Source organism: Lolium perenne, chromosome 2, assembly GCF_019359855.2.
Source record: "Lolium perenne isolate Kyuss_39 chromosome 2, Kyuss_2.0, whole genome shotgun sequence".
Taxonomy (NCBI): Eukaryota; Viridiplantae; Streptophyta; class Magnoliopsida; order Poales; family Poaceae; genus Lolium; species Lolium perenne.
In genome coordinates, this window is record NC_067245.2 from 300,322,289 (window position 1) to 300,394,377 (window position 72,089).

At 42.7% G+C, this 72,089-nt stretch overlaps 2 protein-coding genes, 1 long non-coding RNA gene and 1 pseudogene across 4 annotated transcripts; 3 read left to right on the forward strand and 1 right to left on the reverse strand.

The window, feature by feature from the left end:
- Positions 1–880: 880 nt before the first annotated feature.
- LOC127330653 (uncharacterized) lies at positions 881–3,016 on the forward strand. 2 transcript variants are annotated; one of them, XR_007869379.1, is made up of 3 exons: positions 881–1,188; positions 1,280–2,239; positions 2,794–3,016. It is a non-coding gene; the product is annotated as an uncharacterized lncRNA (long non-coding RNA). The 2 variants fall into 2 exon arrangements; XR_007869378.1 differs by having other exon boundaries at positions 1,793–2,239.
- A 15,375-nt stretch (positions 3,017–18,391) lies between these two features.
- LOC127336030 (uncharacterized) lies at positions 18,392–26,097 on the forward strand. The gene is made up of 3 exons (XM_071826771.1): positions 18,392–19,254; positions 19,339–19,430; positions 23,688–26,097. Exon 3 carries the CDS (start codon positions 23,707–23,709, stop codon positions 25,822–25,824), a length of 2,118 nt encoding a protein of 705 aa, XP_071682872.1. The 5' UTR covers positions 18,392–19,254; positions 19,339–19,430; positions 23,688–23,706; the 3' UTR covers positions 25,825–26,097.
- A 9,564-nt stretch (positions 26,098–35,661) lies between these two features.
- Positions 35,662–37,349, reverse strand: LOC127336029 (BTB/POZ and MATH domain-containing protein 2). The gene has a single exon (XM_051362771.2). It carries the CDS (start codon positions 36,944–36,946, stop codon positions 35,843–35,845), a length of 1,104 nt encoding a protein of 367 aa, XP_051218731.1. The 5' UTR covers positions 36,947–37,349; the 3' UTR covers positions 35,662–35,842.
- Positions 37,350–37,392: 43 nt separating this feature from the next.
- Positions 37,393–38,228, forward strand: LOC127329402 (BTB/POZ and MATH domain-containing protein 2-like; annotated as a pseudogene).
- Positions 38,229–72,089: the final 33,861 nt, after the last annotated feature.

The following is a 72,089-nucleotide window of genomic DNA, read 5'->3' on the forward strand; positions in this document are numbered from 1 at the left end:
CCCCTCCCTCTCCGGCCGCCGTTGAGGTGGTGGGAGAGTGGGGGGACCCCGGATCCGTGCCTTAGGCGTGTAGATAGTAGGGTTAGGTCTCTGGGCGGCGCTGGAGAGGTGGAGGCTGCGGCGTCTCCGTGGAATAATGGTGCTGGGGTTCGATCCCCACCTCGGCGGCGCTCTTTGGGGTGTCGTCGGCGAGCTTCCAGCTTGGGTCTCGCCGGTGTGGTCCTGGCGAGGGGGGCTTCACCAACTGGCGAGTTTTTGTCCTCCCGGCTTCTTCCTCGTGCGGTCGCTGGTGGCTCCTGCGGCGACGGCAAGCCTGTGGAGGAGGGGCATGGGGGCTTTGGTTTTCCAGGCCCTTGTCGTCCTTGTACAGGAGACTGGCTTCGGCCGGAGCAATCTGATGCCGTTTTGTTATGGAGTGGATCTGCGGGAGAAGGTGGCCGTCTGCGTATTCTGCTCCGGCTTTGGCTGGAGGTGGCGTGGGCGTGGCTGCGGTGGCTCGGGGGAGTTCCCCCGCCGATGTTCCTTCATCGTCTTCAAGTCTGGCGTGATTGCCGGATGGATACTGCGGTTCTTCTAGGCAGCTTTGCTGCGGTCGAGCCTCCTGTGGCTTCTAGCAGGTGGTGGCCTCGTCGTCTTCTTCTCCGGCGTCGTCTTGGCGGTGCTGGAGACGGGAGCTGGCGTGCGATGTGGTGGTTGAGTAAGGGGATCTGCGGCGTTTTTTTTTGTTTTTTATTTTTTTGTTCGGGTTCTTCTTGCTCTTTCTCCAGGACAGATGTGTGTCTGGTTGCTTCTAGAGTTTGGTGGCGTGTGTGTTCTTTGTAATCGTTGCTATCTCTGAACACGTTGCTTTTACCTCAAAAAAAAAAAAAAAAAAAAAAACTCTCGATCCCCATTCTTAGATCAAATCTTAACCCTAGCAGCAGCATAGCAGGATCAACGCGCCGCCGGAAATCAGATCGTCGAGCGAGAGCTATTCGCGATTCCTCCCCTCGACATGGCTTCCACTTTCCGGGGATCTCCGCAGGCTTCTTGATGGAGCGGCGCCTATCTCTTGCGAGGCTGCCACGCGCTCTTCAGGCCCTTGCTGCTCGGCGACCACGAACTGAACGATGCGGCAGCGCGGGGCAAGGAATCGGAGTGCAGCAGCAAGGTGAACACATGGGGCACGTCGGATCAGGGTCAATCCAGGTGCAACTTCTCTTTCCCCCTTTCCAAATTCCTCTCATTTTCCCCATCATTGACCCATTAATCTTTCTAGAATTTTGGGCATCCTTCCCAGATCTTATGGCGTTGGCCGCTGATAATCTACAGTTCACGTTTTCCTGCATCGTTGGAGAGATCATTCGCTATTGATTACATGTATACGTTAGCCATGGATACTCCTAGTGCGTAGACAAAACCACCCATAGTAAGTACTTTTGGTACTCAGTATGAGAGAGAGAGATGCGATGACCACTATGTGCAACAAATTTGTGCTCTTTATACTTACTATATGCAAGATTTTATCACCTACTTAAAACAAGTATTCGGTGAATTCATGTTCCAACAAGCTTTAGAGCATTTTTCTTGAACTAAATTTTATTTTCTGCTGATCTGAATATTTATTGTTGATGTGAATTGACTAGAGTGAGTGAGTGTATGTGTTGTGTGAGATACAGTAGTGTGTGCTAGTCTGTTTTTTTCCCGTACTTTCAGAAAGTTATTTATTTATTATTTACCAGCTTTTGGTAAAGCATCTTCTAACATGTCTAGGTACGGCTCTTCTTTTCTAAATTGTTTGCTGTTGCCGCAGGTATAGACTGAATATCAGGCTTTCTTGCCACAGCTTTGCAAGGTGTTGATTAGTTAGTAGCAGACTAGCAAGTATTTTTTGATCGGCTAATGGCTGCAAATTGCCCTTATAGGACGTGTGAGGAATTCTTGCACTTCTTATTTTCTGATCATGCAGTTCTAGACACTAATATTGATTGCTGATTTGACTTACAATTATACTCTACCCATCTGCAGTTCAATTGGGCAAAGGAATTTTGCAATCAGGTCATTGAGTTTCATGAATGTACAGGTAAATTTTTTCATCTTTAGGGTGCCATCTTTTCTTGATAAAATTCGAAAATGCATATAGTTAATTTCATGCTTTTATTTGTAGGATTTATATGCGTACATAACAAGATTCTCAAATTGTGGCCATGATGAGCATTTTATGTTGTCGAAATGATTCCATTGATGCTGCTGACCACATGTAAGTTTCCCTCCTCCCTTGTTTCCTCCAATTACTTTAATTAATTATTTTTCCTTTTGTATTTTTTCTTCTGTAAGTTGCCATTGTAAGTCTGACTATCTCGTATGTTAATTTGAGAAGGTAAATGTTGAAATTTCAGTAGGCTGCTACTGATATTATATATTATAGCTAACAGTCATGTATATGCAATTATGCATGTCTACTCCATATAATTCTAAATTACCAAGTTACCTCTGCTGTTGTCAAAAGATGCCTACGTGGTTAATTACTATGGTTGTTGTAATTTTCAAATCTGTAAATAAACTACTATTGCTTTGGTCTTGTGGATGGTCTATAAGTTCTGTGCATATATATAATGGTACTACTTTTTGTTGAATTGCTGCAGAGATCAACAAGATCTTGAACATTGAAGTATCACATTTGTATCTGTAATTTATTGATGTATTGCAATTCAGAACAAGAAAACAAACGCCCTACATGGTGACAACAAAGAGTAACTGAGTGTCCTGTTTCTTCCACTGTTGTGTTAACAATCTGGCCTTTTTTCCTTGTAGATTCAAAAGATAAATTGATGATGATGTGGGACAAGTTGAATGGAAGGAGGACAATGTTGCCGCTGCTAGATAGTCTATTTCACATCTCTCCATTTTAGTTATTTGTGGGAGAGCAATGATGTTGTAAACATAGTATTTATATATGTACCACATCGATGGTGTTACTCTTGTAATGCAACGATTTTAATTCAATATATAATATGTCTCTCTTCTCTATAAATAATGATATTGAATTTTGTTAGTTCACGTATGTCTAGAAAGCACGGCATGGACCCAATTCAGGGTAATTGCAAAAAAAAAATGGATGTTATATGTAGATCACCGCTTGCAAATATTTAATTGGTAAAACTAATATTATGCCAGTAATGAATTCAATCGGCTAGTGCAAGCACCAACGTATGTAAGTGTTGCCCACCCATAATTCTATACGTTGCTGCGTAGCAACGTCCCCGTTACCAACGCACCTACATGCGTTGCATTGTACCCTTGCAACGCCCAAAAATGCAACGCATCATTATCCGTTGGTAGAGGTGCTAGCAACGCCTATATTGGTATTTAGATACAGATATATGCGTTGTTGTAGGAGGGGTCTTGTTGTAGTGTGTGGAACTCAATATTAGCCATGCCCTAGCTTATGTGATAAGCAATGAATGATCAAGATCTTGAGAGCTTGATTCCAAGTGAAGAATTCAAGTTATGACTCTAAGTTGGTGTCATGATAGTCTCATAAGTTGAGCTATGGTTGACTAAGATTTAGAGCATGCAAACAAATGAATAATACTTTATACACCTCAAGATATTATGATAGAGCATGAGAAGATACAAGGTTGACCAATACAAAGAGTGAAGAATAGATTCAAGTTTGGTCAACACATGAAGCATGAAGAATGTGCCACGTGAAGTCACATGGTATGGTAAGCCTTGTCAATTATGCTTCATGAACTAACCCATCATATGTGTGCTCTTGTATTGTCTATGTGGGTTAGTGATGACCCACAAGTATAGGGGATCGCAACAGTCTTCGAGGGAAGTAAAACCCAATTTATTGATTCGACACAAGGGGAGACAAAGAATATTTGTAAGCCCAAAGAATATTTGTAAGCCTTGACAGCGGAGTTGTCAATTCAGCTGCACCTGGAAACAGACTTGCTCGCAAGAGTTTATCAGTAGTAACAGTTTTATAGCAGTAGTAGTGTAACAAAGACAGCAGTAGTGATTATAGTAAACAACATGATTAAAATACTGTAGGCACATGGATGGATGAACGGGCGCTGCATGGATGAGAGAAATCATGTAACAATCAAGGTAGGGCATTTGCAGATAGTAATAAAACAGTATCCAAGTACTAAACAACCATAGGCATGTGTTCCATATATAGTCGTACGTGCTCGCAATGAGAAACTTGCACAACATCTTTTGTCCTACTAGCCGGTGGCAGCCGGGCCTCTAGGGAATCTACTGGAAATTAAGGTACTCCTTTTAATAGAGCACCGGAGCAAAGCATTAACACTCCGTGAACACATGTGATCCTCATATCACCGCCTTCCCCTCTGGTTGTCCCAATTTCTATCACTTTGGGGCCTCGGGTTCCGGACAACAATATGTGTATACAACTTGCAGGTAAGATCATAAAGCAATGAATATCATCATGAATTGATAACATGTTCAGATCTGAGATCATGGCACTCGGGCCCTAGTGACAAGCATTAAGCATAACAAGTTGCAACAATATCATAAAAGTACCAATTACGGATACTAGGCACTATGCCCTAACAATCTTATGCTATTACATGACCAATCTCATCCAATCCCTACCATCCCCTTATGCCTATAGCGGGTGAATTACTCACACATGGATGGGGGAAACATGGCTGGTCGATGGAGAGGCGTCGGTGGTGATGATGGCGATGATCTCCTCCAATTCCCCATCCCGGCGGAGTGCCAGAACGGAGTTTCTGGTCCCGAGACGGAGTTTCGCGATGGCGGCGGTGTTCTGGATGTCTTCTGGCGATTTCGTCTAACCCCCGTGCGTTTTTAGGTCGAAGCCCTTAAGTATTCCAGAGGGGAGCACCTGGGGCTGCCCGAGGCGTCGCCACCATAGGGCGGCGCGGCCCAGGGGCCCACCGCGCCGCCTTGTGGGGTGGGCGCCTCGTGGCCCCTCTCCTTCTGGTCTTCTGGCTCCGTCCATCTTCTGTGAAAATAGGCCCATTGAAATTAATCCCGGGGATTTTCCTGAAAGTTGAGTTTCTGCACAAAAATGAGACACCAGGGCAATTCTGCCGAAAACAGCGTTAGTCTGTGTTAGTTGTATCCAAAATACATAAATTAGAGGCAAAACAATAGCAAAAGTGTTTGGGAAAGTAGATACGTTTTGGACGTATCAACTCCCCCCAAGCTTAGCTTATTGCTTGTCCTCAAGCAATTCAGTTAACAACTGAGTGCGATAAAAGAACTTTCACGAACACATTTGCTCATATGATGTAAATATTCTCATAATATTGACAAGTACTTAGGCAATTCATAATAAGATACATGCAATAAAAGTCATCTAATAGCTATGTCAATCATGGAAAAGGTACCAAAAAATTAATAATAAGCATCATGAATCATGTCTATCAGCAAGATTGCAATGTTCATAAAAGGATATGATAAAGTGGTATCTCGCTTGCCCGTATTTGTACAGCAAAACATAAATGCCCGGGCATCTTTGAAGTTCATGGAAAGACTGGAAGTAGAGATTATCAAAGATAAAAGCATCAAAGTTATACCATAGTTAATCACATTTTGGGACAAGCATATTATACTAAGAATGACAGTTGTGCTCTCAAGAAAGTGGTCAAAGAAATGATGGTGACTCAATGTAAAAGTAAAAGATTGACCCTTCGCAGAGGGAAGCATGGATTAACATGCGCTAGAGCTTTTCATTTTTAAAACAGGAGTGGAATTATTTTGAGAGGTGTTTGTTGTTGTCAACGAATGGTAATGGGTACTCCAACTACCTCGCCAACCAGACTTTCAAGAGCGGCTCCCATGAAGGAAATTATCTCTACCAACAAGGTAAATCATCCCTCTTCTCTTTTGTTTACACACGTACTTTAGTTTTATTATGGATGACACTCCCCCCAACCTTTGCTTACACAAGCCATGGCTAACCGAATCCTCGGGTGCCTTCCAACATTCACATACCATGGAGGAGTGTCTATTTGCAAATTAAGTTGCTTACTGATAAATCAGGGCAAAACATGTGAAGAGAATTATTGATGAAAGTTAATTAATTGGGGCTGGGAACCCCGTTGCCAGCTCTTTTTGCAAAATTATTGGATAAGCGGATGTGCCACTAGTCCATTGATGAAAGTCTGTCAAGAGCAAATGATAAGGTTGAAAGATAAAACACCACATACTTTCTCATGAGCTATAAAACATCGACACAAATTGAGAAGTATTTTGAAGGTTTAAAGGTAGCACATGAGAATTTACTTGGAATGGTTTGAAATGCCATGTATAGGTATTTATGATGGACACTTTGGAATAACTTGGTTTTTAGGGGTTTGGAAGCACGAGCAGCGTTCCCGCTCAGTACAAGTGAAGGCTAGAAATAGACTGGGAAGCGACAATCAAGAGAGCAATAACTGTCATAATCATGCTTGCGACAAAATAAATTAACAGAGGCATAAAAGTGATACAAGAACTCTGAGGCAAAGTAAATCATCGAGGCTTAATTGACTTTTGTTCAGTCATATGCATGCATGAGCATGTGCCAAGTTGATTCAAGTGAATTATTCAGAGGAGGATACAACAATGTCATACCTATTTATGAATAAAACAATGCAAGCAAATATTTATGACATGCTACTCATATTAATAAATTGGAGCTAAACATGAGAGATCATGAACTAATAGACTTTCTTAAATGACATATACCTCACATGAACCAACTAAGCATGCTCACACGGATGATTATATGTACAAAAATGAAAACAAATAGAGTTCATACCAGCCTCTCACCACAGTCGAGTTGTCATAGATCGTCATTATTGCCTTTCACTTGTGTAGCTTGAATAATATGAAATGAAAACCAAGCTCCAGCCACCGGAGACCGCTGAACTCCATAATGAACTTTACAAAACCAAAGAAGAACAACAAATATTTTTGGTGTTTTCGAATTGGAAACAAGAACAAAAGTAAACAAGCAAACAAAGCAAAATCTTTTTGGATTTTCTTATAGCAAACCAACGATAGCAAATAAAGTAAAATAGGAGCAAGAAACCAAAATAAACAAATGGTAAAGAGAAACAACAGAAATATTTTTGGTCATTTTGTGTTTTAGGAAAGAAACAAAGCAACAACAAGAAAATGAAAACTAAAAGAGTCGCATAAACACAAAGCAGCAGAAATTCGTCAAACTTGACAGCAGTACAGTAATCATTTTTTAGGAAAATCTTCCGCTGCTCAGATCGAAAAGTTCTCAACTAATGAAAGTTAGATAATAACCTGGGGAACATGCACAAAAATTGGCTTCGCAAAATAACGTTCTGGCTGTTTGTGGGAATTTTTTTGGTATCAGTCCAGAATCTGTTTTCAAACAGTACTTCCCCAAATATCATCTCCCTCTTATTAGAAACCACCTTAAGAAGCTAAACAAGTATATACAAGTATCCGGCAATTGTAATATGCAATAAATGAGTGATGCCGGTATACCTCCCCCCAAGCTTAGGCTTTTGGCCTAAGTGGAGATCAATCCCATGGTGCCCATGAAGTGGCACCTCCGTAGTATGACGAAGATGAATCCTGTTCTGGGTATGTGCTGGAAGACGCACCATGATACGTGACGGTGTACCCGTAGGAGGGCTCGGCGTCCTCGGAGTCATGCTGCTGGTGGAAACCATGTATCCTCAGCTGCTCATCCACCTCCTCCTTAGAGCGCGACCACGGTCTCCTGTGAACACTAAACAAATCGGTCTGCGGCAAAGGGATTTCCCTCTCATCCCCGTCAATAAACAAAATTTTATAGACAATATTTTCTAAACTAGAGTCAGTTGTAACAAATTGGTGACTCTTCATAGCAGCAATATCAAGCCTTATAGGAGTTAATTTCTCATCAGTAGGATCAAGAGGAAGATCTAGATATGCCATAATACGTGAGGCAACAATTCCTCCAAAAATAGGCCCCTTATTGGATAAACGACGAGCAACAAGAGCACCAAGATGATAAGGTGTCTTTCCAGTAAGTGAAGCAACTAGGAAAGCAAGATAATAACTAGAAATGTTGCTAGTGTTCTCCCTACAAAGAATGCTAGTAGCAAGATAGTAAGCGAAATATCTAATGGCAGGGAGTTGAATGTTTCTTATCTTGCCGCGCTGAATGGTGCGGCTTTCATCATTGGTAACATCTCGATAGAGCTCCGTCAATGCCTTGGGACTTTTCTCGATTTTCTTCGCTGTACCTACAGGAGTAATATCCAATGCAGCACAAAAATCCTTCAACTTCATAGTGATAGGCCTATCATAAATTTTAAATGTAACTGATGGTTGGAAGTGTGCGTTGTTGAACTTAAAGCTTTCAACAAAGAATTTAGTTAGCATGTAGTATTGACTCCTCTCATCTCCCATATAGGTAGATAGGCCCACATTATTGATGAGGAACAAGAAGTCATCAAGCAGCCTTGCATTACGCAAAAAGTCATAGCATGGAAAGGATGAAGCATTAGGAACTCCATTGTCCTCTTCAACTTCGAAGCTCGGTGTGATGACATCCTCATTACAGGATCGTCTAATTCGAGTGGCTGCCCTTGAGGGCCTCCCCGTGCTTGTCGTCTCTCTTTCGAACACTTCTCCAAAGTTATGGTTATGCATCTTTTTTCTGAAATTTTTCAACAAACATTATAAAAGTTGATTTTGAGACATATAATTGAGGGAAACTACTATAGGAACTTGGTAGAGTACTAAACATGCATCAAAACTAATTTTTACAACTTAGAACAAGCATGCAAGCTCACTTAACATGTCAACTACAGCAGCAAATTACTCAAGATATACTCAACCAAACAAAATTCTATTTGGATAATAGGAGGAGTCACATACCGGAGAGCAAATGTGCCAAATTTCAGACAGAAATCTGGGCTGAGCAAAGAGATCGAGAAATCCTGAGCTCTTGAGCAAAAACGCGAGTGAGAGAAAGTTGGTACGAGTTTTTTCGGGAGAGAGAGTAGAATGGGAGGAAGAGATGAATAAGTGGGGCAAGTAGGGGCCCACACCACAGGGTGGCGCGCCCCCTCCTTGGCCGCGCCGGCTCATGGGGGGCAGCCCTGGGGTGCCCCACTGGTCAGCCCCAGGTGCTCCCAGGTAGCTCTTCGAAAAATAAGACCAACGGTATAATTTTTGTAAATTTTTGAAAACTTTGAAAAATGCACATTTCTGGGTGTTAAAATTATTATTACTGGGTAGAAAAAGATTTTCAAACCTCTAAACAACTAAAGAATCTTGCAAAACAAGTAGTGCTATAGCAAGTAAAACAAGTGGAGGAAGAAAGAAATGTTGTTTAGCTCCTCTATGCATATAAAATGTACTTGTTAACAAGGTTGATCAAGTCTTGCCACCAAATAAATTTTACATGTCATAAGAAGAAATAAACCTCAAATCAATCATGTTACCTTGTATTGTATTGATATGGATCCAATCATAATATTTTGATATCCTTCTTTAGGCTCATATATAGGACAATCAATAACTCCCACTTTGATAGTTCTCACATTAGAAATTGTATTAACTCCACATACTTTATCAATCCTCTTGGGAAAATAAATAGTATGCTCCTTGTCATCAACATTGAAAGTAACTTTTCCTTTATTGCAATCAATAACAGCCCCTGCGGTGTTAAGAAAAGGTCTTCCAAGAATAATAGACATATTATCATCTTCAGGCATTTCCAACACAACAAAATCAGTTAATATTAAGCAATTATTAGTAACTTGAACATGAACATCCTCACATATACCAACAGGAATAGCAGTAGATTTATCAGCCATTTGCAAAGATATATCAGTCGGTATCAACTTATCTAAATAGAGTCTCTTGTAGAGAGAGAAAGGCATAACACTAACACCTGCTCCCAAATCACATAGAACAGTTCTAACATAATTATTCTTGATGGAACAAGGGATAGTCGGTATACCTGGGTCTCCCAACTTCTTTGGAACTTTAACATTGAAAGAGTCATTAGCAAGCATAGTGTAAATCTCCTCATTAGGAATTTTCCTTTTGTTAGAGACAATATCTTCCATATACTTTGAATAAGGAGGCAATTTAATAGCATCAGTCAAAGGGATTTGCAAGAACAAAGGTTTCATCCAATCACAAAATTTATTGTAGTGTTCTTCTTCCTTTGATTTTAGTTTCTTAGTAGGAAAAGGAATTTGCTTTTAAACCCAAGGTTCTCTTTCATTACCATGTTTCTTAGCAATAAAATCTTCTTTAGTATACTTTTTATTTTTAGCATGCTTTTCAGGTTCATCTTCAACCTCTTCTTTATCAGATGCATCATTCTTATCATTATCTTTATCATGTTCATTACCACTTTCAGTTTCAGCATCATAAATAGAAATACTATTAGGATCATTAACATGCTCAGAGGATTCTACAACAGTTTTATGTTTCTTCTTCTTTTTCTTAGAAGGAGCACTAGTTTCAGTTCGTTGAGAATCTTGTTCAACTCTTTTGGGATGCCCCTCGGGATATAGAGGATCCTGAGTAGAAACACCGCCTCTAGTTATTACTTCATAAGCATGTTTTTCTTTAGAACTATTTTTTAACAAGTCATTTTGCACTTTAGTGAGTTGATCAATTTGAGTTTGAACCATATGAAAATGTTTAACAAGCATCTTAACATCATTGGAGGTTCTCTCCACAATATCATGCAATTTACTAATAGCTTGATAATTTTCCATTAAATGATTCTCTACTCTCATATTAAAATTATCTTGCTTGACAATATAATTATCAAACTCATCTAAGCATTGATCAGGAGGTTTTGAGTACGGAATATCTTCCCTACTAAAGCATTGAAGGGAATGTACCTCAATCATGGATGAAGGGGGAGTTATCTTACATAAATCTTCTATGGGAGGTAAATTCTTCACATCTTCAGATTTAATACCTTCCTCCTTAAGAGATTTCTTGGCTTCCCTCATATCTTCATCATTTAATTTAATCATACCCCTCTTCTTCAATATTGGCGTTGGGGTTGGTTCAGGTGTAGTCCAATCATCATGATTTCGGCCTATTCTAGCCAATAATTCTTCAGCTTCGTCCGGAGTTCTTTTCCTGAAAACACAACCAGCACAACTATCCAGGTATGCCCTAGACTCAATAGTTAGTCCACTATAAAATATATCAAGTAAATCATGCTTTTCCAAATCATGTACAGGTCGAGCTCTGATAAGAGAACAAAACCTTGCCCAAGCTTCAGGCAATTTATCTCCATCTTCCTGGTCAAAACTATAAATTTTCTGCAAAGCAATATGTTGAGCACTACCAGGAAAGTATTTCCGAAAGAAATCATCAAGCAAACCACTTGGACTATCAATAGAATCAGGGGGCAAACTATTATACCAAGTTTTAGCATCATCCTTTAATGAGAAAGGAAAAAATTTAGCAACAAAAAAAGTACGCTTCTTGATATCATCAGAAAACAAGCTACTCAAAGTAGAAAGCCCATTCATGTGTTCTACAGAACTTTCTTTTTCAGTACCAGAAAAAAGGGGTTTTCTCAACAATAGATATATGAGATAAATCAAGAGAAAAATCATAATCCTTATCCTTAATGTTTATAGGAGATGTGGCAAATTTAGGATCAGGAGACAGTTTATATCTAACAGTATGTTGTGCAAGAAGCTTTTTAATATTACTTGCACCAGTAGTAGCATTGCATTTATCAATAAAATCATCATCAAGTTCCACATAATCTTCATCAAGATCATCACTAGAGTATTCAGACTCAGGTGAATTAACAGGTGTAACAATATTTTCATTAGGAGTTTCAGTATTTTCAATTTGTCTAGACCTAGCAATTGTAGCATCTAGAAAATATCCTAACGAACCACTATCATCAAGCACAGCAGAAGCATCATCAAAATTATAAGAATTTTCAGATTCAGCAGAAGTACCAGCATGTGAAGCTTGTGGTGGTGAAACAAGTTGACTTATCACAGATGGTGAATCAAGAGCAGCAGAGGTACTCAGAGTTGTACCTTTTCTTGTAGTGGATGGTAATATGGCGACTTTAGTATCACGAGGTTTACCCATGATGGAGAATTTGCAGCGAACAATATCAATCCAAGTGAACTTGCAAATAAAGCTATGCTCCCCGGCAACGGCGCCAGAAAATAGTCTTGATGACCCACAAGTATAGGGGATCGCAACAGTCTTCGAGGGAAGTAAAACCCAATTTATTGATTCGACACAAGGGGAGCCAAAGAATATTTGTAAGACTTAACAGCGGAGTTGTCAATTCAGCTGCACCTGGAAACAGACTTGCTCGCAAGAGTTTATCAGTAGTAACAGTTTTATAGCAGTAGCAGTGTAACAAAGATAACAGTAGTGATTATAGTAAACAGCAGGATTAAAATACTGTAGACACAGGGATGGATGAACGGGCGCTGCATGGATGAGAGAAATCATGTAACAATCAAGGTAGGGCATTTGCAGATAGTGATAAAACAGTATCCAAGTACTAAACAACCATAGGCATGTGTTCCATATATAGTCGTACGTGCTCGCAATGAGAAACTTGCACAACATCTTTTATCCTACCAGCCGTGGCAGCCGGGCCTCTAGGGAATCTACTGGAAATTAAGGTACTCCTTTTAATAGAGCACCGGAGCAAAGCATTAACACTCCGTGAACACATGTGATCCTCATATCACCGACTTCCCCTCCGGTTGTCCCAATTTCTGTCACTTTGGGGCCTCGGGTTCCGGACAACAATATGTGTATACAACTTGCAGGTAAGATCATAAAGCAATGAATATCATCATGAATTGATAACATGTTCAGATCTGAGATCATGGCACTCGGGCCCTAGTGACAAGCATTAAGCATAACAAGTTGCAACAATATCATAAAAGTACCAATTACGGATACTAGGCACTATGCCCTAACAATCTTATGCTATTACATGACCAATCTCATCCAATCCCTACCATCCCCTTCAGCCTACAGCGGGGGAATTACTCACATATGGATGGGGGAAACATGGTTGGTCGATGGAGAGGCGTCGGTGGTGATGATGGCGATGATCTCCTCCAATTCCCCGTCCCGGCGGAGTGCCAGAACGGAGTTTCTGGTCCCGAGACGGAGTTTCGCGATGGCGGCGGTGTTCTGGATCTCTTCTGGCGATTTCGTCTAACCCCCATGTGTTTTTAGGTCGAAGCCCTTAAGTAGTCCAGAGGGGAGCACCTGGGGCTGCCCGAGGCGTCGCCACCATAGGGCGGTGCGGCCCAGGGGCCCATCGCACCGCCTTGTGGGGTGGGCGCCTCGTGGCCCCCCTCCTTCTGGTCTTCTGGCTCCGTCCATCTTCTGTGAAAATAGGCCCATTGAAATTAATCCCGGGGATTTTCCTGAAAGTTGAGTTTCTGCACAAAAACGAGACACCAGGGCAATTCTGCTGAAAACAACGTTAGTCCGTGTTAGTTGTATCCAAAATACACAAATTAGAGGCAAAACAATAACAAAAGTGTTCGGGAAAGTAGATACGTTTTGGACGTATCAGTTAGCAGGTATCTTTCCATGGGCATGCATCAAAAGTGAGATCTCATATAGCCCATGAGAGGATGACGACAAGTGGTGATCGTCATCAAGGTTGAGTTGGGCAAGCTCAAGTTGAGCATCTCGAGAGGATCATATGCTTGAAGCTTGCCGTCCATTTGGTGATAATGGACATGTGAAGATGTGCATCAATGGAGCTTTCCATCATAGTCTATGAGGGATCATTTGTGAGTCTTCACGAAGCAACAATATCAAGCGAGGCATTCCGGCTTGAGTGGACCTTGAAGAGTTATCATCAAGATCAAGCGGGATGCGCAAGGCAAAGGTATGACCTTGATAGGTTTTCCTTTTACCGGTCGCAAGGTGGTTGATGGGAGATCGGATTGTAGGATAGATAACCGCACTATCAAGAGGGGCTTTCGGTTGGGTAACTTGATCACATCGTCTTAGGGAGCTCAACCCTTTGCATACTTTGCATATCCCTATTGCTTCTTAGTGTTTCTCTGTGATAGGTTCTTGAGCTTGTTGCTAGCTTTACAACAAGCCCAAGTTCATCGAAAACGGAATCCGCATGCATCTTCTATTGTGTTTTCGAGTTTGGACGTCTTCACCGTTTCTTGACGGTGGGAGACTCCCTCTCTAAAAACATCTAAAAATATCCTGTGAGGATTCTCCATATTTCCAACGAAATTGGTTTCATGTCAATCGAGGTCCGGACACAAAAGTTATCACAGTTTTTGTATAACATGTTTTCCTGCTGGCCCGGTTTCTCGCCCGGCGTGACCGGCCGTCCCACCGGATGGCCCGGTTCCAACCGGCCCCAGGACTGGTGCCAGCCAGGGCCATGTTCTGTAAGACACAGAAGGGTCCCGGTCATGGCCCGGTCACAGGCCCGGTCTGGACCGGCCTGGTCCGGTCATGCGCCCGGTCCAACCGGGCTGTGGACCGGATGGCTCGGCGCCAACCGGCTCCTGCACTGGTGACATCCGGAGGCTATTACTGCACGATAAATCATGCCCCGGTCAAGGCCCGGTCCCAGCTCCAGTTTGGACCGGAAGGTCCGGTCCCTAGCTCAGTCTGACCGGCACCTGGACCGGATGGCCCGCCTCGACTGTGCTGAGCTGAAACTCACCCAACGGTTATATTTCTCCCTAGACTATAAATAGGCCTTCTTCCACCTTGGGCTGGACAAGTTCATACACTCACTCTCCTCCATTGTTGACTTTGAAGAACTTGCCCTATCTCTTGATTCCCCCCATGATTCTTGCTCATTCTTGAGGGATCTAGGAGAGGAGATCTAGATCTAAAATCTCCACCAATCCATTTCTCCTCTAAGTGAGGGGAACCCTTTGGATCTAGATCTTGGAGTCATTTGTTGATTTTCTCCTCGTTCTTCCTCTCTAATCTGTTCTTTCTTTGGTGGGATTTGAGTGTGAAGGATTTGAACACCTCTAGTGTTCTTGCTTTGCATCATTGCATAGTGTTGAGATCTCCACCACAATTAATTCGAGTGAGAGACCGTGAGCTTGTTACTCTTGGAGGGTGACCTCCTAGTTGGCTTGGTTGATGTTCCGGTGACCTCTTCGTGAAAGATTGTGAAGGAGCCGGGCTTCTCCTTCGTGGAGCTTGTGAAGTGGTTGTGGAGCTTGCCATCTCCGGAGTGGAGGAAAAGCTAACCATAAGGAAAGGGCCATTATCCTCCGTGGGTTTGGCTGGGAGAAGAAGGTGAGCCTTCGTGGCGTTGGGGAATCCTTCGTGGGACCCCCACCTCTCCAAACGTGACGTACCTTCTTGCAAAGGAAGGGAACACGGGAATACATCTTCGTCTCCGCGTGCCTCGGTTATTTCTATACCCGAGCTTACTTTCCTTGTGATAGCCATCATGCTTGAAGTACATATATCTTGCTATCACTTGTGCTACATACATCTTGTGCCTATCTTGTTTAGCTCTAGTTGTTGTTGCTGCACTTAGTTGAGCCTAGCTTATTTAGGATTTGTGCTTGTGAAATAAACGTCAGTTTAATTATGCATTCTTACAAGCCAAATCCGTAAGAGTTTTTAAACGCCTATTCACCCCCCTCTAGGCGACATCTCGTCCTTTCAAAACTTATTTGGGAGTTTCTTTCGACCGAGGGGGTCCTCGGCAACGTGGACGGCGAACTCGAAGTGGATGGTGAACGTGCACTCCTACTCCTCAGGGGAGGGTGAGCGCGTAGGCGACGTTGAGCATGCAGAAACCAGCACGGCCACCCTGCTGCGGCCTCAGGGGCTGCGGCCGATCCGCCATGGTGGACACAGGGACAAGGTGGATGGAGAGAAGATGGATTGTGGCGCTAGGGTTGGGAATTGGGGAGGTAGCTAGGGGTTGTGTGCGGGAATGGATGCCCCCAGCACCCCATTTTATACGCCGGAGGCAGCCGAGGGGGCAGTGGCGCGCAATAAGGAGGGCACCTATTGCTAGGCCTAGAGAATTTGCATCGCTGCACAACAATTAACTCACTTGGCACGATGCGGAAGCGATGCCGCCCGCCAGTACTAGGCGCCGCACAGAAGATGAAGCAGACACGCTCGCTGTCAGGTGGGGCCGTTATAGAGGGGAGCGATCACGCTGCATCAATGCAACATCCGCGCCGACACATTTCGACCCTAAATTTGAGCCGCGCTTTTGTCCCCACGGACAGGGCGGACAGTTTGTGTCGCATTTGGAGATGACCTTGTGGGACACCTCACAACTTTGGTCCATGTGCATAGTAGACAAGTTCGTCCATACCTTTTGTCGTCCTACCCCCTCGGTAGGGGTGTAAACGGATCAGATCCAATTTTGTCCATACAATATTCTTTACCATATATTTTTTTCGGATGCGAATCGGAGCAGATAATGATCAATTTTAGATTCGAATGTGGATATACTGGACCGCAGGTTCGAATAGGAAATGGGGCAGACTTCGGTTGGAAACAAAATTAATCAGATATATGGTCTTATTGGTAAATAGTTATAGTTTTTACAAATATTGCGAGAGATTTAAACTTTTAGTTTTGTGTAGTTAAAAAGTGAGACTCAATGCACGAAAACTCAAGTATTGATAGAAATTTAGAATTAAATATGCTTGCTAAAAATATTGTAACTTAATAACTACTAATCTTGGCTTTTAACTTAAAAAATTGGATTATTATAGTTTTTTTTTCGATAAAGGATGCTTTATTACTTTTTGGGAAAGCAATTACATCCAGCCTCTGCATAACCAGGATGCACACAGCCGTTTTTGAGTCTCAAGTCCAAAAAAGATACCAAACTAAAAAATATGTAGGCGAAATACATATCGAAACGATGAATCATATAACGCCTAAGGTGTGGGTGGGGCTTCAATCCGTAGACTATGCTGCCACCCATGTAGGAAAAAAGTATCCCTCGCCGTAGCCTCCAACCGTGTACAGACCTCCGTAAAGAGGTCTCGGTTCTCCATGTGCTGAAGAGGTAACCATGAACGAAGAATCCCTGTACATCTGTAGATGACCTGCAACAAGGAGAAATTTTTGTCATTAAAAATCTTGTCATTTCTACTCAGCCAAAGCGCCCAGATAACTGCTAGCGCCCCCACCCTAAGAAGCAACTTGAACCTTGAATCTATACCATGAAGCCAATTACCAAAGACATTGGCCACACTAGTGGGAGGATACAAGGTAGACGCTACTTGGATGACAGACCAAATAGATCTCGCAAACTGGCACTGGAAGAAGAGGTGTTTAATAGTTTCGTCATGATGATAAAAAACACATCGTGTGCTTCCGTGCCAATTCCGCTTAACAAGATTGTCTTTGGTGAGGATGACTCCTCGACGAAGATACCATCCAAATATTTTTATTTTTAATGGTATCTTCATCTTCCAAATTTTCTTATTATTATCAACCGGTAAATCGGAATGAATTATGGCGCTGTATAAAGATTTTACCGAGAAAGAGCCATCTACATGTAAATTCCACCTAAATTCATCTGGTTCAGGCGTTAAGTTAACATCCCCCACCTCTGAATTAAAGCATTCCATGCCATTAGCCGCTGTCCTAGCAAAACACGTCTGAACGTCACATTCGGTGGAGAGGTAACCATTACAGTGGCAATGGTATCTCCTTTGTGACGAACGATACTATACAACGCAGGATACTGTTCACTTAGAGGTGCATTGTCTAACCAAGCATCTTCCCAGAACCGTATCTGTGTTCCATTCTTGATTGAGAAAGTACCATGACGAAAAAAGACATTTTTTGTATTATCTAACTATAGTTCAGATAATTTATATCCGAATGCTATTTCTATACCGTATCTGAAGTAACACTTCGAAATTGGATATTCTTATCTGCCGAACTTTTTAAAATCGAATACAGATACATTAAAACGAATTCGTGGCAGTTGCGAAAATTATATTATCCATTTACACCTCACACCCCTCGGTTTTCGAGAGGGGATATTCCGCAACTAGTTGCGCCCGCACCTCATTTTTGTTCTGACATTTCCAAGCTTCCAAAAAATGCAAACTAAAATTCTAGACATACATTCTATTGTATCTTGTGCATCTGTGAAATTTCATCCAAAAATATGTCAAAATGTGGCCTACACAAAAAGAACAAATGATGTGTAAATAATACGTGACACTATTTACGTACGTCTTCTCTTTTTTACACAGGTCACATTTTGACATATTTTTGGATGAAACTTCACAGATGCACAAGACACAACACAATGTATGTCTAGAATTTTAGTTTGCATTTTTTGGAAACTTGGAAGTGTCACAACAAAAAATGGGGTGCGGGCGCAACTAGTTGCAAATGAGAGTTTCCCTCGGTTTTCTCCATAGACCACATCCAGGAGGGCGTTGCCCCGGCCGCCGGCAAGAAGGGAGGCACCGGCGTGTGGCGGACAGAAGCGCGCCGGCCCGTGAACCTACAAACCGCTCGTGCTATTCGTCGCTGCCGCCGCGTTTGCGTGCTGAGCGGAGGGACGAGATCTGGAAGAACCGCGGTGCCTCCGCGTCCTCGCCGTCGTTGACCTCCTCGCTCGGGTGCCTGAACGCTCAGTATCGCCGCTGCCTGTCCTCTCCATCAGGGACACCACTTCCACCGAGTCCCGCGCCACACGCCTTTTCATCGGTTGCGGCCGGCCGGTGCCGTTCTCGCCGCGTCAGCGGTGCGCGGCACCTCCGGTGTCGATTGTCGAGTCGGGGATGGATGCCGCGGCCGCCGCTTGCCCTTGCCTGGCTGTCGATGCTGCTTGGGTCGCTCTACCCTTCTCCTGCTACCGGTTTCTCTCTTGCGCATGCCGGCATGCCGCCGGCGCGGAGAAAGACGAGCGCGACAAGGTCCGGCAGCCTTCTGGCGTCTCGAGAGAGAGAGAGAGTTTAATCCTGCAAGCATCTTTTCTTTCCTTGACCAGTAAAATGGATCATTGCTGATAATATTCAGAGCCATCTGGAAGCCCTCTCCCATTATCCTGCATCAGGAATAAATATTCAGAGCAAGACCCGATGGCCTCAGATTTTCTAGCTTAGTCATCAGTCACCACTCACCACTCGATGAAGAAAACCAGGTCAACAAAGAACTTTGTCAGCTTGTTCAGTTTCCAAGTATAACTGCTGTCTTCTTGGCAGAGTTCATTGCTGATACTTCTCTCCAGCTCCCCAGGCCGCCAGGAGTGGCCACTGTTCTAGGGTAAGAACTTGTTCTTCGCCATACTAGTCCAGCTCCGACTTTGAGTTGCATGCTTGCATCCGAGCTAAGGTTTTTCTTCTCCAGGAAAAAGGCAGAGTTTACAGTCCTCACTTCCATTTTGATTGACTTTACACCAGCTGCGGCAAAGTTTGCAACAGGGCTTCAAGCTGAAGCAGGTATGGCCATCGTCTACTCTATTTTCTGGAGCCCATGTTAGTTGAGAATTTGAGAATGATCCGATCTTAGTTTTGCAATTGCCATAATGGTGCTTACCGCTAACATGTGCTTAATGATAGTGGATTTATGGCGTTTAAAAAATGTTTACCCACCACATGAATCGAGCTACAAGAAAAATGAAATAAAGACAGCTTTTCATCCGGTCTGCGAAAACTACATGACTTGTTTGTAGCCAAACACATTAACACCATTAAATCGTCATAACTGAACCAGAATAGATCACAACCAGTAGGTCTTCCAACGGTACACCAACACAAATAAATCACTACCAAAGGACTCTCTTATCATAATTCACCTATATGTATTCAACCGATAAATTTGCAGGTGTACATATTGATAATTTCGAACATAATATATGCCTGTTTACTTTCAGAAGTATATCCATATATCTACCTTCTTCATATTTTTTTTTACATCAATCAGATATTAGCTACGAATAATACCGACGATCTTGGACCCGAAAGAGAGTACTGTTGTGCAATTCTGCAAATAGTAAGGCCTAGTTTGAAACGCAGGAACTTAAAATGCAGAAACAGAAAAACTACAGAAATTATATGGCATGTATCCTGGATTGCTATCAGTACTGAAACCATGAAAAAAATACTAAAAGTGTCACGCGGGAAAAAAGAGTAATTAGAGATACAAAGAGAAGAATACACGATGTTTATACCTCATATTTGGTTTCCTTTAAAATTACTATAAAATAGTCTATTTTTATACAGAAATGAACATTTGAGCACGAGCACAGATACTCCCCATATCACAGTGCATAGAGATATGTGCTAAACCTTTTATTTTATTCTGTACTTCGGTCTCTGTTTCCTTTTGTGGTGGGAAATCTCGTTGAATGCACTAGCACAAGTAGACCAACTGACACATATACTCACTCCATCCAGAAACAAATATATGTTTAGATTTGTCTTACGTTAAACTTTATTAACTTTGATCCAATATCTAGAAAAAATAGCAGCATTAATGAGACTAAATTAATAACGCTTGATTCATCTTGATGTGTAGGTCAATAATATAGTAATTACATGTCATGTATATTGCTATTTTCTGCAAAAAGTTTGTCAAATTTGAAAATATTTGACTTCTGAAAAAGGAAAATGTATACTTATTCGCGGACGGAGGGAGTAGGGCCATTGACCCAGCAAATCATCACAATATTCTGAGCCCATGTTTGTGAACTACAAGAACATGCAATAACTATGAGCGCAACATGCACTTGCATTCTGTCAAAAAAAAAAAAAAGAACTTGCACAACCAAACATGCCCAATTAAAAGAGTTGTGGGTAGGGTGCGAAGATGTTCTACTGGAAAAGATCACGAGGAACACTCTGATGATTCGCATGGTGAAACAATATTAAAAAGTCACTATGCTAGTATTATCAGTACCCTAATGGAGAAAATGCAGCAAGAGCGCAAGGCTGGATGAGCAATCATTTTTCTCTTGGCTCTAATTTTAGGATTTTCCTGAACAATCGTGGTTCACGCGCACAATTTAGGAGAAACATACTAGATTAAGAACAATGGACTTTTATGTGTCGTTCCATAAGAAGAATGAACAATGAAAGCTTTACTTTCACCATCCGAGTTCACGAGTAAACAAAGTTTCGCAGAAAAATCTGTAGAAAAAACTTGGACTGCAAAATGGATGATCAGAGGAGGGTGAAAAAATCTGATAATGCCATTTTTGGGCTTTTGGCTAGAGTCGGGGGAGACGGGATCATCTCACTCCTACCTACAGAGACGAGACCAAATCCCCACGGCTCTACTACGATAGACTAGTAAAGTACTTGTGTGCGTGCTTTAGCCACCAGACAAACACGGGGACACCATGTCCATGGGCTCGGTTTTCGTTGTGGTAAAGGGCATCTCCAGCGGTCTGACTTATTTCAGACATAAAACATATCTATTTTATTCTGTTTGGCCTGGACACGAGTATGGCCATCCAGCCACCTTTATCCGTTTGGATCAGGGACAGCCCCAGCCTTCCGACGCATTTGGTCCTCTCTATTTCCCGTCCTTTTTAGTCAAATGGCTCATATGTGTAGCAAACAATAATGGTGTAACCAAATTATTTAAGTAGTGTACATCCAACTAAACAACTAGTTCATAGGCAATGCAATGCAGCAAATTAAAGAACATATTTTATAATTAAACAAATAAAATTTGATGGGATGACTACTCTTTGTGACCTGCCAACGCCCGTTGATGTTCAATCAAATCTATATGGAGATGGTCAGTAACGTGGAGATCACGAAACTCAGTGTTCATATGGAGGAACTCCTCGAATGTTGATGCATGTGGTTGCGGCTCAACCTACTCTTCCTGAAATTGCCATCCTGGGTCATGGAGGCGTTCATCATCACACTCTTGCTCAACGATCATATTGTGCATGATCACACAAGCGGTCATCACCTCCCACATGGTCTTAAGGCTCCATGTTCTAGCAGGGTGACGAACAATGGCCTACCAAGATTGAAACACACCAAATGACCGGATTGGTTGGGTGGAAGTAGTCCTTGAAGAGCCTATAGTGGCTAGACTCGCGATTGCGCTTTTCCTTGCGTGACCTTGTCGAGCCCCTGTGCCTCTGCCTCTTGGTGTGCTCATGGATGATGGAGGTCGCGGCCATCATGAGGTCGGAAGAGGTGTCCGAGTCATGATCGTCCGACGAGGTGGCGACCATGTTCTTGTAGAAGAAATCGATTGACCTGGTGAGGTCCATCTGTGTGCATCACGGGATGGATCAATGGCCAATATCATACGCGCAAATGGCCGAGAATTGGTCCTAGTTTTGTACCTCAAACTCAGCCGCGCAAATGGCCGAACAATCATGGGTGTCGATTTCAGTCAACGGAGGTGAGCTGATGGGAGCCGCGCAAGTGCCGGTGAGTGCGCTCAAGGATGCCAGCATGATTCATCACCTCCGGCGAGCAATGGCCCCAACAGATGATACCGGCAATGGCGAGGGGCAGGCAAGGTGGGGCAGCCTTGCACTGCATAGGAAGGGGTGAGTTGGTGCATGCTAGCTTGTGTTCGACTGTCGTGTGAGCTCTTGGAGTAGAAGAGCGGGACACGCGTGGACGCGCTTGCTGTCCATGGCGATGCATTGACAACCCAAGTATGGGCCACGAATGGGTCGCCACAGACAGATGGGTTCATTTGCGTTAGGTTGTTGGGCTGGCATTTTGCCCTTACTTTGTCCGCACATACATGGGTCCGTTTGTGTCGGACTGTGGAGATGCTCTAACTCCTCAACTTCCTCATCCGCAGCACACGTTGTTGGTCGTGGGCACAGTCATCCTCTTGGATTTACCGAAAGGAACAAGAGAAACAATTGAATACGATGGAGTAAAGAACAAAGGCTGATGGGTAGGCAGTCTCTGTTGAAACCGGCGTGCATGCACCTTGCATCCCGTGAGTATACGGACTCGCATGTCTAATGAAATAGGCAAAATAATGCACATCTCTATGTTAGGGAACACGCTACGCAAAGCAAAACTTTTCTTACGGGAGCCTTGAGGGTGTATGGAGGTATGAGATTCTTTCGTCTCTAGGTGGATCCACTTGGAGACGGTAGCTCCAGCTATATTCTAATAGGATTTGTGATACATGAGTTGTAGCATGTAATTCATGTGGACGCCGTGTTAGCCCTCAGAGTATGTTCCTTTCATTTATTTTTGTACAACAACTATACTTCGCAATAAAATAACCATGTGAGAGATAAATATTGTAACATAACATTTTCCCCCAATTTATGAAATGCTTTCGGTTGACCCTAGGAAAAGTAATGTTGTTTTGGATTTAGGATCTTTAACATATACTCTGAATTAAATAAGATACATTCAGTGGTGAATGGAATAAACATGTTTCTTTTGCAATGATTATTCGGTATTAGAAGTGGCTCGAAGCAAAATGTCACCTGCTTTGGCGAAGTTCAGTATTGTCAAAATAATGCCACTCACTAGGAGTTAATTTGAACGAAAACCGCAACATTTTTTATGGATCGGAGGGAGTAGTAAAAATGAATCAATCATTAGTATTTGTGCCTGCGCTCAGCGTAGCTATGCTTTGTTGAAGCTAGTAAAACCTTGTTTGAATGTTTAGTATAGCTAGCATTGCTGTTTTGCATAATCGTGCTACGTGCATTATGTTGACCAAGTTGCTTTGTGCATAAATTTGAACAGGGCGCTCGTGAACAAAAATATGGCAGGCGTTGGTGCCATGTTGGCAAACTTGCTCATCAAATGGGATCTGGACACCTACATTTTGCTTCGCATCCGCGTCGTGATGGGATTTCTCCTCATTCTGCACTACGTGGCACTTGGTTTTTTGGTAGTACCGCAAAACACCTCAAGAGTTTCCTGGGCGAGGGTACTTGATGCCATGTGTGACATGCTACTGGTTTATGTTATGGGGGCCATGCAAGCCGCACCTTTCAAGAATGAGATGTTTCCAATCTGGGCAGTTTTGCTGGTCAGTTCCCGTTCTTGCACCAACTTCATGTCTAAGTACGATGCATACTTTGAGCTGAGAAACATGTTGAAGCTTTGGGCAGCGGCATTGTTGAATGTAAGACATGGCTCCAAGTCGTCGCGCGCTTCTTTCTGGTTCTTTTGGGGTATGCTGGTCATCAAAATCTTGTACAGGATTAGAGCACGCAAGCTAACATCTAAATCCTTCTGGCACGGTCGTAGTTCAGAACTTGTCCTGGTGTACATGGGTTCCGTTGACCATAATTTGAGCAACTTCAACCTAGATACTCTGGAAGGATGCAAATACTTGGTCTATGGAGATTCAAAGAAAAACATCACAAGGGGGCTTCGTCCAAGTATTAGCGACCTGAAGTCGGTAATTGGCTTGGACAACATTTGGCTACATGATGGCAGTGTACTGCTACACATCATCAACGAGCGGAAGAACACCGTCAAAGATCTGACCCTGGCCTTTGCCCTGTCCCGGCTGCTCCGGTGTCGGTTGGATGGAGGAAGACTGCATGAGGACACAATTTCCATGACCAGAGAGTTAATCTGCTCGCGGATCATCCGTGCCGATGATAATGTTGACAGGGTACTAGCCGGTATCCTGCTGATGGATCTTTCGTTCCTCGGTCAGCACATCCATACTGGTTATCCTATGGTCTTCTGCCAAGGGCTTCGCTCGCTCTACCTCCATGCCCTACAGTGTGTAGTCCAGTTAACTTGCTTAGTGTGGCTTCTGGTGGATATCTTTCCACACTATAACACTGACGTGCTTATCACGGTGCCAACCGTAGCCGTGATATTAGGAATGAAAATGTTTGAAGCATTCAGTTGCATATCATCAAACTGGACACTACTACTGCTCGTGTGCAACTATGTGAGTTGCCGTAACAACAAACGTTTGGAGCATGTCTTTGAGAGAATGATATCAAGTATCCTTGGCTTGAAAGAGGATCTGCCAGTGTCGTTTTCAAGCCGGTATGACTTCCTGCAATCATCAAACTACAGTGAGGGGAAGTTGAGAGTAGATCCACTTAATAAACACCTTTTGGCAGGACGGTCAATCCAAAGGACGCGTTGCAACACTGTGATAGCCGCAGTCATTCGGGCACTAGCCCGCTACATGGACGAAGAGGGCAGTCGCCTGCCAAGGCACTGCCTTCCCTCACCACGTGTTAGTGATAGAGCGCAATGTTATTGGTCGGCATGCCTTCAGCTACCAAGTTGCGCCCATCTTATTCTGGTCTGGCACATTGCAACAAGCCTCTGTCAGGTGAAGCTCGAGCAAGACCAAGGCTATACCAATAATAGAGGATTATTTAGATTTTTTGTTCGAAATACAAGGCCTGATCTTGCCGGAAACTTCAGCAAGGCAAACACAGTGGCCAATTGCTTGTCTCGGTACTGTCTTGAACTACTGATATCAAAGCCCAACCTGCTGCCGGAGAACATTTTTGCATCCAAGAAGCTACTCTTGGACACAATTCAGCATGCTAATGACCTTCTGAGAAGCTGCAACTCACCACAGAGCAAGTACGATAAGCTCGTTGCATTATCACAGGCTGTTCCTGCAGGTAGCCGGCAGGATATCGAGCTGAGTGGAAACATATTGATACAAGGCGCCATGATGGGCAAGAAACTGATTGACAGTGAGGACGAAGAAAGTCGCTGGGAGATCCTAGCCGAGGTATGGGCTGACATACTCATACAAATTGCCCCAAGTTCTAAGGCAGAAGCGCACGGGACGGCTCTCCAGTTTGGAGCCGAGCTCGTGACCCTAGTCTGGGCTCTGCTCTGTCACTGCGGCATTGAGAAGAGTGAATTGTGGCCAGAGGAACGCTAGCTCCAACAAAGTCTAAACAACAGAGGCATCTCTACTTTGTCTGGCACATGTTCATTCTCCATGCTCTGCGTAGTCCCTCCCTTTATCCTATCAGTATGTTCCAATAAAATGAAAAGACGTGAAGACTAACTCTTTGGCAATGTCATATAGGATTTTTGGATTCACTTAGATTATTTTCTCCTGGATTCTGTGTCTTTGTTTCAACTCAGGGGTTATGTAACTCTTAAAATATGTAATTACATGCTATATTTGTTTTTAGATGATCATTTGCCACTTTGCCTCTGCTATTTACCCCGTTTCCATCATAGTTCAGTAAATATCTTGACTCTCCTTCTGTTCTTCTGCTGATCATTTGCAGCTCTTGGTTATTCTTCTCACTCATTTTTCATAATTTCTCTCCCCGAGGATAATGGCTTTTTACCTCAGTTTTGGCTTAGCCGAGGTCGCACAATCCAAAATATTCTGATGACAGTTTTTGCCAGGTTATTTCCTGTGCATTTCAAAGTGGTGTTCTTCATTATGTTCAGAATGATAGACGTTTTGTATCTATGCAATTATTATTCTGCTATGTATTCTCCACGATGAATTATTATTCTGCTATGTATTCTCCATTATAGTTCTCGAGAAGCAAAGCAATTATTCAGTGATAACACTGAATATGTCGGGTGGTGTTAAATTGCTCTTGTTCCTATGAATAATGAGTATGAAGAATGCTTCATTGTTTATGTTCTTATGAAGAGTGCTTGACCATGCAACCAGATTTGGCAAAGTGATATTGTACCTAGTTCTGTAATGTAGTTATGTCTACACTGCATCGTAGCAGTGTCCTTTTTTATTTAAAACTTCTTAGTGAATCCTTTTTCCTCAGGTCTCCTGACTGTTAAAAGTTCTATTTCCACCAAGTCCAGATGCAAAACTTGCATGCTTCATGTTGACAGCTAGGCATGACATAAGTCGCTGAGATCGGCTTTATCGCAGATCTCAAGACTGTTAAGACTTCTATTTCTGGCTAGTCAAAAGGCAAACTTCTGTGCCTTACAGCAAAAATGCCTCTACAAGTACCAGTTTGACTGTAGAGAGAGATGAGCTCTCGGTGTGACAAGATCTCAAAAACAGTTCTATGTGAAAAAAACTGTGGAAACTCAATATGCTGACGAAAATCAAAATCTTAGGTTAAAGGGATTTGCATGGGCTTATTCCATGTCTTGGAATATGGAGAAAAGGCACATCGTAACAACTAGCGGTTGACCAGTTTACCGGGTTGGCTGCGAAGATATCATGCACATGTTGTTTACATGCCTTCGAGCTAAGCAAATCTAGGAGTTCAATCTTTAAGCGAAGAAGCCACAAATTTGGATAAAGCGGGTCATATTATTTGTACGAAGGGAGCATGTATTGGTCTACCAGTATTGACAGGATCATGGTACATTTAGAGGGAACCGGCCAACATATCCATGGGGAAACTATCCAAACTCCACATCGATGAGCTCAGTCAATTGGCACTCTTGCTGCTAACTAGTGGAGGGCTCGGAAACATCCAGCACAAAGGAACACTACGGGAGAATTTCAGTACGCCGACGGCCAGGCGATGTGCCGACGGCCAAATGTCGGGGCCGTCGGCACAGTAGCCTCCGGAGCGCGGCGACGAGGATGACCGTCGGCGTTAAATTGGCCGTCGGTACAGGCTGGAGGTGCCGACGGTCACCGTCGGCACAGGACCAGTCTGGCCGTCAGCACAACTTCTTTTTTCTTTTTTTTCCACTACAGAACTGTGCCGACGGTTAAACCGTCGGCATAGCTTTTTCCTATTTCTCAACGGCAGTCTTCAAAAAAGCATAACTAAATCATTCTAACTGAGAAAAATAAGTATAATATATCAAATTTTGCAGAAAAACAAGATCTATCATAGAAAAATATCAAAAATGGAATATTTCAAATACCTAAATAAATTTTCTTATAAATGAGCTATAATGTTCGAGGTTTCATGGCTTTCACACACGCCAAAAATGAAAAAATGATCGCTCGTGGGTCGGATTAGAAATCCGCGTCCAGGGTATTGCTTACCATCCTAGGGCCCACACACGTGCCAAATATGACCTAGTTTCGGAAAATTATGCCATGTCGAGGCCGTTTCCCACCTCATTTACCCTGAAATCCATTGAACTCCGGACGTGATAGCTCTTTTCGTGAAGAGTTTTCCAAAATAATTGCCACATCCCAGTTTTGACAAATGGAATAGTTACTATGACATATAAAATGACGCCACGCGGCTCCGTGAGATTTTTTGACTTCGTTCAAATTGCCATCTGGCCAAAACAGCCCCCCAGGACATGCGGTATCGCCGTACCGGGCGTGCGGGTGCACCCATTCGCGAAAAAACTAAACGGACAAAAAATAGCACATATAATGATGCGTCGTAGAACTAAAAACATTTTTCCGGAATTTCTGGAGCGACGGATAGTTGAGCCCTAGTTCAAATCCGGTCAGTTTCCAGCGGATTCGGCGGGACACCGCCGGAAGCTGCATGGGTTCTCAAATAGCTAACGCGTGTACATGCCATGTGATAGGTGGTGCGTAGGTGGTCTACTATCATCGCACGGAGGTTTCACGGCATACTAAAATGCGCCCCATGTAGCTGCTTCACAAATAAAAACCGCTTGGGCACGCTAAAAATGAAAATATGGTCACCCGTGGGTCGGATTAGAAATCCGCGTCCGGGATCTTGCTTCCCATCCTAGGACCCACACACGTGCCAAATATGACCTCATTTCGGCAAACTATGCCATGCCGAGACCGTTTCCCACCTCATTTTCGATAAAGTCAATCAGATTTAAACTAGAGGTACTTGATCTATTGCTCATGATTTTTGGGTAAATTAAATTGTAGGTTCAAAATATGATATGGATGTCATATTTATATTCCTCTTATTTTTCTGATCAATTTAGACATATTATTTGCCAAATTTGTATTTTACTGATATTAATTATTCCATATTAAATAAAAAGACAAAAATTAAATCATTTAATTGTTTTTCAAATTCTATATTATTATTATTTATATATATTCATTGTTGTTTACTTAAGCAATTGTTTAGAATTCAAAAATATAGAGATGTGGCAGCATGGTCAAAGGGTTAATATGATTGATATGGTAGTATTAACAACAACGACGTCATTTCTTTCATGGAAGCTCATCCGAAGAGAACAAAGAAGTTAAGCGTGCTGGGACAGGAGTAGTGTGAGGATGGGTGACCAACTGGGAAGTTTGAATACAAGTGCAATTTGACCTAAGATTAGATGTACTAAGTGTAAGTGTGATTGTGAAAGATTAGCAAGTAAAAAAGAATAAGAAGGAAATTGAAAAAAAATAAAAAAAATATTTTTTCAAAAAAATATTTTTAATCCTTTTTCAAAAAAAATTGAAAATTTTGAAATACTATGCCGACGGTTATACCGTCGGCACAACAATCTGTGCCGACGGCCAGTCTGTGCCGACGGTGATCGGGCAGTCCCCGACCGGAACTATGCCGACGAAGCTACGCCGACGGTCACCGTCGGCACAAGCTGTGCCGACGGCCTTCCTTGCTGTGCCGACGGCTGGCGGCCGTCGGCATACTAGAGCTCTCCCGTAGTGGAAGGAGTCTTGGACTTGCCCGAGGGAGCCTTGAAACTCCATGTCGACATCGTTTATAGCGAGGACGAAGGATGTCAAAGTGCTGGCATTGTGGACTTGTGGTAAGAGACTTATAGGGTACATTCATCGTAGGACAAAGTAAGCCTCTTCCTTTTGTTGCTGATGCGATGATGGCCAAAAGCAAACCCTCTGCGGGAGGGATTGTGTTTAGCACAGCACATGGGTATCAATCGGTTCATCATTCAATCAGATAATTCACTATGAGAAGAGGGGGCTATCTTCCACGATTGCTCCTGGGGTTTCACAAATGTTACTTCATGGGTGTACCATCGACAGTGCCTAGATCCGGCAAGGCCGGGTGGCCCATAGATGGTGACGAGGCATGTGGCCCGTCGGGCGGCCCAGTTGCTGTTGATCTTAAAGGATGAAGTTCAGCCCAGGATAGGGAAGCCGGATCCCAACCGACCATCGGAGGAAGTCGGATCCGTGAAGGTCTATGTGCAACTCGGATCCATGGAGGCCCAGGAGTAACCCGGATCCATGGAGGCCCATATGTAACCCGGATCCAGTACGACGTAGGGAGGAAGGCAGATCCTTGACGTACACGGCAAGACATTGTACCGTAGTTAGGCGACCTGTAATCCGGCTAGGACTTTCCATGTAAACCCTAGATCCGTGCGCCTTTATAAGCCGGATCCGGGGAGCCCTAGAGGCACGTTGAAGTTCACGTTCACGTTCAGAACCACAACTCATTGTAACAACGCGAAAGCGCCCAGATAATTCCAGACAAGCAGCAGTAGGCCCTGTCATCGAGCAGGTGTTCCAAAGCTGGGTAAATCGCGTACCACCGTCCCGAGTGCTCTCCGCCCTATGGCCCCTACTTCTTCTCCCCCCTCGTGAGGATCCCTCCTCCGAGGTACCGTCGAATAGGCAACGACACGCTTATTCCATGTCTTGGAATATGGAGAAAAGGCACATCGTAACAACTAGCGGTTGACCAGTTTACCGGGTTGGCTGCGAAGACATCATGCACATGTTGTTTACATGCCTTCGAGCTAAGCAAATCTAGGAGTTCAATCTTTAACCGAAGAAGCCACAAATTTGGATAAAGCGGGTCATATTATTTGTACGAAGGGAGCATGTATTGGTCTACCAGTATTGACAGGATCATGGTACATTTAGAGGGAACCGGCCAACATATCCATGGGGAAACTATCCAAACTCCACATCGATGAGCTCAGTCAATTGGCACTCTTGCTGCTAACTAGTGGAGGGCTCGGAAACATCCAGCACAAAGGAAGGAGTCTTGGACTTGCCCGAGGGAGCCTTGAAACTCCATGTCGACATCGTTTATAGCGAGGACGAAGGATGTCAAAGTGCTGGCATTGTGGACTTGTGGTAAGAGACTTATAGGGTACATTCATCGTAGGACAAAGTAAGCCTCTTCCTTTTGTTGCTGATGCGATGATGGCCAAAAGCAAACCCTCTGCGGGAGGGATTGTATTTAGCACAGCACATGGGTATCAATCGGTTCATCATTCAATCAGATAATTCACTATGAGAAGAGGGGGCTATCTTCCACGATTGCTCCTGGGGTTTCACAAATGTTACTTATGAGCACTGCCACTGCTTAAGGGAAGCCAACTCAAGGCACATGAACTTTCTAGAAATTGTTTCCAATCTTCTAATTCAGGGAAGCCAACATTTGAGACGATGTTTCCGCACACTGCTGGGCTAGCATGGCGAGGCCGGCGGCCATCCGGGGGACCGGGGCTGGGCGAGCGTGACACTTCCCTGTGCTGCTGGGCGAGGGTGATGCCAATATGCCATGGGTATTGCCGTGGCCAGGATGAAGTAGCTGTGCAGGACGATGGCCTTGGTTTGGAGGAAGAAGGCGTTTTCACTTTGATGTCCTTGACGACTCCCTTTGTGCCTAAATGTAGTTCGTATTAGATTTTTTCAAAGTTAAACCGTGTAAACGAAAAAATATCAACATCTAGAATACCAAATCAATAAAACGAGAAACATATTAACTATATTTTAATATGGTATATATTTCGTATTGCAGATATAGATCATTTTCTTAATAAACTCGGTCAAAGTTAGTGTAGTTAGATTTTCCCGGAAACCAATGCACACTATATTATGGTGAGAAGGGAGTATATTGAAGCCCATTAACTTTCAAGCCCAATAGGTGGCCAAATCTACTTCCATGCGTTCTCATCCGTCCGATAGTGATCAACCGCACCCCAGGAGCCACCCTGCGTTGATTAAAACCAGGGTGTACGCAAACCTAGCCTCAGTTCTCCTCCTCTCCCCTGATCTTTTCGCCTCCAACACGAGAGAGGCGGCTCCGGCCAATTTCCATACGATGCGCCGACCCCGTTCACCGGAGAAGTGAGCCGTCGAATGGTACCAGCTCAGTCTCGTGTGGACGTGGGGACTTGCCCGCAATAAGGAGCACCATTGAAGTGAGAGGGCGGCGGGTGGCGATGGTTCGTGCGGCAACGTTAAAAGGCGATGGTGGCGCCCGTGACATGGAGGTCGGGCACGCCGCCATCCATTACGCGACTCGTCATCTTCAACATCTACGGCATGGTTTGAATCCCACCATAAGGGGGCGGCGGTGAACATGACATGTCGAGCATTTCGGCCATCGTCGTCCATAAGGTGTCGCGGCAGTTGCAAGGTGAAATCCCTTCCCCGTGGTCAAAGGATTCCAAAAATTGGGCATTTTGTGTTTCCTTATTTGTTGATTTTCCTTTTAGGGCACACTTTTTGAAAAATTTATTCTCATTTCTTAATGTATTTGATTCTCCTCCTTCTAATTGCTAGTAAAAAGCGGAACACTACATGAACAATTAATTAACCAAAACATAGACGTGTGGTGCGCAAGAGAACATTATCATAGGCTCTCTTAAACATGCTCATATTGATCCCTAGCCAATAGAAGTAAAGCTCGATCGTAAGCATATTCACTAAATTAGGACGAGGCTAAACAATACTCCTAAGCAAAACGTTAGGACTATAGATGATCTATTTAGCTCATCCTTAGGAGAAACATTAACATGCGTTGATCATATCTAGAGCACCTAATGAATGATTTGAAAGAGATATCAGGAGATGCACTTCAGCAAGATGAAGAATTGTTGTGCCAGCTCGATGCAGGTATGGTGTAGCCTTGGCGATGGGTGTAAGGGCATCTCCATCGGGTTGAGTTCACGTGGACCTTAATGCGTCTGTGCATCGCTCCAGCGGGATGATGCATAGTCTGTAGGTCGTTCGTGACGAAGCAAACACGGTCAAAATATGCGGTATGTTTACGTCTTCGCGGACGCGCAAAGTGACCGTGTTGGTTGCATACGGAACTGCTAGGCAGTGAATAGTTAAGCAAAAAATTCATTTATTACTATTGATTGGCCAATTGATTGGCCAAAAGGATCACCTTTACAGGATGGTTAGTCGAGTTAACCTAAAACTACAATGGCCGTACCTACTCGCCCTCGCGCGGCCTACCACGGCCGGGTTACTCGCAGTCGTGCAGCCTACTACTGGTCGCCGGAGGGGCCGGCGCCGTCGTCGAAACGCGAGCGCTTGACGCACTCCTTCCGCCGCGCACGCCGGCGATCGGACATCTCGTCCTGCCGCCTGCACGGTTCGAGGGCCTCGTCCAGAGAGGAGTCCCACATAACTCTCTGCCGCCGCAGCCGTCGCCACCTCTACCGTCGTCGCCTCGTGCGTCGGGTCCACCGCGTCCTCGGCCGCCGCTTCCTCCACCACCGCTGCCATGTGGGCATTGTAGCGGGCCCTGTCCCTAGCCGCCGCCGCCACTGCATCATCCCTAGCGGCGATGGCATCCGCCAACTCCCGGTTCTCCTGCTTGACCCGCGCGGGATCCGGTCGTGACCGAATCCAGGTCGGAGCACATGTACGCCCGAGCCATGGCGACCGCATAGCTGTGAGCTTCCTCCTCCGATGCCCAAGCCTGGCGGCGATGGGCGACGCCAGGTAGGGTCTCGAACGACGCTAGCAGAACGGTTTGGTCGCCGGCGCACTCGAAGCGGTTGGGTACATCGTCGTCATTGGCGGCGATGTCGTGGATGACGACATCCGCGGGTGGGGCCGCTGGCAACGGAGCAGCCGCCGCAAGGGCGGCACTAGTCGCCGCCATCTCTGCCCGCGCCTCCGCGAGCTCTGTCTTGGCCTCGGCGAGCTCGGCCCGGAGTTCCGCCATGGAGTCGGCGATTTCCGCCCTGCCCGACAACAGGCGCTGATGCTCTAGCGCGAGCTCAGCCGCCTCCGCCTCCGCCTCCGCCGTCTCCCAGTCAAGCTGATCGGCCTGCAAGGCGTCGGCGGCTAGCTGCTCCCCCTCCACCGAGTGGATTAGGCGGCACATCTGAACATCTTGATCCCAGCTAAAGTTGTGCTCGGCCATGGATAGATGCTAGGGTTTAGGTTGTGCCGGTCTCCCACGCCGGTGTCCACCATATATATCCACGGCGGGGCGGGAAGCGGCGTTGGCGCGCAGGTCGTTTTCCGCTCGCGCGAAACGCCCCAATCTGTTGGTCATGCGCGAGAACGACCATCGTCACACGGGAGCCGGTAATCGCCGACGGTTGGCATCCACGGACCAACGCAAACAGATGCGCGAGGATATTTTTGGTGTCTGAAATGCGTCGGCCTGCTGCTGAAGATGCCCTAAAGATGCTAGAGATGGTGTGGTACGAACTGCTTGTCGAGGTAGCTGTAAGGACGCCGGTGGCACTGCCCTTGGAGTGGCCGGCGGTGCTAGTGAGAGCTTCTATTCCTCAAGCGTACCGGCAGAATCCGTAGTTTTAGATTTTTCTTCTTATGTGAGGTCGTTAGCTCAATAATGAGAGGACTCCTCCTTTTATATACGTGTGACGTTAGGGAATAGGGACCTAAACGAAAACATTGGTTTACACCTCCCACTCTGGAGGCCTGGTGCTTGCATAAACTTGTTCAGTCCACGGCCAACAAACTCTGTCACCAAATGGTGGCAATGCCAAAATGTTGCAAGTATTGGCCTTGAGATTTTGAACGGCAACTGAACATGGCTGTCAACCAAATTCAGGTCAACATCTTCTATGTGAGATCCTTTTATGACAGTTAGCACACACCTGATTGTCAAGCAATCGGCGACCAGGCGCAGCGAAGTTCCTCAGCCAGGACTTAGTGACGAAATTGTGTTAGCCTCGGTTGTCGCTTGGTGCTTTGAAAATATCTGTTGCACTGTGCTTTACTGGCAAAGTCGCACTTCCATGTTGTAGCAGGATGCTTCGGCTGTACTTCACCCGGATATCCATGGCTGTCCAGATAAGATGCAGGAAAACTGATGCACATGAACCAGAGGCATTTTCCTTGTAGCCGTCCGGGTAAAACCTCGCAATCCAGTGCAGCCACCAGCGCGGAAGATGCTGGAGCTCACATGCTCATGGGTCGCAGTCGCGGCTTCCGTCAGGCTCACCGACGATGTCTTGGGCAGGTGGCACCATTGGGACGAGGAACCTGAGAGTTCAGCCATGTCAAAGGGAAGGCAAAGGAACAGTACTGGAACAGATCTTTTGCTGAAGTGCTGTTGCACTGAGTTCAGGAAACTGTTATATATACAGAAAACTGGAGGCATTGTTACCCGTCCAGTTCACACATGACACCCAATCAGTCCGTGCAGGAACCAGAACTGAAAGCTTGCAGTCATCCGAACAGCGTTGAGCATTTCATATTCCCATCCCATGAGTCTGGAATATCAATTGTCATCTTAATTATGGACGGCGACATCAAGAAAAGGGATATGAGAACTCACAAACCTGTTTCTTCACTATGATCGTTAATCTATCTGCTCAGGGCAACAACAAAAAAACGTTTTTCTATCTGGTAATACAAATTAGGTACTCTACTAGTATTATTCAGGGGGAACTACAAAACATCTCAAAAGGAGTACCACATCCTCCTGACAGCTGAAATAAAAAGGGGCAAAGAAGGTTTAGGCTGAAGAATGGATAGTAGAATGCGGCTTACAGTTTCAATGCATTACATTAAAACAAAATACAGTTTCATTGTTTTGTTGAATTGGTTGCTGATAACCTCATAGGAGCGATCAGGCGGTCAGTATATATACTCAATATTCAGCACGCAAACAGATCGCAATTCCGAAATCAAGAAAATAGAAAAGAGCGAAGGATGTGAAAAGCAGTAGTTTTCATTAAACTTGCAGCACGGTGCTAATGAGCAATTCTGTCTTGTAATGTATACAAACAAAAATGCATTAGACATAAGATATAACGGTGACGTACAGAGAAATGTGGACATCTGAACCAGACTAAAATTCAGCACTGCTGTTGAGCCCAATAGGTGCCATCTTATTCTACTTCTCAGAAGACCTGTCATTCCAAATGCTAGACACCCTATCTAATATATCCTTCATAATAAACGGGCAGCTCGCTACAAGATGTTTGAATCCTTCGGTTTCAATGACTGGAGCAAGCATGTTGGGCGAGGCCATGAACTGGATGCAAGCTTGTCGCAGCTGGGAGCAATGGTGTTGCTCTGCTAACGCTAGCGTGGTTGCCACGGTCTGAACATCAATGGTGTCGCTCAACTTACTTTCACAGAGCAACCTTAGCCTATCGACTCCGTAGCGATCGGCGGCAACAAGTAGGTGCTGCATAGCCTCAGCCTTGCCGTCTTTGCAGTGATCAGGCAAGGAATCTGTGTAGATGAAGTGAAGCAGCGACTCAAATATGAGAGGCTCCATGTCATCGATGTTGATACATTGTGTTGCCTTTTCTTTCATCGGACCAAAGAGCTCGGCCCTGAAGACCGGAGAGCGGAAAGCCAAGACACACCGATGAGCACGGAACAATTGGCCACCCACATCAAATGTGACATCTGCGCCTTCTCCATCGTTCAACATGTTCTCAAAATCTTTGTGCAGATTCGACTTTGGAACACTTATCAAGCTGGTCTGGACGTCTTGGGTACGAGACTCTTTGGCAACGGTGAGCAAGCATCTGATGGTGAGGCAGTCATTGTGGAGGAAAGGCGAGCCCTGAATCTTGGACTTCTCGATGAATTTGATGAAGCCCCAATTGTCACTAGCAGGGGAGAAGGAATGCTTCATGTAGGCGTTGGTTACCTGAGAGAGCCTGCCGTCTTTCTCCATCAAATTGAGGGTAAACCTGGCCCTGACGTCCTTCTCACGGCCGCAGTAGTAGAGGAAGGCGGAGGCGTTGCCGACGCAGTGGGCGGTGGAGCCGTCCGGGTAGAACCTGACAGCCCACTCGAGACCCCCGACGGTGAAGACACTGGAGCTGACGTGCCTGCCGACGCCCATGCCGTCGAGCAGCGAGTAGCCGGTGACCAGGAAGTCGTGGACCGCGGTGACGGAGTCCGTGACGCTCATCGAAGATGTCCTGGGCAGACAGTGACCGGGCGGCGGGAAGGCCAGGTCGCGCTGGTGATCACCCATGGAAGGAGGGAGAGGCGGGGCGATCAGCTGAGGGATTTGTGGAGACCTGCATCCATGAGCGCATTGCAGGGTCGCGTGGATCGGTGCCGATGATCTCAGCGGCGCGACGATCGGCGCGCCGCGGCGGCAGATCGGCGGGGGCGGACCGAGTCGGGGGAGAGGAACATCGGGGATCAGTTGGGGGAAGATCCGCCGCGCACGCGGGCGCGGGTCAGGGGTTGACGCCCTTCCCTAGCTTCCCGGCTGCGCGCAGCGTCGGATTCCCCCCTTGCGTGAGCCGGAGCCGGAGCCGAAGAGGGTCGAGATCGAGGCGGCCGCCGGAGGGGGAGGGCGAGGTGGAGACAGATGACGAGAGGAAAACCCCTGCAATTGAACGGAAATTGCCTGAGCCGAACCTCTAGTGCGGATTAAGAGAAACCCCTGCCCTGGCTGCGGGCTGCCCCGTAATGGTCTGTGGGCTAAAATGAATGGTCTAATTTTTGGGCCAAGACTGACTACAAGGAACAGTTACCTAAAATGAATTAAGCTTAAAAAAAGTTAACTGCAATGAATGGCCACAAAAGAAGTTAGCCAACGCCTGCATGAAGCATACCTTCTCTCTGGCTAGTGATAATTGGGGGTTCATCAAATTAGGTGTTTCTAACTCTTGCCAAATAAGCTGGTACCCAAGATGTCGAGACGAGTTCCGTCACGGTTCTGCTGCCGAATCTACAGAAAGATTTTGAGAACATGCTGAATGATGGAGAAGGTGCAGATGGCACGTTTGATGTGCGTAGCCAATTGTTCCGTTCTCGCATATGTGTCTTGGCTTTTCGCTCTTTGATCTTCAATGCCAAGATCTTTGGTCCAATGAAAGAAAAGGCCACACACTGCAAAAACGTTGATGCCATTGAGCCTCTTATATTCGAGGTGCTTATTCACTTCACCTACACATATTCCTTGCTTGGCAACTACAAAGATGTCAAAGTTGTGACTATGCAGCACCTACTTGTCGTCGTGGATCGTTACAAAGTCAACATGCTAAGGTTGCTATGTGAAAGTAAGTTGAGCGAGGAAATTGATGTTTAGAGAGTGGCAACCAACCACACTAGCTTTTGTAGAGCAACACCATTGATCCCAGCTGCGACAAGCTTGCATCTAGTTCATGGCCTCGCTGAACATGCTTGCTCGCGTCATACAAACTGAAGGATTCAAATATCTCATAGAGGGCTACCCGTTTATTATGAAGTATATATTAGACATGGTGTCAAGCATTTGGACTGACAAGTCTTCTGAGAAGTAGAATAAGATACGACACGATCTAGACTAAACAGTAGTACTAAACTTTAGTCTGGTTTGGATGTCTGTATTTATGTATATCTTCTAAATTAGCCTTCTAATATTTTTTTTGTTTCTATACATTACATGATAGAATGACTCATTAGGACCAAACAATAAGATTTAATGAAAACTCTAGGTTTTGGTATCGTTCTCACTTTATATTTTTCCTGATTTCGGAACTGCAATATATATATTTTTTTTTTTGAGAAACACAGTACAACGCAGACGCTCACATACACGCGCATACACTCACCCCTATGAACGCACACACGCACACCCTACCCCTATGAGCACCTCCGAAAGACTGAGCCGGCGGGAATCTTGAAATTGACGAAGTCACCACTGGCGCCTCGCTGTCGACGGGAACGTCGCCTCCCACTGAATGAATATTCCGCCTTAATGAGACACACAGATGTCTGCAATATATATTACTTCTTGTGCACAATGTTGTGCTCTTGTTTCAATCTGTTTGGGGGAAGTTGGGATTCCATGCGGTGCACTGAATCATAAACAAGTTGGTTGACTACCGCGTGTAGGGAAGACCTCCTATTTTAGGTTGCTCTTTTTTTTGCTAAATTTTTGATGTGGGGCTAAAGAATTGAGCTGCATCTGCTATAGGCTGCTATAGGAGGACGTCGGACGCGCCCTTTGGTCTTTGTCGATTTGCCGCCCCTATCGCTATGGCCTGCATGTGAAACTTAATTACTCCATTAGGCTATTGCATGCATATGCACGATTTGAGTATAATTTATGGTGGCCCGGTGCTAGTTATTAAGAGTTAGTTAGTAACAACGTACATGTGTTGCTTGTCATGGTTTTCTCACGATTTTTTTCTAGAAAATAAATAACAAGTGGTGAAAACTCAGTATTGCACTAGATGTAGCCTAGCTAGGTTGTTGCCTAGGAAGCCGGTTCTAGAAGACATGAATTAAAAAATAGGATGAAAAGTAAAATAAATGAACTCACGTGGAACAAAACACATGACTTATGTTGGAATAAAATAATTGTATATGATGGAACAATATGTTAATTCCCAAGAAATAAAAAAATTGTAAGTGGAACAACAAATTAAACCATAACTTTCGAGTGAACGAACAGTCGTGGGAAAAAGGAACAAAAGTTCAGACAAACTATCCCGAGGAACAAAAACACAGTTGCTAATGAACTATTTGGGACTAACGAAAACAAGAGCACGTTCAAACCATTTCACGGCAATTGAAGGTGGAACAAAACTATAGAGTATGCAGAACATGCCGTGTCTACACAAGGAATAAAAAGTAGACTCTACGGAGCCAAATCACACTATAGTTGAAACAAAAAATAACGCAAAGGAACAAATTAAATCTACACATAGAACAAAATGGTAGGACAAAAAGGAACATATAACAAATTCATTGGAACAAATCGTGAGTGCAAAAAAAAAATCATTGGAACAAATCGTGAGTGGAAAAGATTTATCACCTTGGATAATCTCGGTTTTTTCCTCCTCCTTTTGTAACCCTGCCCAATATTTCAGAAATGAACATGCATAGAGAATTATTTCCACTGGATAATTATAATTTTTTCAAAGCATGCTATATTCCTTAACTTCCAAATTTCCTGGCACAAAGCATCCACAACTACCAAATGAAACTTGACTTTTCCTCTAAGCAAGTTAGAAATCCAACCAAAGTATTAACTAAAATTTCATGGTCTATATATATATATATATATAGGTAAATTAACTGGTGCTCTATGGTGCCCGGGCACCATGCGTAGATACGCGTATTTTTGCTTTGTAGTATACATACCTGAGAGTATACATACCTAAGTTACACATACCTAAGGTATACATACCTAAGATATGCATACTCAAGTGATACATACCTAAGGTATTGCATACCTAAGGTGTACGTACACTGATACGTGTATATATATGTTAGGTATGTGTAACTTGCATGTGTGTATGTTAAGTATGTAAATGTTAGGTATGTGTAACTTGTATGTGTATATGCTAGGTATGTAAACCTTAGGTATGTGTAATTTAGACACGTACACTCCAGGTATGTACGAAATACACGTTTGGTGCCCGGGCACCATGGTGCCCCAATTGAGCTTCCTATATAGTCCCAGCACTTCTATTAGGACATGTATCAGCTAATTTTTTATACACAAAATTGACTTTAAATTGAAAACATTTTTACAGCAACCAGACTGGAATATCCCTACCCTCACCTAGAGGACATGCCAATATGATTTTGATTTTAAGTTCCAACACCCACCTTCATTTTTCTATTATCAAAATATATGATTTTCATTTTAAAAGATCGTACCAACATGCATAACAAAATTTCTTAAGTCCAGCAAAAGCTAGAGGTTTTTTTGTTAGTATATTTTGCACACACCAAATCTTTCCACAAGCCTTCCATAGTTTCGAATCTCCACAACCATTTCGAAAGAAAGCGCATATTCTTTTTTCACATATCTTTTATTCCCAAATGTCCTTGCCTTTTTTATCTACAAATGTACTTCCGTTTTATCATGTAATAATTTCTTACAGAACTAGCACCTTGACGGAAGAACGTTTTTTGAATCTTATCTAGAGTATCAACAAAAAAATTGTAGAAGATGAATAAAGACATATAATAGATGGAAATTCTATTCAAAGAAGAGTCGATAAAAAAGTATGCCACACAGAGAGACATCGATCCTCCTTACCACCCTTCCAAATGTTTAGAATGTCTTTTCTTTCAAATATTCATATCTTAATTTTCAACATGCGACCATTAACCTAGGGCTCCCAAGTACCTCACATAAGAGTTCCCTATTTGATAGATAAATAAACCATACATCTCAAGTTTCTGACCCTCTACAATAGTCGGCACCAATTCACTCGAACCAAACTTAACTTTTAATTCTGTCATATTTTTGAATAAGTATAACAAGAGCTTCACATTAATCCCCATTTCCAATTCATCTTTAAACATAACTAAAGTATCATAAGGATATTGTAGAATACAAACACCTTTAGGTGTTAAATGTGGAACCAATGCACAGATTCAACAATTATTTTGAGTCTTTTCATTCTAGCAACCACATCACCCGCTATACTAACAAGCACTAGTGAGATAGGATCCCCTTGCCTCACTCATTTGTGAGTTCCAACAGATCCACCCAAATAGCTATTGATTTTTACACATGAAGTTCCTCATCTAACTGATTATTTGATACATCCAGACACACTACAATTGAAACCACTTAGATCCATGCATTGGAAAAGAAACCCCCGATTAACTTTATCATATGATTTTCAAAGATAATTTTGAAAACAACACCTTGCAATTATTTCTCTAAGACTCATGTAAAGCCACAACCGCATTAGAAATGTATATACCAGGAATAAAACGATTTTGACACTTCAAGACTACTTTATCAACAGTTGGATCCAAACTCAAAGCCAGGACTTTGGAAAAATTCTTAAAGGGACATTCAAATGGAAAATGGGTTTGAAAGGTTGAATCATATTAGCTCCTGTATTTTTAGGAATGGGAGTAATAATTCCTTAATTTATTCTGCTAAGCTCCAAATTATTAAAATCAAACAAAGCGAACAATTCGATCATCCATTTTATTAATATCGTAACATGATTGATAAAACTCAATAGGTATACCATCATGTCCTATAGATTTGTTTATTTTCCATTTTGAAAATTGCATCTTTTATTTCAGTTTCTTCAAGTGGTTTACCTTTTCTGCATTATCAATTTCATTCAGTCTTTTATGTTCCAACCATAAAGTTTCATCCAACCCAAAATCACTATCTTTAGAATGACCAACGTCCATAACATCATTTTGTAAACTGAAAATTGTGTTCTTCCTTTTTTTTCTACCATTAACCACCATCTGGAAGAATTCAGTATTATTACCTACTTTATGCAACCAATTTGATATAGATTATTAACCACCAGTCTCTCTCTAACATTTTATACGAATTCAAGCCCTGAATTTATTCAAGGATTTCCAAATCCCGAAGATTACCGATAATATCTTTTTTTCTTATATAATTACTACCTCTTAAATTAATACTCCACCCTTTTAACGAATTCTTCACATTTTTTTACCTCAAAAGGGATTGACTTAAAGCATGTTTTCTTTTAATTTGCATTTCCCAAGCTTTTATAACTTGGGCTACTTCAACCAAAAAACTTCAAACCTAAAACTTTGTTTGGTTTAACATGATAATTGTTTAGACTAATAACCAAATGATTATGATCTCATTTGTCTCTAGTTCTCTTATGAAATGAAACAATGCCAAAGGAAATAAGCTTTCTAAGCTTCAAGTTCTATCCAGCTTTTCAAAGTTGGATCCACTTGGTTGTTAGACCAAGTAAAAAAAATCATATCATCACCAACTCTCTCAGCTCATATAAATTTATTATTGAATTAAAAATGTCATTAAATATATTTTATTCTCACCTTCTTAATTTTTTCAAAGGAAAATCATACTAGGTTAAAGTCCCCTCCAACCAGTAAAGGAATACGCTGATTAGAACCAAGTTATAACTAATTCCGAAAGGAACCCCTCTTTATCTTCTTCTTGAGCAGCACCATACACCACCACCATAACCCATTGCTTGTTTTTTTTATCGAAGACCACTACTTTAAAATGGAACTTGTTTTGAACATATCAAGACTACAAATGCACTGGTCAAAACAATTCATGGTTTAGACAGTCTCACAATAGTACATGTGCTTGTACCGCTAGTGAAACAAAACCAAGAGATACCCCATCAAACAATAAAATACTAAATTAGCATTGCGCTACCACGATCCCATTATCGATCATGTGCTTTCTCCACCACTCTACACACATGTACGTAAGAGTAGACTTGTTCACACATCTACAAATTGGATGTAGACATAATATTTGCAGAGAGAGGGCGCTTTTTTCATAGGGTTTTTTGTTCTCGTGCCCCTGATTCGTTAGTTTTACTCAGTTTTTCCCAGCCTCTTAACTTTTCCTCAGTTTTCCCCTCCCTCTAGTTTGAAACCCCTCGCAGACGCTCGGACGGGAGGGTTGCCGTCTGGTCAGAGGCCTTCCGTTACCGGTGACGGCTAGGGAGCCGCGGTGGTTTTGACTTGACCGTTGCTTTCGAAATGTGTTGACTGTTGACTAGAAGAGCTGACCCAAAGCTTTCCCCTCCGCCCGAGACTGGAGGAGCTCACACACCGCCCCTCCGCCGCCACACCGTCCTGCCCACCTACCATATGGCGTCGTCCGCCGCCGAGCCGGCCCCGCCCCCACCACCACCCCCGGGAGGCGGAGAGGGCTCCGCCTCCACCAGATCTGGATCTACCCCTGTCCTCTTTGTATTTCCGTCTGGTGTGCCGCCTAATCCCGTCAGCCATGGAGAAGATTGGGAATCGGAGGGATCTAACGCATGGATTCCATCCGGGTAAGCATCTGCCTATGTGAATTAACAGTAGGCAGTTTTTGAGTGCCAATCGTTGTTGCTCAACTAACTGCGTTGCTTTTCGAATAGGATGGATCCAGCGCTGACTTTTCGGCTGGTGGTTAGGCTGGATTCTAGCTTTACGCGTGATTCTAAACGCTATAAGAATGGGTTTTACTTCCCTGCGGTGGTGATGTCTACTGTTGGCTTCTTTTCCTGTAGACAGTGTTGGGCCTCTGATACGCGTACAGCACGCGTCCGTTGGGAACCCCAAGAGGAAGGTGTGATGCGTACAGCGGCAAGTTTTCCCTCAGTAAGAAACCAAGGTTTATCGAACCAGTAGGAGCCAAGAAGCACGTTGAAGGTTGATGGCGGCGAGATGTAGTGCGGCGCAACACCAGGGATTCCGGCGCCAACGTGGAACCTGCACAACACAACCAAAGTACTTTGCCCCAACGAAACAGTGAGGTTATCAATCTCACCGGCTTGCTGTAACAAAGGATTAGATGTATAGTGTGGATGATGATTGTTTGCAGAAAACAGTAGAACAAGTATTGCAGTAGATTGTATTCGATGTAAAAGAATGGACCGGGGTCCACAGTTCACTAGTGGTGTCTCTCCCATAAGAATAAGCATGTTGGGTGAACAAATTACAGTTGGGCAATTGATAAATAGAGAGGGCATGACCATGCACATACATGATATGATGAGTATAGTGAGATTTAATTGGGCATTACGACAAAGTACATAGACCGCTATCCAGCATGCATCTATGCCTAAAAAGTCCACCTTCAGGTTATCATCCGAACCCCTTCCAGTATTAAGTTGCAAACAACAGACAATTGCATTAAGTATGGTGCGTAATATAATCAATAACTACATCCTCGGACATAACATCGATGTTTTATCCCTAGTGGCAACAACACATCCACAACCTTAGAACTTTCTGTCACTGTCCCAGATTTAATGGAGGCATGAACCCACTATCGAGCATAAATACTCCCTCTTGGAGTTAAGAGTAAAAACTTGGCCAGAGCCTCTACTAATAACGGAGAGCATGCAAGATCATAAACAATACATAGATAATAGATTGATAATCAACATAACATAGTATTCTCTATCCATCGTATCCCAACAAACACAACATATAGCATTACAGATAGATGATCTTGATCATGTTAGGCAGCTCACAAGATCCGACAATGAAGCACAATTAGGAGAAGACGACCATCTAGCTACTGCTATGGACCCATAGTCCAGGGGTGAACTACTCACTCATCACTCCGGAGGCGACCATGGCGGTGAAGAGTCCTCCGGGAGATGATTCCCCTCTCCAGCAGGGTGCCGGAGGCGATCTCCTGAATCCCCCGAGATGGGATTGGCGGCGGCGGCGTCTCTGGAAGGTTTTCCGTATCGTGGCTCTCGGTACTGGGGGTTTCGCGACGAAGGCTATAAGTAGGCGGAGGAGATAGGTCAGGGGGCCACACGAGGGCCCCACACAACAGGCCGGCGCGGCCAAGGGCCAGGCCGCGCCGCCCTAGTGTTTGGCCACCTCGTGGCCCCACTTCGTATCATCTTCGGTCTTCTGGAAGCTTCATGTGAAAATAGACCCCTGGGCGTTGATTTCGTCCAATTCCGAGAATATTTCCTTACTAGGATTTCTGAAACCAAAAACAGCAGAAACAAAGAATCGGCTCTTCGGCATCTCGTTAATAGGTTAGTGCCGGAAAATGCATAAATATGACATAAAGTATGCATAAAACATGTAGATATCATCAATAATGTGGCATGGAACATAAGAAATTATCGATACGTCGGAGACGTATCAGCATCCCCAAGCTTAGTTTCTGCTCGTCCCGAGCAGGTAAACGATAACAAAGATAATTTCTGGAGTGACATGCCATCATAACCTTGATCACACTATTGTAAGCATATGTAATAAATGCAGCGATCAAAACAATGGTAATGACATGAGTAAACAAATGAATCATATAGCAAAGACTTTTCATGAATAGTACTTTCAAGACAAGCATCAATAAGTCTTGCATAAGAATTAACTCATAAAGCAATAATTCAAAGTAAAGGTATTGAAGAAACACAAAGGAAGATTAAGTTTCAGCGGTTGCTTTCAACTTGTAACATGTATATCTCATGGATAGTTGTCAATGCAAAGTAATATAACAAGTGCAATATGCAAGTATGTAGGAATCAATGCACAGTTCACACAAGTGTTTGCTTCTTGAGGTGGAGAGAAATAGGTGAACTGACTCAACATAAAAAGTAAAAGAAAGGCCCTTCGTAGAGGGAAGCATTGATTGCTATATTTGTGCTAGAGCTTTGGTTTTGAAAACAAGAAACAATTTTGTCAACGGTAGTAATAAAGCATATGTATCATGTAAATTATATCCTACAAGTTGCAAGCCTCATGCATAGTATACTAATAGTGCCCGCACCTTGTCCTAATTAGCTCGAATTACCTGGATTATCATCGCAATACATATGTTTTAACCAAGTGTCACAAAGGGGTACCTCTATGCCGCCTGTACAAAGGTCTAAGGAGAAAGCTCGCATTGGATTTCTCGCTATTGATTATTCTCAAGTTAGACATCCATACCGGGACAACATAGACAACAGATAATGGACTCCTCTTTTATGCATAAGCATTCAACAATTATTAATTTTCTCATATGAGATTGAGGATATTTGTCCAAAACTGAAACTTCCACCATGGATCATGGCTTTAGTTAGCGGCCCAATGTTCTTCTCTAACATTATGCATGCTCTAACCATTCTAGTGGTAAATCTCCCTTACTTCAGACAAGACGGACATGCATAGCAACTCACATGATATTCAACAAAGAGTAGTTAATGGCGTCCCCAGGAACATGGTTATCGCACAACAAGCAACTTAATAAGAGATAAAGTGCATAAGTACATATTCAATACCACAATAGTTTTTAGGCTATTTGTCCCATGAGCTATATATTGTAAAGATGAAGAATAGAAATTTTAAAGGTAGCACTCAAGCAATTTACTTTGGAATGGCGGAGAAATACCATGTAGTAGGTAGGTATGGTGGACACAAATGGCATAGCGGTTGGCTCAAGGGTTTTGGATGCATGAGAAGTATTCCCTCTCGATACAAGGCTTAGGCTAGCAAGGTTATTTGAAACAAACACAAGTATGAAGCGGTACAGCAAAACTCACATAAAAGACATATTGTAAACATTATAAGACTCTACACCGTCTTCCTTGTTGTTTGACCCTTACTAGAAATTATCTAGACCTTAGAGAGACCAATTATGCAAACCAAATTTTAGCAAGCTCTATGTATTTCTTCATTAATAGGTGCAAAGTATATGATGCAAGAGCTTAAACATGAGCACAACAATTGCCAAGTATCAAATTATCTAAGACATTTTACCAATTACTACATGTAGCATTTCCCGTTTCCAACCATATAACAATTTAACGAAGCAGATTCAACCTTCGCCATGAATACTATGAGTAAAGCCTAAGGACATATTTGTCCATATGCAACAGCGGAGCGTGTCTCTCTCCCACACAAAGAATGATAGGATCCATCTTTATTCAAACAAAACAAAAACAAAAACAAACCGACGCTCCAAGCAAAGTACATAAGATGTGATGGAATAAAAATATAGTTTCACTAGAGGAACCTGATAATGTTGTCGATGAAGAAGGGGATGCCTTGGGCATCCCCAAGCTTAGACGCTTGAGTCTTCTTGAAATATGCAGGGGTGAACCACCAGGGCATCCCCAAGCTTAGAGCTTTCACTCTCCTTGATCATATTGTATCATCTCCCTCTCTTGATCCTTGAAAACTTCCTCCACACCAAACTTAAAACAACTCATTAGAGGGTTAGTGCACAATCAAAATTTACATGTTCAGAGGTGACATAATCATTCTTAACACTTCTGGACATTGCACAAAGCTACTGAAATTTAATGGAATAGAAAAATCCATCAAGCATAGCAAAATAGGCAATGCGAAATAAAAGGCAGTATCTGTCAAAACAGAACAGTTCGTAAAGAAGAATTTTATTGAGGCACCAGACTTGCTCAAATGAAAATGCTCAAATTGAATGAAAGTTGCATACATATCTGAGGATCACTCACGTAAATTGGCATAATTTTCTGAGTTACCTACAGAGAATTAGGCCCAGATTCGTGACAGCAAAGAAATCTGTTTCTGCGCAGTAATCCAAATCTAGTATGAACCTTACTATCAACGACTTTACTTGGCACAACAATGCACAAAACTAAGATAAGGAGAGGTTGCTAAAGTAGTGACAACTTCCAAGACTCAAATATAAAATAAAGGTACTGTAGTAAAAACATGGGTTGTCTCCCATAAGCGCTTTTCTTTAACGCCTTTCAGCTAGGCGCAGAAAGTGTATATCAAGTATTATCAAGAGATAATGCACCTACAGCGGGGTTTGGAGTTTTCTCAACCATGCATTGTATTTTGGATACATAAGTTTCAGAGGCTCCCTTTTCATTAGTCTTGGGCTTGCTACTCTCATCAAACAAATTTTGAGGGACAAGCCAAGCATAATTATCATCTAGAGCTTCATGCGTAGCTAGGAGCTTGCAAGGTATTGGTGCTTTAATCTCCCCACCATCATTAACTTTATTAGTGTACTTAATTCTATCCATATCCATCTTTTTAAGTGTTCTTTTAAAATCGGTGATCATACCAAGCCTCTCATGCTTACTAAAAACTTTTCTAGCTTCTTTGGCTATATCCTCAAATTCTCGCACTATGACTTTTAGAACAAAATCTCTCTTCTCTCCCCTCTCCATATCAGAAAGTGTAAGGAACATGTGTTGTATCATGGGGTTGAGACTAATAAATCTAGCTTCCATCATGCGTACCAAACAAACAGAGGCATCTTCATAAGTAGGGACAGCTTTTGCAAGGGGTATATCTTTAAGATCTTCATGCATACTAACATGGGTGAAAAATTCTTCTATATTATCTCTTCCAATTATAGACCCTTGTCCTACCGGTATATCTTTTACAGTAAAATTAAAAGGAAACATGATGAAACAAGTAAAGCAAATGCAAGTAACTAATTTTTTTGTGTTTTTAATATAGAGTATGCAAACAAGACAGTAAATAAAGTAAAGATAGCAACTAATTTTTTTTGTATTTTGATATAATGCAGCAAACAAAGTAGTAAATAAAATAAAGCATGACGAAAACAAAGTAAAGAGATTGGATGTGGAGACTCCCCTTGCAGCGTGTCTTGATCTCCCCGGCAACGGCGCCAGAAAATCTGCTTGATACGCGTACAGCACGCGTCCGTTGGGAACCCCAAGAGGAAGGTGTGATGCGTACAGCGGCAAGTTTTCCCTCAGTAAGAAACCAAGGTTTATCGAACCAGTAGGAGCCAAGAAGCACATTGAAGGTTGATGGCGGCGAGATGTAGTGCGGCGCAACACCATGGATTCCGGCGCCAACGTGGAACCTGCACAACACAACCAAAGTACTTTGCCCCAACGAAACAGTGAGGTTGTCAATCTCACCGGCTTGCTGTAACAAAGGATTAGATGTATAGTGTGGATGATGATTGTTTGCAGAAAACAGTAGAACAAGTATTGCAGTAGATTGTATTCGATGTAAAAGAATGGACCGAGGTCCACAGTTCACTAGTGGTGTCTCTCCCATAAGAATAAGCATGTTGGGTGAACAAATTACAGTTGGGCAATTGACAAATAGAGAGGGCATGACCATGCACATACATGATATGATGAGTATAGTGAGATTTAATTGGGCATTACGACAAAGTACATAGACCGCTATCCAGCATGCATCTATGCCTAAAAAGTCCACCTTCAGGTTATCATCCGAACCCCTTCCAGTATTAAGTTGCAAACAACAGACAATTGCATTAAGTATGGTGCGTAATGTAATCAATAACTACATCCTCGGACATAGCATCGATGTTTTATCCCTAGTGGCAACAACACATCCACAACCTTAGAACTTTCATCACTGTCCTGCATTTAATGGAGGCATGAACCCACTATCGAGCATAAATACTCCCTCTTGGAGTTAAGAGTAAAAACTTGGCCAGAGCCTCTACTAATAACGGAGAGCATGCAAGATCATAAACAACACATAGATAATAGATTGATAATCAACATAACATAGTATTCTCTATCCATCGGATCCCAACAAACACAACATATAGCATTACAGATAGATGATCTTGATCATGTTAGGCAGCTCACAAGATCCGACAATGAAGCACAATTAGGAGAAGACGACCATCTAGCTACTGCTATGGACCCATAGTCCAGGGGTGAACTACTCACTCATCACTCCGGAGGCGACCATGGCGGTGAAGAGTCCTCCGGGAGATGATTCCCCTCTCCGGCAGGGTGCCGGAGGCGATCTCTGAATCCCGAGATGGGATTGGCGGTGGCGGCGTCTCCGGAAGGTTTTCCGTATCGTGGCTCTCGCATCGGGGGTTTCGCGACGAAGGCTATAAGTAGGCGGAGGAGATAGGTCAGGGGGCCACACGAGGGCCCCACACAACAGGCCGGCGCGGCCAAGGGCCAGGCCGCGCCGCCCTAGTGTTTGGCCACCTCGTGGCCCCACTTCGTATCATCTTCGGTCTGCTGGAAGCTTCGTGTGAAAATAGGCCCCTGGGCGTTGATTTCATCCAATTCCGAGAATATTTCCTTACTAGGATTTCTGAAACCAAAAACAGCAGAAACAAAGAATCGGCTCTTCGGCATCTCGTTAATAGGTTAGTGCCGGAAAATGCATAAATATGACATAAAGTATGCATAAAACATGTAGATATCATCAATAATGTGGCATGGAACATAAGAAATTATCGATACGTCGGAGACGTATCAGCCTCCAAGAGCAGAGGTTTGTAGAACAGCAGCAAGTTTTCCCTTAAGTGGATCACCCAAGGTTTATCGAACTCAGGGAGGAAGAGGTCAAAGATATCCCTCTCAAGCAACCCTGCAATCACGATACAAGAAGTCTCTTGTGTCCCCAACACACCTAATACACTTGTCAGATGTATAGGTGCACTAGTTCGGCGAAGAGATAGTGAAATACAAGTGGTATGAATGAATATGAGTGGTAATAGCAATCTGAATAAAATATGACAGTGAGCAAACATGCAGTAAAACAGTAAATAAACGGAGATTCGATGTTCGGAAACAAGGCCTAGGGATCATACTTTCACTAGTGGACACTCTCAACATTGATCACATAATAAAACCACTCTACACTCTCTTGTTGGATGACAAACACCATTAATTGTGTAGGGCTACAAGAGCACCTCAATGCCGGAGTTAACAAGCTCCACAACATTCGATGTTCATATTTAAGTAACCTTAGAGTGCATGATAGACCAACGCAATTATACCGATTACTAACATAGCATGCACACCGTCACCGACAGACTATGAAAGGGGGAATAGATCACATCAATACTATCATAGTAATATTTAACTTCATAATCTACAAGAGATCACAATCATAGCTTATACCAAGTACTACATGATGCACACACTGTCAACATTACATCATGGAGGAGGAATAGACTACTTTAATAACATCACTAGAGTAGCACATAGATTAATAGTGATACAAAGCTCATTATTTGAATCTCAATCATGTAAGGCAGCTCATGAGATCATTGTATTTAAGTACATGGGAGAGAGATTAACCACATAGCTACCGGTACAGCCCTTAGCCTCGAGGGAGAACTACTCCCTCCTCATCATGGGAGACAGCAGCGGTGATGAAGATGGCGGTGGTGTTGATGGAGATGCCTTCCGGGGGCAATTCCCCGTCCCGGCGGCGTGCCGGAACAGAGACTTCCGTCCCCCGAATCTTGGCTTCGCGATGGCGGCGGCTCTGGAACTTTTCTCGTACCGTGGCTTATTCTTCTCGAAGATTTAGGTCAGGGGGCTTCTTATAGGCGAAGAGGCGGAGTCGGAAGGGTTACGGGGGCGCCACACAATAGGGGGGCGTGCCCCCCCTGGGCCGCGCCGGGTGTTCTGGAAGCTTCGTGGAATTATAAGATGTTGGGCGTTGATTTCGTCCAATTCCGAGAATATTTCCTTACTAGGATTTCTGAAACCAAAAACAGGAGAAAACAGGAACTGGCACTTCGGCATCTCGTCAATAGGATAGTTCCGGAAAATGCATGGAACATCAGAAATTATAGATACGTTGGAGACGTATCAGCATCCCCAAGCTTAGTTCCTACTCGTCCTCGAGTAGGTAAACGATAACAAAGATAATTTCTGAAGTGACATGCTACCAACATAATCTTGATCATACTATTGTAAAGCATATGAGATGAATGCAGCGATTCAAAGCAATGGTAAAGACAATGATTAAACAACTGAATCATATAGCAAAGACTTTTCATGAATAGTACTTTCAAGACAAGCATCAATAAGTCTTGCATAAGAGTTAACTCATAAAGCAATAAATTCTTAGTAAAGGCATTGAAGCAACACAAAGGAAGATTTAAGTTTCAGCAGTTGCTTTCAACTTGTACCATGTACATCTCATGGATAGTTGTCAACATAAAGCAATATAACAAGTGCAATAAGTAAACATGTAAGAATCAATGCACAGTTAACACAAGTGTTTGCCTCTAAGATAGAAGGAAGTAGGTAAACTGACTCAACATAAAAGTAAAAGAATGGCCCTTCGCAGAGGGAAGCATTGATTGCTATATTTGTGCTAGAGCTTTTATTTTGAAAATATAAAGAGAGCATAAAAGTAAAGTTTTGAGAGGTGTTTGTTGTTGTCAACGAATGGTAGTGGGCACTCTAACCCCCTTGCCAGACAGACTTTCTAAGAGCGGCTCCCATGAAAGATTTTTATTTTTGGGTGGCACTCCTTCCAACCTTGCTTTCACAAACCATGGCTAACCGAATCCTCGGGTGCCTGCCAACAATCTCATACCATGAAGGAGTGCCTTTTTATTTTAGTTTTATTTGGATGACTGATACGTCTCCGACGTATCGATAATTTCTTATGTTCCATGCCACATTATTGATGATATCTACATGTTTTATGCATACTTTATGTCATATTTATGCATTTTCTGGAACTAACCTATTGACGAGATGCCGAAGAGCCAGTTGCTGTTTTCTGCTGTTTTTGGTTTCAGAAATCCTAGTAAGGAAATATTCTCGGAATTGGACGAAATCAACGCCCAGGGGCCTATTTTCACACGAAGCTTCCAGAAGACCGAAGAGTCAACGAAGTGGGGCCACGAGGCGGCCAGGTGATAGGGCGGCGCGGCCCAAGCCTTGGCCGCGCCGACCTGTCTCCTGGGCCCCTCGTGACACCCCTTGACCTGCCCTTCCGCCTACAAATAGCCTTCGTCGCGAAACCCCCAGTACCGAGAGCCACGATACGGAAAACCTTCCAGAGACGCCGCCGCCGCCAATCCCATCTCGGGGGATTCAGGAGATCGCCTCCGGCACCCTGCCGGAGAGGGGATTCATCTCCCGGAGGACTCTACACCGCCATGGTCGCCTCCGGAGTGATGAGTGAGTAGTCTACCCCTGGACTATGGGTCCATAGCAGTAGCTAGATGGTTGTCTTCTCCTCATTGTGCTTAATTGTCGGGTCTTGTGAGCTGCTGAACATGATCAAGATCATCTATCTGTAATGCTATATGTTGTGTTTGTTGGGATCCGATGAATAGAGAATACCATGTTATGTTGATTATCAATTTATATCTATGTGTTGTTTATGATCTTGCATGCTCTCCGTTACTAGTAGATGCTCTGGCCAAGTTGATGCTTGTAACTCCAAGAGGGAGTATTTATGCTCGATAGTGGGTTCATGTCTCCGTGAATCTGGGGAGTGACAAGAACCCCTAAGGTTATGGATGTGCTGTTGCCACTAGGGATAAAACATTGATGCTATGTCCGAGGATGTAGTTATTGATTACATTACGCGCAATACTTAATGCAATTGTCTGTTGTTAGCAACTTAATACTGGAAGGGGTTCGGATGATAACCTGAAGGTGGACTTTTTAGGCATAGATGCATGCTGGATAGCGGTCTATGTACTTTGTCGTAATGCCCAATTAAATCTCACTATACTCATCATAATATGTATGTGCATGGTCATGCCCTCTCTATTTGTCAATTGCCCAACTGTAATTTGTTCACCCAACATGCTATTTATCTTATGGGAGAGACACCTCTAGGGAACTGTGGACCCCGGTCCAATTCTCTATACTGAAATACAATCTACTGCAATACTCGTTTCATCGTTCTCTCGCAAACAATCATCATCCACACTATACATCTAATCCTTTGTTACAGCAAGCCGGTGAGATTGACAACCTCACTGTTTCGTTGGGGCAAAGTATCTTGGTTGTGTTGTGCAGGTTCCACGTTGGCGCCGGAATCCCTGGTGTTGCGCCGCACTACATCTCGCCGCCATCAACCTTCAACGTGCTTCTTGACTCCTACTGGTTCGATAAACCTTGGTTTCTAACTGAGGGAAACTTACTGTTGTACGCATCACACCTTCCACTTGGGGTTCCCAACGGTCGCGTGCTGTACGCGTGTCAAGCTAAATTTCTGGCGCCGTTGCCGGGGAGATCAAGACACGCTGCAAGGGAAGTCTCCACATCCCAATCTCTCTACTTTGTTTTTGTCTTGCTTTATTTTATTTACTACTTTGTTTGCTGCACTAAATCAAAATACAAAAAAATTAGTTGCTAGTTTTACTTTATTTGCTATCTTGTTTGCTATATCAAAAACACAAAAAAATTAGTTACTTGCATTTACTTTATCTAGTTTGCTTTATTTACTATTGCTAAAATGGGTACTCCTTAAAATACTAAGTTGTGTGACTTCACAACCACAAATAATAATGATTTCTTATGCACACCTATTGCTCCACCTGCTACTACAGCAGAATTCTTTGAAATTAAACCTTCTTTACTAAATCTTGTTATGCGAGAGCAATTTTCTGGTGTTAGTTCTGATGATGCTGCTGCCCATCTTAATAATTTTGTTGAACTTTGTGAAATGCAAAAGTATAAAGATGTAGATGGTGACATTATAAAATTAAAATTGTTCCCTTTCTCATTAAGAGGAAGAGCTAAAGATTTGTTGCTATCTCTGCCTAAGAATAGTATTGATTCATGGACTAAATGCAAAGATGCTTTTATTGGTAAATATTATCCCCTTCAAAAATTATATCTTTGAGGAGTAGCATAATGAATTTTAAACAATTGGATAATGAGCATGTTGCACAAGCATGGGAAAGAATGAAATCTCTGGTTAAAAATTGCCCAACCCATGGACTGACTACTTGGATGATCATCCAAACCTTTTATGCAGGACTGAATTTTCTTCGCGGAACCTATTGGATTCAGCTGCTGGAGGTACCTTTATGTCCATCACTCTTGGTGAAGCAACAAAGCTACTTGATAATATGATGATTAATTACTCTGAATGGCACACGGAAAGAGCTCCACAAGGTAAGAAGGTAAATTCTGTCGAAGAAACCTCTTCCTTGAGTGATAAGATTGATGCTATTATGTCTATGCTTGTGAATGATAGGACTAATGTTGATCCTAATAATGTTCCGTTAGCTTCATTGGTTGCTCAAGAAGAACATGTTGATGTAAACTTCATTAGAAATAATAATTTCAACAACAATGCTTACCGGAACAATTCTAGTAACAACTATAGGCCATATCCTTATAATAATGGCAACGGCTATGGTAATTCTTATGGGAATTCTTACAACAATAATAGGAACACACCCCCTGGACTTGAAGCTATGCTTAAAGAATTTATTAGTACACAAACTGCTTTTAACAAATCTGTTGAAGAAAAGCTTGGGAAAATTGATATACTTGCTTCTAAAGTCGATAGTCTTGCTGCTGATGTTCATCTTTTGAAATCAAAAGTTATGCCTAATGAAAATCATAATAATAAAATTGTTACTACAGCAAATGCCATCCAAGTTAGAATTAATAAGAATATAAGATTGATGGCCGAATTGCGTGCTAGGTGGGAAAAAGAAGAAAATGAAAAAGAAGATAATATAGCTAAAGTTTGGACTATTACCACCACTAGTAATGCTAATGCTCCACAAGTTGCTGCACCTCCTACTATTAATAATAAAAGAATTGGTGTTAGCAATGTTTCCACTTCTAATGCAAAGCGCGAAAAACTGCCTGAAACTGCTAAAATCATTAAATCGCTGTGATAAAACTGCTGAAATTTTTTCCAACATTGGGGATGATGATCCCATTGCTTTAGATTATAATGGTTTGAATTTTGATGATTGCCACATCTCTGAAGTTATAAAGTTCTTACAAAAACTTGCTAAAAGTCCTAATGTTAGTGCTATAAATTTGGCTTTCACGAAACATATTACAAATGCTCTCATAAAAGCTAGAGAAGAGAAACTAGAACGCGAAGCTTCTATTCCTAAGAAGCTAGAGGATGGTTGGGAGCCCATCATTAAGATGAAGGTCAATGAATTTGATTGTAATGCTTTATGTGATCTTGGTGCAAGTATTTCTGTTATGCCTAAGAAAATTTATAATATGCTTGACTTGCCACCATTGAAAAATTGTTATTTGGATGTTAATCTTGCTGATCATTCTACAAAGAAACCTTTGGGGAAAGTTGATAATGTTCGCATTACCGTTAACAATAACCTTGTCCCCGTTGATTTTGTTGTCTTGGATATTGAATGCAATGCATCGTGTCCCATCATATTGGGAAGACCTTTTCTTCGAACTGTTGGTGCTATCATTGATATGAAGGAAGGTAATATTAAATATCAATTTCCTCTCAAGAAAGGTATGGAACACTTCCCTAGAAAGATAATGAAATTACCTTTTGATTCTATCATTAGAACAAATTATGATGTTGACACTTCGTCTCTTGATAATACTTGATATACACTTTCTGCGCCTAGCTGAAAGGCGTTAAAGAAAAGCGCTTATGGGAGACAACCCATGTTTTTACTACAGTACCTTTGTTTTTATTTTGTGTCTTGGAAGTTGTTTACTACTGTAGCAACCTCTCCTTATCTTAGTTTTGTGCTTTGTTGTGCCAAGTAAAGTCGTTGATAGTAAGGTTCATACTAGATTTGGATTACTGCGCAGAAACAGATTTCTTTGCTGTCACGAATCTGGGCCTAATTCTCTGTAGGTAACTCAGAAAATTATGCCAATTTACGTGAGTGATCCTCAGATATGTACGCAACTTTAATTAAATTTGAGCATTTTCATTTGAGCAAGTCTGGTGCCTCAATAAAATTCGTCTTTACGAACTGTTCTGTTTTGACAGATTCTGCCTTTTATTTCGCATTGCCTATTTTGCTATGTTCGATGGATATTTCGATTCCATTGACTTTCAGTAGCTTTGTGCAATGTCCAGAAGTGTTAAGAATGATTATGTCACCTCTGAACATGTATATTTTGATTGTGCGCTAACTCTCTAATGAGTTGTTTTTAGTTTGGTGTGGAGGAAGTTTTCAAGGATCAAGAGAGGGAGATGATACAACATGATCAAGGAGAGTGAAAGTTCTAAGCTTGGGGATGCCCCGGTGGTTCACCCCTGCATATATCAAGAAGACTCAAGCGTCTAAGCTTGGGGATGCCCAAGGCATCCCCTTCTTCATCGACAACATTATCAGGTTCCTCCCCTGAAACTATATTTTTATTCCATCACATCTTATGTGCTTTGCTTGGAGCGTCGGTTTGTTTTTGTTTTTGTTTTGTTTGAATAAAATGGGTCCTAGCATTCATTGTGTGGGAGAGAGACACGCTCCGCTGTTGCATATGGACAAGTATGTCCTTAGGCTCTACTCATAATATCCATGGCGAAGTTTCTTCTTCGTTAAATTGTTATATGGTTGGAATTGGAAAATGATACATGTAGTAATTTCTATAATGTTTTGGATAATGTGATACTTGGCAATCGTTGTGCTCATGTTTAAGCTCTTGCATCATATACTTTGCACCCATTAATGAAGAAATACACAGAGCTTGCTAAAATTTGGTTTGCATAATTGGTCTCTCTAAAGTCTAGATAATTTCTAGTATTGGTTTGAACAACAAGGAAGACGGTGTAGAGTCTTATAATGTTTACAATATGTCTTTTATGTGAGTTTTGCTGCACCGGTTCATCCTTGTGTTTGTTTCAAACAACCTTGCTAGCCTAAACCTTGTATCGAGAGGGAATACTTCTCATGCATCCAAAATCCTTGAGCCAACCACTATGCCATTTGTGTCCACCATACCTACCTACTACATGGTATTTCTCCGCCATTCCAAAGTAAATTACTTGAGTGCTACCTTTAAAATTTATATCCTCTACCTTTACAATATATAGCTCATGGGACAAATAGCCTAAAAACTATTGTGGTATTGAATATGTACTTATGCACTTTATCTCTTATTAAGTTGCTTGTTGTGCGATAACCATGTTCCTGGGGACGCCATCAACTACTCTTTGTTGAATATCATGTGAGTTGCTATGCATGTCCGTCTTGTCTGAAGTAAGGGAGATTTACCACCCATTTTGGTTAGAGCATGCATATTGTTAGAGAAGAACATTGGGCCGCTAACTAAAGCCATGAATCATGGTGGAAGTTTCAGTTTTGGACATATACCCTCAATCTCACATGAGAACATTAATTGTTGCTACATGCTTATGCATTAAAGAGGAGTCCATTATCTGTTGTCTATGTTGTCCCGGTATGGATGTCTAAGTTGAGAATAATCAATAGCGAGAAATCCAATGCGAGCTTTCTCCTTAGACCTTTGTACAAAGTGCATAGAGGTACCCCTTTGTGACACTTGGTTAAAACATGTGCATTGTGATAATCCCGGTAATCCAAGCTAATTAGGACAAGGTGCGGGCACTATTAGTATACTATGCATGAGGCTTGCAACTTGTAAGATATAATTTACATGACACATATGCTTTATTACTACCGTTGACAAAATTGTTTCTTGTTTTCAAAATAAAAGCTCTAGCACAAATGTAGCAATCAATGCTTTCCTCATTGAAGGACCATTCTTTTACTTTTATGTTGAGTCATTTCACCTATTTCTCTCCACCTCAAGAAGCAAACACTTGTGTGAACTGTGCATTGATTCCTACATACTTGCATATTGCACTTGTTATATTACTTTACATTGACAATATCCATGAGATATACATGTTATAAGTTGAAAGCAACCGCTGAAACTTCATCTTCCTTTGTGTTGCTTCAATACCTTTACTTTGAATTATTGCTTTATGAGTTAACTCTTATGCAAGACTTATTGATGCTTGTCTTGAAGTACTATTCATGAAAAGTCTTTGCTTTATGATTTAGTTGTTTACTCATGTCATATACATTGTTTTGATCGCTGCATTCATTACATATGCTTACAATAGTATGATCAAGGTTATGGTGGCATGTCACTCCAGAAATTATCTTTGTTATCGTTTACCTACTCGGGACGAGCAGAAACTAAGCTTGGGGATGCTGATACGTCTCCGACGTATCGATAATTTCTTATGTTCCATGCCACATTATTGATGATATCTACATGTTTTATGCATACTTTATGTCATATTTATGCATTTTCTGGAACTAACTTATTGACGAGATGCCGAAGAGCCAGTTGCTGTTTTCTGCTGTTTTTGGTTTCAGAAATCCTAGTAAGGAAATATTCTCGGAATTGGACGAAATCAACGCCCAGGGGCCTATTTTCACACGAAGCTTCCAGAAGACCGAAGAGTCAACGAAGTGGGGCCACGAGGCGGCCAGGTGATAGGGCGGCGCGGCCCAAGCCTTGGCCGCGCCGACCTGTCTCCTGGGCCCCTCGTGACGCCCCTTGACCTGCCCTTCCGCCTACAAATAGCCTTCGTCGCGAAACCCCCAGTACCGAGAGCCACGATACGGAAAACCTTCCAGAGACGCCGCCGCCGCCAATCCCATCTCGGGGGATTCAGGAGATCGCCTCCGGCACCCTGCCGGAGAGGGGATTCATCTCCCGGAGGACTCTACACCGCCATGGTCGCCTCCGGAGTGATGAGTGAGTAGTCTACCCCTGGACTATGGGTCCATAGCAGTAGCTAGATGGTTGTCTTCTCCTCATTGTGCTTAATTGTCGGGTCTTGTGAGCTGCCGAACATGATCAAGATCATCTATCTGTAATGCTATATGTTGTGTTTGTTGGGATCCGATGAATAGAGAATACCATGTTATGTTGATTATCAATTTATATCTATGTGTTGTTTATGATCTTGCATGCTCTCCGTTACTAGTAGATGCTCTGGCCAAGTTGATGCTTGTAACTCCAAGAGGGAGTATTTATGCTCGATAGTGGGTTCATGTCTCCGTGAATCTGGGGGAGTGACAAGAACCCCTAAGGTTATGGATGTGCTGTTGCCACTAGGGATAAAACATTGATGCTATGTCCGAGGATGTAGTTATTGATTACATTACGCGCAATACTTAATGCAATTGTCTGTTGTTAGCAACTTAATACTGGAAGGGGTTCGGATGATAACCTGAAGGTGGACTTTTTAGGCATAGATGCATGCTGGATAGCGGTCTATGTACTTTGTCGTAATGCCCAATTAAATCTCACTATACTCATCATAATATGTATGTGCATGGTCATGCCCTCTCTATTTGTCAATTGCCCAACTGTAATTTGTTCACCCAACATGCTATTTATCTTATGGGAGAGACACCTCTAGTGAACTGTGGACCCCGGTCCAATTCTCTATACTAAAATACAATCTACTGCAATACTCGTTCTACTGTTCTCTGCAAACAATCATCATCCACACTATACATCTAATCCTTTGTTACAGCAAGCCGGTGAGATTGACAACCTCACTGTTTCGTTGGGGCAAAGTATCTTGGTTGTGTTGTGCAGGTTCCACATTGGCGCCGGAATCCCTGGTGTTGCGCCGCACTACATCTCGCCGCCATCAACCTTCAACGTGCTTCTTGACTCCTACTGGTTCGATAAACCTTGGTTTCTAACTGAGGGAAACTTACTGCTGTACGCATCACACCTTCCACTTGGGGTTCCCAACGGTCGCGTGTTGTACGCGTGTCAATGACACTCCTCCCCACCTTTGCTTTCTCAAGCCATGGCTAACCGAATCCTCGGGTGTCGTCCAACAATCACATACCATGGAGGAGTGTCTATTTTTTTTTGTAAAATTATGGAGGTTAATTAATTGGGGCTGGGAACCCCATTGCCAGCTCTTTTTGCAAAATTATTGGATAAGCGGATGAAGCCACTAGTCCATTGGTGAAAGTTGCCCAACAAGATTGAAAGATAAACACCACATACTTCCTCATGAGCTATAAAACATTGACACAAATAAGAGGTAATAACTTTTGAAGTGTTTAAAGATAGCACTCAAGCAATTTACTTTGGAATGTCAGAGAAATACCAGTAGTAGGTAGGTATGGTGGACACAAATGGCATAGTCATTGGCTCAAGGATTTTGGATGCATGAGAAGTAATCCCTCTCAATACAAGGCTTAGGCTAGCAAGGTTGTTTGAAGCAAACACAAGTATGAACCAGTACAGCAAAACTCACATAAAAACATATTGCAAGCATTATAAGACTCTACACTGTCTTCCTTGTTGTTCAAACCCTTACTAGAAAATATCTAGACCTTAGAGAGACCAATCATGCAAACTAAATTTTAGCAAGCTCTATGTATTTCTTCACAAATAGGTGCAAAGTATATGATGCAAGAGCTTAAACATGATCTATTTGAGCACAGCAATTGCCAAGTATCAAGTTATTCAAGACATCATACCAATTACCACATGTAGCATTTTCTATTTCCAACCATATAACAATTAACGAAGCAGTTTCAACCTTCGCCATGAACATTAAAAGCTAAGAACACATGTGTTCATATGAACCAGCGGAGCGTGTCTCTCTCCCACATAAGCATTTATTCAAACAAAACAAAAATAAAAACAAACAGACGCTCCAAGTAAAGTACATAAGATGTGACCGAATAAAAATATAGTTTTAAGAGAAGAAACCTGATAAATTGTTGATGAAGAAGGGGATGCCTTGGGCATCCCCAAGCTTAGACGCTTGAGTCTTCTTGAAATATGTAGGGATGAACCACGGGGGCATCCCCAAGCTTAGACTTTTCACTCTTCTTGATCACATATCATCCTCCTCTCTTGACACTTGAAAACTTCCTCCACACCAAACTCAAAACAAACTCATTAGAGGGTTAGTGCATAATCAAAAATTCACATGTTCAGAGGTGACACAATAATTCTTAATACTTCTGGACATTGCTCAAAGCTTCTGAAAGTTAATGGAACAAAGAAATCCATTCAACATAGCAAAAGAGGCAATGCGAAATAAAAGGCAGAATCTATCAAAACAGAACAGTCCGTAAAGAAGATTTTTTTAGAGGCACCAGACTTGTTCAAATGAAAATGCTCAAATTGAATGAAAGTTGCGTACATATCTGAGGATCCCGCACGTAAATTGGCAGATTTTTCTGAGTTACCTACAGAGAACCATGCCCAAATTCGTGACAGACAGAAATCTGTTTCTGCGCAGTAATCCAAATCTAGCATCAACCTTATTATCAAAGACTTTACTTGGCACAACAATGCAATAAAATAAAGATAAGGAGAGGTTGCTACAGTAGTAACAACTTCCAAGACACAAATATAAAACAAAGTTACTGTAATAAAATAAACACATGGGTTATCTCCCAAGAAATGCTTTCTTTATAGCCATTAAGATGGGCTCAGTAATTTTAATGATGCACTCGCAAGAAATAAGAGTTGAAGCAAAAGAGAGCATCAAAAAGCAAATTCAAAACACATTTAAGCCTAACCCACTTCCTATGAAAAGGAATCTTGTAAATAAACAAGTCATGTAGGCATAATGCGATAAGCATAGGAAAACTAGACAGGCGCAACTTCAAAATTTTTAGCATATAGAGAGGTGTTTTAGTAACATGAAAACTTCTACAACCATATTTTCCTCTCTCATAAAGATTTTCAGTAGCATCATGAACAAACTCAACAATATAACTATCACATGAAACATTCTTATCATGAGCTATATGCATAAAATTATTACTCTCCACATAAGCATAATCAATTTTATTAGTTGTAGTGGGAGCAAATTCAACAAAGTAGCTATCATTATTATTCTCATCAAGTGTAGGAGGCATAGTATAATCATAACAAAATTTACTCTCCATAGTAGGTGGTACCAAAAGACCACTATCATTATAATCATCATAAATAGGAGGCAAAGTATCATCAAAGAAAATTTTCTCCTCAATGCTTGGGGGGATAAAAATATCATGCTCATCAAAACCAGCTTCCCCAAGCTTAGAATTTTCCATGTCATTAGCAACAATGGTGTTCAAAGCGTTCATACTAATATCATTGCTACTAGCATGCAAATAAGATTCCATAGGTTTTTTAATTTTCGCAGCAAATAATCCATGTCTTAACTCAGGAAATAGTTTTAAAAGCTCACTATTGCTTTCCATTATGCCTTACTAGTGTAATAAAAACAAGAAACAAAAAGATGCAATTGCAGGATCTAAAGGAAATAGCTTCGAGCACTTACAACGGTACCAGAAAATAACTTAGTTACCTGGGACCAGAGTGTGAACGCCTTTTACCTTTCCTCCCCGGCAACGGCGCCAGAAAATAGCTTGCTGTCTACTGTTGCCTTCTTTTCCTGTAGACAGTGTTGGGCCTCCTAGAGCAGAGGTTTGTAGAACAGCAGCAAGTTTTCGCTTAAGTGGATCACCCAAGGTTTATCGAACTCAGGGAGGAAGAGGTCAAAGATATCCCTCTCAAGCAACCCTGCAATCACGATACAAGAAGTCTCTTGTGTCCCCAACACACCTAATACACTTGTCAGATGTATAGGTGCACTAGTTCGGCGAAGAGATAGTGAAATACAAGTGGTATGAATGAATATGAGTGGTAATAGCAATCTGAATAAAATATGGCAGTGAGCAAACATGCAGTAAAACAGTAAATAAACGGAGATTCGATGTTTGGAAACAAGGCCTAGGGATCATACTTTCACTAGTGGACACTCTCAACATTGATCACATAATAAAACCACTCTACACTCTCTTGTTGGATGACAAACACCATTAATTGTGTAGGGTTACAAGAGCACCGCAATGCCGGAGTTAACAAGCTCCACAACATGCGATGTTCATATTTAAGTAACCTTAGAGTGCATGATAGACCAACGCAATTATACCGATTACTAACATAGCATGAACACCGTCACCGACAGACTATGAAAGGGGGAATAGATCACATCAATACTATCATAGTAATAGTTAACTTCATAATCTACAAGAGATCACAATCATAGCTTATATCAAGTACTACATGATGCACACACTGTCAACATTACATCATGGAGGAGGAATAGACTACTTTAATAACATCACTAGAGTAGCACATAGATTAATAGTGATACAAAGCTCATCATATAAATCTCAATCATGTAAGGCAGCTCATGAGATCATTGTATTGAAGTATGCTTCACGTAGTTGACGTATGTCTTTCCGTTCAACACGCGTCCGTTGGGAACCCCAAGAGGAAGGTGTGATGCGTACAGCAGTAAGTTTCCCTCAGTAAGAAACCAAGGTTTATCGAACCAGTAGGAGCCAAGAAGCACGTCAAAGGTTGATGGCGGCGGAGTGTAGTGCGGCGCAACACCAGGGATTCCGGCGCCAACGTGGAACCTGCACAACACAACCAAATTACTTTGCCCCAATGTGACAGTGAGGTTGTCAATCTCACCGGCTTGCTGTAACAAAGGATTAGATGTATAGTGTGGATGATGATGTTTGCAGAGAACAGTAGAACGAGTATTGCAGTAGATTGTATTCGATGTAAAAGAATGGACCGGGGTCCACAGTTCACTAGTGGTGTCTCTTCCATAAGATAAATAGCATGTTGGGTGAACAAATTACAGTTGGGAAATTGACAAATAAAGAGGGCATGACCATGCACATACATGTTATGATGAGTATTGTGAAATTCAATTGGGCATTACGACAAAGTACATAGACCGCTATCCAGCATGCATCTATGCCTAAAAAGTCCACCTTCAGGTTATCATCCGAACCCCCTCCAGTATTAAGTTGCAAACAACAGACAATTGCATTAAGTATGGTGCGTAATGTAATCAACAAATACATCCTTAGACATAGCATTGATGTTTTATCCCTAGTGGCAACAGCACATCCACAACCTTAGGGGTTGCTGTCACTCCCCCAGATTTAATGGAGACATGAACCCACTATCGAGCATAAATACTCCCTCTTGGAGTTACAAGTATCAACTTGGCCAGAGCCTCTACTAGCAACAGAGAGCATTCAAGATCATAAACAACACATAGATAGATTGATAATCAACATAGCATAGTATTCCATATTCATCGGATCCCAACAAACGCAACATGTAGCATTACAAATAGATGATCTTGATCATGTTAGGCAGCTCACAAGATCCAACAATGATAGCACAATTAGGAGAAGACGACCATCTAGCTACTGCTATGGACCCATAGTCCAGGGGTGAACTACTCACACATCACTCCGGAGGCGACCATGGCGGTGAAGAGTCCTCCGGGAGATGATTCCCCTCTCCGGCAGGGTGCCGGAGGCGATCTCCTGAATCCCCCGAGATGGGATTGGCGGCGGCGGCGTCTCTGGAAGGTTTTCCGTATCGTGGCTCTCGGTACTGGAACTATTATCGATGAAGGCTTATGTAGGCGGAAGGGTAGGTCAGGGGGCGCCACGAGGGCCCCACACGCCAGGGCCGCGCGGCCCAAGCCTTGGCCGCGCCGCCCTGTTGTGTGGGCGCCTCGTCGCCCCACTTCGTTTCCCTTTCGGACTTCTGGAAGCTTCGTGGAAAAATAAGATCCTGGGCGTTGATTTCGTCCAATTCCGAGAATATTTCCTTACTAGGATTTCTGAAACCAAAAACAGCAGAAACAAAGAATCGGCTCTTCGGCATCTCGTTAATAGGTTAGTGCCGGAAAATGCATAAATATGACATAAAGTATGTATAAAACATGTGTGTATCATCATAAAACAAGCATGGAACATAAGAAATTATCGATACGTTGGAGATGTGTCAGCATCCCCAAGCTTAGTTCCTACTCGTCCCGAGTAGGTAAACGATAACAAAGATAATTTCTGAAGTGACATGCCATCATAATCTTGATCAATACTATTGTAAGCACATGTAATGAATGCAGCGATTCGAAGCAATGTAAATGCAATGAGTAAACAATTGAATCATATAACAAAGACTTTTCATGAATAGTACTTTCAAGACAAGCATCAATAAGTCTTGCATAAGAGTTAACTCATAAAGCAATAAATTCAAAGTAAATGCATTGAAGCAACACAAAGGAAGATTAAGTTTCAGCGGTTGCTTTCAACTTGTAACATGTATATCTCATGGATATTGTCAACATAAAGTAATATAATAAGTGCAATATGCAAGTATGTAGGAATCAATGCACAGTTAACACAAGTGTTTGCTTCTTGAGATAGAAGGAAATGGGTAAACTGACTCAATCATAAAAGTAGAAGAATGGCCCTTCGCAGAGGGAAGCATTGATTGCTATATTTGTGCTAGAGCTTTTATTTTGAAAACAAGAAACAATTTTGTCAACGGTAGTAATAAAGCATATGTATCATGTAAATTATATCCTACAAGTTGCAAGCCTCATGCATAGTATACCAATAGTGCCCGCACCTTGTCCTAATTAGCTCGGATTACCTGGATTATCATCGCAATACATATGTTTTAACCAAGTGTCGCAAAGGGGTACCTCTATGCCGCCTGTACAAAGGTCTAAGGAGAAAGCTCGCATAGGATTTCTCGCTTTTGATTATTCTCAACTTAGACATCCATACCGGGACAACATAGACAACAGATAATGGACTCCTCTTTAATGCATAAGCATTCAACAACAAATAATATTCTCATAAGAGATTGAGGATAGTTGTCCAAAACTGAAACTTCCACCATGGATCATGGCTTTAGTTAGCGGCCCAATGCTCTTCTCTAACAATATGCATACTCAAACCATTCAACTCATGGTAAATCACCCTTACTTCAGACAAGACGAACATGCATAGCAACTCACATGATATTCAACAGAGGGTAGTTGATGGCGTCCCCAGGAACATGGTTATCGCTCAACAAGCAACTTATAAGAGATAAGATGCATAAGTACATATTCAATACCACAATAGTTTTTAGGCTATTTGTCCCATGAGCTATATATTGCAAAGATAAAGAATAGAAATTTTAAAGGTAGCACTCAAGCAATTTACTTTGGAATGGCAGAGAAATACCATGTAGTAGGTAGGTATGGTGGACACAAGTGGCATAGTGTTTGGCTCAAGGATTTTGGATGCATGAGAAGTATTCCCTCTCGATACAAGGTTTAGGCTAGCAAGTTTGTTTAAAGCAAACACAAGTATGAACCGGTACAACAAAACTCACATAAAAGACATATTGTAATCATTATAAGACTCTACACCGTCTTCCTTGTTGTTCAACCCTTACTAGAAAATATCTAGACCTTAGAGAGACCAACCATGCAAACCAAATTTTAACAAGCTCTATGTATTTCTTCACTAATAGGTGCAAAGTATATGATGCAAGAGCTTAAACATGAGCACAAAAATTGCCAAGTATCACATTATTCAAGTTATTATACCAATTACCACATGTAGCATTTCCCGTTTCCAACCATATAACAATTTAACGAAGCAGTTCAACCTTCGCCATGAATATTATGAGTAAAGCCTAAGGACATATTTGTCCATATGCAACAGCGGAGCGTGTCTCTCTCCCACACAATGAATGCTAGGATCCAACTTTATTCAAACAAAACAAAAATAAAAACATACAGACGCTCCAAGTAAAGCGCATAAGATATGATGGAATAAAAATATAGTTTCACTAGAGGAACCTGATAATGTTGTCGATGAAGAAGGTGATGCCTTGGGCATCCCCAAGCTTAGATGCTTGAGTCTTCTTGAAATATGCAGGGATGAACCACCGGGGCATCCCCAAGCTTAGAGCTTTCACTCTCCTTGATCATATTGTATCATCCTCCTCTCTTGATCCTTGAAAACTTCCTCCACACCAAACTCAAAACAACTCATTAGAGGGTTAGTGCATATTCAAAATTCACATGTTCAGAGGTGACATAATCATTCTTAACACTTCTGGACATTGCACAAAGCTACTGAAAGTTAATGGAATAGAGAAATCCATCAAGCATAGCAAAACAGGCAATGCGAAATAAAAGGCAGAATCTGTCAAAATAGAACAGTCCGTAAAGACGAATTTTATAGGTGCACCAGACTTGCTCAGATGAAAATGCTCAAATTGAATGAAAGTTGCGTACATATCTGAGGATCACTCACGTAAATTGGAAGATTTTTCTGAGTTACCTACAGAAACTATTGCTCAAATTCGTGACAGCAAGAAATCTGTTTCTGCGCAGCAATCCAAATCTAGTATGAACCTTACTATCAAAGACTTTACTTGGCACAACAATGCAACAAAATTAAGATAAGGAGAGGTTGCTACAGTAGTAACAACTTCCAAGACTCAAATATAAAACAAAAGTACTGTAGTAAAATCATGGGTTGTCTCCCATAAGCGCTTTTCTTTAACGCCTTTCAGCTAGGCGCAGAAAGTGTGTATCAAGTGTTATCAAGAGATGAAGCATTGGCAGTGGGGTTTGGAGTTTTCTCAACCATGCATTGTATTTTGCATATGTAAGTTTCAGAGGATCCCTTTTCATTAGTCTTAGGCTTGCTATTCTCATCAAACAAATTTTCAGGGACAAGCCAAGCATAATTATTTTCTAGAGCTTCATGCATTCCTAGGAGCTTGCAAGGTATTGGTGCTTTAATCTCCCCACCATCATTAACATTATTAGTGTACCTTATTCTATCCATGTCCATATTTTCAAGTGTTCTTTTAAAATCGGTGAACATACCAAGCCTCTTATGCTTAATGAAAACTTTTCTAGCTTCTTTAGCTATATCCTCAAATTCTCTAACAAGGACTTTTAAAACAAAAGCTCTCTTCTCTCCCCTCTCCATATCAGAAAGTGTAAGAAACATGTGTTGTATCATGGGATTGAGACTAATAAATCTAGTTTCCATCATGCGTACCAAACAGACAGAGGCATTTTCATAGGTAGGGACAGTTTTTGCCAGGGGTATATCTTCAAGATCTTCATTCATGCTAACATGGGTGAAAAATTCTTCTATATTATCTCTTCCAATTATAGACCCTTGTCCTACATATATATCTTTTAGAGTGAACTTAGGAGGAATCATGATGAAATAAGTAAAAGTAAATAAAGTAAATGCAAGTAACTAATTTTTTTGTGTTTTTAATATGGAGAACAAGATAGTAAATAAAGTAAAACTAGCAACTAATTTTTTTGTGTTTTGTTTTAGTGCGGCAAACAAAGTAGTAAATAAAAGTAAAGCAAGACAAAAACAAAGTAAAGAGATTGGAAGTGGAGACTCCCCTTGCAGCGTGTCTTGATCTCCCCGGCAACGGCGCCAGAAATTTACTTGCTGCGCGTAGTTGACGTATGTCTTTCCGTTCAACACGCGTCCGTTGGGAACCCCAAGAGGAAGGTGTGATGCGTACAGCAGTAAGTTTCCCTCAGTAAGAAACCAAGGTTTATCGAACCAGTAGGAGCCATGAAACACGTCGAAGGTTGATGGCGGCGGAGTGTAGTGCGGCGCAACACCAGGGATTCCGGCGCCAACGTGGAACCTGCACAACACAACCAAATTACTTTGCCCCAACGTGATAGTGAGGTTGTCAATCTCACCGGCTTGCTGTAACAAAGGATTAGATGTATAGTGTGGATGATGATGTTTGCAGAGAACAGTAGAACGAGTATTGCAGTAGATTGTATTCGATGTAAAAGAATGGACCGGGGTCCACAGTTCACTAGTGGTGTCTCTCCCATAATATAAATAGCATGTTGGGTGAACAAATTACAGTTGGGCAATTGACAAATAAAGAGGGCATGACCATGCACATACATGTTATGATGAGTATTGTGAAATTCAATTAGGCATTACGACAAAGTACATAGACCGCTATCGAGCATGCATCTATGCCTAAAAAGTCCACCTTCAGGTTATCATCCGAACCCCCTCCAGTATTAAGTTGCAAACAACAGACAATTGCATTAAGTATGGTGCGTAATGTAATCAACAAATACATCCTTAGACATAGCATTGATGTTTTATCCCCAGTGGCAACAGCACATCCACAACCTTAGGGGTTGCTGTCACTCCCCCAGATTTAATGGAGACATGAACCCACTATCGAGCATAAATACTCCCTCTTGGAGTTACAAGTATCAACTTGGCCAGAGCCTCTACTAGCAACGGAGAGCATGCAAGATCATAAACAACACATAGATAGATTGATAATCAACATAGCATAGTATTCCATATTCATCGGATCCCAACAAACGCAACATGTAGCATTACAAATAGATGATCTTGATCATGTTAGGCAGCTCACAAGATCCAACAATGATAGCACAATTAGGAGAAGACGACCATCTAGCTACTGCTATGGACCCATAGTCCAGGGGTGAACTACTCACACATCACTCCGGAGGTGACCATGGCGGTGAAGAGTCCTCCGGGAGATGATTCCCCTCTCCGGCAGGGTGCCGGAGGCGATCTCCTGAATCCCCCGAGATGGGATTGGCGGCGGTGGCATCTCTGGAAGGTTTTCCGTATCGTGGCTCTCGGTACTGGAACTATTATCGACGAAGGCTTATGTAGGCGGAAGGGTAGGTCAGGGGGCGCCACGAGGGCCCCACACGCCAGGGCCGCGCGGCCCAAGCCTTGGCCGCGACGCCCTGTTGTGTGGGCGCCTCGTCGCCCCACTTCGTTTCCCTTTCGGACTTCTGGAAGCTTCGTGGAAAAATAAGATCCTGGGCGTTGATTTCGTCCAATTCCGAGAATATTTCCTTACTAGGATTTCTGAAACCAAAAACAGCAGAAACAAAGAATCGGCTCTTCGGCATCTCGTTAATAGGTTAGTGCCGGAAAATGCATAAATATGACATAAAGTATGTATAAAACATGTGTGTATCATCATAAAACAAGCATGGAACATAAGAAATTATCGATACGTTGGAGACGTATCAAAGTACATGGGAGAGAGATTAACCAGATAGCTACCGGTACAGCCCTTAGCCTCGAGGGAGAACTACTCCCTCCTCATCATGGGAGACAGCACCGGTGATGAAGATGGCGGTGGTGTTGATGGAGATGCCTTCCGGGGGCAATTCCCCGTCCCGGTGGCGTGCCGGAACAGAGACTTCTGTCCCCCGAATCTTGGCTTCGCGATGGCGGCGGCTCTGGAACTTTTCTCGTACCGTGGCTTATTCTTCTCGAAGATTTAGGTCAGGGGGTTCTTATAGGCGAAGAGGCGGAGTCGGAAGGGTTACGGGGGCGCCACACAATAGGGGGGCGCCCCCCCTGGGCCGCGCCGGCCACATGTGTGGGGCCCACAGGGCTCCCCTCTGGTGCCTCTCGGGTGTTCTGGAAGCTTCGTGGAATTATAAGATGCTGGGCGTTGATTTCGTCCAATTCCGATAATATTTCCTTACTAGGATTTCTGAAACAAAAAACAGCAGAAAACAGGAACTGGCACTTCGGCATCTCGTCAGTAGGTTAGTTCCGGAAAATGCATAATAATGACATAAAGTGTGAACAAAACATGTAAGTAATGTCATAAAACAAGCATGGAACATCAGAAATTATAGATACGTTGGAGACGTATCAGGTGGTTGCAACCACCATCTCGTTGAGGGATTTCAAAGCTAACATCTACGATAAGTACACCTGGAGCTCTTTCGATGCAGTTCATTTCGAATATTTCAACAGCCCGGAGCGAAGATTTGTTCCACTAATTTCCGAAGACGATCTGGGAATTCTTTTTTGCTTTGAATGCTTCTTGCCGGTTCGGTAAAATTCGCATCCATGTGGACAGGGGCCAGACATCATCTGGTGCTGGGGCATCATCAGGTGGTCGGGCATCATGTCTCTCTACTACTGCTGCCTCTGCTAATAGTGTGCGCCGCGGCGCTCCTTGTAGGTCCACAGCAGCATCATCTGTCCCCAGTGCTACTGGTAGCCTGATCGTTCGTACGGTCGATGTGGAGGACGATGCAGACATTGAGGATCAGTCTCCTCAAGATGATAAGGATGAGTTGATGTTTCCTGAATT

Bases quoted from the DNA above. Each gene is read 5' to 3' on its own strand.
- LOC127336029 (XM_051362771.2), bottom strand. From the start codon at position 36,946: ATGGGTGATCACCAGCGCGACCTGGCCTTCCCGCCGCCCGGTCACTGT.
- LOC127336030 (XM_071826771.1), top strand. From the start codon at position 23,707: ATGGCAGGCGTTGGTGCCATGTTGGCAAACTTGCTCATCAAATGGGAT.